The 72089-nt window shown below is 49.2% G+C and overlaps 1 long non-coding RNA gene, 1 other non-coding gene and 1 pseudogene across 2 annotated transcripts; 2 read left to right on the top strand and 1 right to left on the bottom strand.

Moving 5' to 3' along the window:
* Positions 1–12423: 12423 nt before the first annotated feature.
* Positions 12424–12542, bottom strand: LOC115619319 (annotated as a pseudogene).
* A 26090-nt stretch (positions 12543–38632) lies between these two features.
* LOC115619312 lies at positions 38633–38715 on the top strand. The gene has a single exon (XR_003994967.1). It is a non-coding gene; the product is annotated as a small nucleolar RNA SNORD45 (small nucleolar RNA).
* A 1109-nt stretch (positions 38716–39824) lies between these two features.
* Positions 39825–47361, top strand: LOC115618961. The gene is made up of 3 exons (XR_003994877.1): positions 39825–39856; positions 40683–40686; positions 47211–47361. It is a non-coding gene; the product is annotated as an uncharacterized LOC115618961 (long non-coding RNA).
* Positions 47362–72089: the final 24728 nt, after the last annotated feature.

Genomic DNA, 72089 nt, shown 5'->3' with positions numbered 1-72089 from the left:
TCTGTCTCAGCATGCACCATAAAGAAACAGGGAGTTAATTGCCATGAACAGCCCTGGGGAGCGGTGGGCTGTGTGTTCCCCAGACATGGCTGTTCCCTGCCCTGTTCCCCAGGGTAACAGAGCAGTTCCTGTGTTATAGAATCACAGAGTGGTTTGGGTTGGAAAGGACCTTAAGATCATCCAGTTCCAACCCCCTGCCACGGGCAGGGACACCTTCCACTAGACCAGGTTGCTCCAAGCCCTGTCCAGCTGGGTCTTGAACACTGCCAGGGATGGAGCATTCACAACTTCCTTGGGCAACCTGTGCCAGCACCTCACCACCCTCACAGGGAAGAATTTCTTCCTTGCATCGAACCTAAATCTCCCCTGTTTAAGTTTGAACCCATTGCCCCTTGTCCTATCACTACATTCCCTGACGAAGACTCCCTCTCCAGCATCCTTGTAGCCCCCTTCAGATACTGGAAGGCTGCTCTAAGGTCTCCCTGGAGCCTTCTCTTCTCCAGGCTGAACAAGCCCAGCTCTCTCAGCCTGTCTCCAGAGCAGAGCTGCTCCAGCCCTTGCAGCATATCTGTGGCCTCCTCTGGACTCTCTCCAAAAGCTCCACGTCCCTCTTATGTTGTTGCCCCAGAGCTGGATGCAGGACTGCAGGAGGGGCTCCCCAGAGTGCAGCAGAGGGTGAGAATCCCCTCCCTCGACCTGCTGCTCACGCTCTGGGGATGCAGCCCAGCACATGGGGGGGTTCTGGGCTCAAGTGCGCACTGAAGCCGGGTCATGTTCAGTTTCTCATCGACCAACACTCCCAAGTCCTTCTTCTCAGGGTTCCATCCAGTCTCCGTCCAGCCTGTGTTTGTGCTGGGGATTGCCCCAACCCAGGGGCAGGACCTTGCATTTGGCCTTGTTGAACTTCATGAGGTTTGCAAGGTCCCACCTCTCCAGCCTGTCTAGGTCCCTCTGGATCCCATCCCTTCCCTCCAGTGTGTCGGCCACACAGCTCGGTGTCATCAGCAAACTTGCTGAGGGTGCTTGATCCCACTGTCCATGTTGCCAACTGGTCCCAACACCGACCCCTGATGGACACCACTCATTACCTGTCTCTAATTGGACATTGAGCCATTGATCACAACTCCCTGCGTGTAGCCATCAAGCCAATTCTTTATCCACTGGGTGGTCCATCCATCAAATTGATGTTTCTCCAGTTTAGAGACAAGGATGTCATGTGGGACAATGTTGAACGCTTTGCACAAGTCCAGGTAGATGACGTCAGTTGCTCTGCCCCTATCTGAAGGTCACCAAATTGGTCAGGCAGGATTTGCCCTTAGTGAAGCCATGTTGGCTGTCACCAACTACCTTGTTATTTTTCCTGTGCCCAGGATTGACAGCAAGGCAGAGGCATCGCCCAGCCTACGAGGAGACTCACTGGTGAGGTGGTTATGATCAGTCTCAGAAATTGCAGGGCAGCTTTTCGCTGCAGTTTGTGTAGCTCCTTCACCCAGTGCTCCCTGGCTACCTGAGCCTGTGGAGGCTGACCTAGCAGCTGGTTTCCCTCACAAGGAAACTTCCCATGGGAACTGTCATGGTTTAAGCCCAGCCAGTAACTCAGAACCATGCAGCTGCTCGCTCACTTCCCCTCTTCTTCCTCCCCCCGCTCCCAGAGGGATGGGGAGGAGAATCAAAAGAATGTAACTCCCACAGGTTGAGATAAGAACAGTCCAGTAACTAAGGTATAATACAAAACCACTACTGCTACCACCAATGATAATAATGATAAGGGAAATAACAAGGGGAGAGGATACAATTGATCACCACCCGCCGACCGATACCCAGCCCGACCCGAGCAGCGATCTGGGCCTTCCGGGTAAATCCCCCTGGTTTATATACTGGGAATGACGTGCCATGGTATGGAATACTCCTTTTGCTAGTTTGGGTCAGGTGTCCTGTCTCTGCTTCCTCCCGGCTTCCCCTCCTCCCTGGCAGAGCATGAAACTGAACAAGTCCTTGATTAGAGTATACATTACTTAGCACCAACTGAAAACATCAGTGTTATCAGCATTGTTCCCAGGCTGAAAGTTAAAACCACAGCACTGCACCAGCTACTAAGAAGGAGAAAAAATGACTGCTACTGCTGAACCCAGGACAGTATCCACCCCTTATTCCATACCATTCATGTCATGCTCAGATCCCACATTTTTCAATATACTGTCGCTTTTGTCCTGAACCCAGGACAGAAATATATCTAATCATTGATATTTCCTGCTCCTGCTTTCTTTCTGGTCCATCACACGGGCTTACCCTGCTTTGGGTGGACTTAAATCCTGAGGAGGAGTGGAGAACAACTGAAAGAAACTGGGCTGTGTGCTTTGCCGCAGTGTGTGGCTGGGATATATGGTACTGCTATTCAGTTTCTTTCTGTCTCAGATCTACCAGGCTTCTGTCATATGCTCAGAACCACATCCTCTGTGCCCCGAGTTGCTTTGCAGTACTTGTGGTTGTTGTGGCTTAATCCCAGCTGGAAACTAAGCACCACACAGCCGCTCGCTCACACCTCCTCCTTCCTTGGTGGTGTGAGAGAAACAGTGTTGTTTTCGCATATTGGGGATGGGGCTTTGCAATATTAGGGCTTTGCAATATTAAGGCTTTGCAATATTAAGACTTTGCAGTATTGGGGCTGGGGCTAAGTTACTAAGGAAACAAAACAAAGGGTTTGAGGTACCATAACTTAGAAAGACACACTCTGTGGTTAAAGACAACATCATCTCTGGACGAAAGACGTTTGAAATAGAAACAGGATATGGAGATACAAATGCCTGGGTAGAATGGATCAAATATACAGTGGAAAGTTTAAATAGAAGCAATTGTTATGCATGTGCTTCAGGACGACCTACAGCACAGGTAGTCCCTTTTCCATTAGGATGGACTTGAGACTGACAGGGAATGATGTACATAATCACACTGTACCAGGAGAAGGCTGCCTGGGGAAACAAAACCTGTAAGTCCCTCTCACTCTTATTCCCTGCTCTGCGGGACAAGGACATCGGGGTGCCTCCTACTTTCTCCACAGCATCTGGTAACCATACAGCTTGTCTCTCACGACAGGGTGTGAATGCTACCAGGTATCTATCTAGGAGATACCTGGTACATGAGAGACATGTGCAGATCTACTAAATGTGACTGAGGACAATGCAGGAAACTATTCAGCTATAAAAATTCCCAGAGTAGACTTATGACGGGATTGTGCAGAAAAAATCCTAAGGTCTACACTTCCTCTGAACTGGAAGGGCACCTGTGCAATTGTTCAATTGACAATTCCATTTACACTGGCATTTGAGAGGGAAACAAACTCCTCAGGGCATAAAGTAAAGAGAATTATTTTAGGAACAGCCTTTGACGAAAGAATCTATATTGATTCAATTGGAGTCCCTCGAGGAGTTCCTGATGAACGCAAAACTAGGAACCAAGTTGCGACAGGGGTTGATTTTTTTTTTGTGTGTGTGTGTTTTGGTAGGTTACAATCAATAAAAATGTAGATTGGAAAAATTATATTTATTATTATCAATAGAGGTTTATAAATGTCATGGTTTGAGCCCAGCCGGTAACTCGGAACCATGCAGCCACTCGCTCACTCCCCCTCTTCTTCCTCCCCCCGCTCCCGGAGGGATGGGGAGGAGAATCGGAAGAATGTAACTCCCACAGGTTGAGATAAGAGCAGTCCCGTAACTAAGGTATAATACAAAACCACTACTGCTACCACCAATGATAATAATGATAAGGGAAATAACAAGGGGAGAGGATACAATTGCTTGCCACCCACCGACCGATACCCAGCCTGACCCGAGCAGTGATCTGGGCCTTCCGGGTAACTCCCCCCGGTTTATATACTGGGCATGACATGCTGTGGTATGGAATACCCCTTTGGCTAGTTTGGGTCAGGTGTCCTGTCTCTGCTTCCTCCTGGCTTCCCCTCCTCCCTGGCAAAGCATGAGACTGAGAAAGTCCTTGGTCGGAGTAAACATTACTTAGCAACAACTAAAGACATCAGTGTTATCAGCATTGTTCCCAGGCTGAAAGTTAAAAAAACACAGCACTGCACCAGCTACTAAGAAGGAGAAAAATGACTGCTGTAGCTGAACCCAGGACAATAAATTATACCAGGGACGCAATAAAAGGAATTGCGGAACAATTCGATGCTACCAGCAGGATGGCATGGGAAAGTAGAATGGTTTTAGATATGATGTTAGTGGAAAAAGGAGAAGTATGCATAATGCTAGGGAGTGGGCGTTGCATATTTATTCCAAATAATACAGCACCAGATGGTACCATAAGCAGAGCCTTACAAGGCCTCACTACCTTGGCAGAAGAATTGGCTGAAAATTCAGGAATAGATAATTCATTAACAGGATGGTTAGAATCCTGGTTTGGAAAATGGAGAGGAATGGTGGTATCAATTTTTACTTCTCTAATTGTAGTAGCAGGAATATTAACAGATATAGGATGCTGCATATTTCCATGTGTAAGAGGACTTGTACAGCATCTTATTGAAACAGTCTTGTTAAAACAAATGCCCATGGGACCACCACCCTACCCTGATAAAATGCTTCTGTTAGAAGAAAAGAGAGGTAAAGATGATTCGGATGACTTATCTTCAGAAGAAAAATGTGAAATTATGTTATCCAGACTGGAAGTGACATATGGGACAATTCCTTAAAAAAGTGCAAAAAGCAACAACAGTATAAATAAGAGAAAGGGGGAATTGTGAGAGAAACAGTGTTGTTTTCGCATATTGGGGATGGGGTTTTGCAATATTAAGGCTTTGTAGTATTAAGGCTTTGCAATATTAAGACTTTGCAATATTGGGGCTGGGACTAAGTTACTAAGGGAACGAAACAAAGGGTTTGAAATACCATGACTCAAACAGACACACTCTGTTGTTAAAAAGAATGCTATCTTTGTGCAACCTATGAAACTAAGCTGGTGCAAACTGGTTCTGTTAGTTATACAGTAAGTTGGGGTACCACATGTCTGCCAGAGTTATGAAATTGAACCATAAATGAGATAAATAAGAGGAAGGGGTGTACGAAATTGAGTAAGGGGAGATGTAAACAGAGGCGGGACAGTTAGCATGTAGATAGTATGCAATGGATAGGCTGTAAATCTTGGAGTACCCAACCAATGGGGAAACAAGGGAGGGAACTTGCGGATGGGATAGGAAATATAAATCAAAGTTCTGCCTTTGCTGTGCGTGCCTACTTGCCAGGACACCTGTTTTTGCAAAAATGTTAATAAATTGATGCTTCATTATTGTGTCTACCCTGAGCTTTTACAAGAAAAGTTTTTATCTAGAGACCATTCCTCACAGGTTTAAACAGAGACACTATCCCGGCACCTTTGCTGTGGCAGCAGGAGTGGGATGTTTGCACTTTTGGAGCTCGGCTCTTTGTGTCGTCACAGAGCTCGAAGCAGCATTATTTGGCTAAGGAAGCACACATCCCTAATGTTGCTGGGGCTGTTGCAGTGCTTGCCAAGGGAAGGTGAGGCCCAGCAACAGCTTTCTGTCTTGGCACTTTTGCTGTGGGAGCACAGGGGCTCCCACGGGCATTGCTGTAGTCAGGATTCTGCAGGTGTTGCCAGAGCCCACCAGGTCCTTTCCACCCTCTGGAATGCCTGGCTGGTGTTTGCAGGCATTGGCGGTACCTGCCAAGGCCTCCTCCTCTGTACAGAATGTCCAATGGTCTTCCTAGGGCCTTGCCGGAGCCCCAAACATTGCCATAATTCCCAGTGGGCATCTGCGGGCTTTGCCTTAGTCTGTGAGGGACACTGCTGCCTTCTGCAATGCCTGGAGGGCTTCCATTGCTGGAACCCACCAGCTTGCATGTTGCCTTCTGGAATGCCCAGCACAGGGATTACTAGAACCTGCCAAGGCCCCTGCTGCCTTCCAGAATGCCTGGTGGGCTTATGGGCTGTGCCTGCAACTGCCAGGGCCTTTGTCACCTTCCAGAATGCATTGCCAGAGCTCACCAGAGCTCTTGAGCCTTCTGGAATGTGCAGTGCTGGCCTGGGCTTTACCAGAGCCCACCAGGACCCTCCCTGCCTTCCAGAATGTCTGGTGGCCTTCCATGGACATTGCCGGAGCCAGCCAGGTACCCTTCTCCTGAGCTACCAGTGACAGCACCAGCAGCTGCACTGCCCTAGGGCTGCTCCTGCCCTACCACCTTCTCAGGCACCTCTGACACCATCAGCACCTGCACACAGAAGGTTCCTGCTTCCCCCCCAGCACCTCTGCAGGCACAGGCGACCTCCAAACACATGAGCAAGCCCAGTGCCTCCTTCTCACCTATCCCCTGCTCCTTACAACTGGGATGTCACCAGCACCTGCAGTGGCAGCTTCCCAGACAGAGTGGGAGGGTGACCTTACACCCGATCCCATGGTAATGAATTCTAATCCACTTCTAAAAGGAAGAAGCAGAGCATCCTATGACCAGAAATAGAGGGGCCCTGCCTCCAGCCAGGTGGAGGAGAGGGACAACTGGGTTTACTGGGCTGTGCGGACTGTGTCTCTCAGCTGTTAACAGAAGACGCCCTACTGCTTGAGAGGGAAGATATAGGAGGTACATGCCATGGGGCACCCTATGGTTTTACCTGTGGGATCACGGAGAAGACATGAGAAAGTGGGATGGAAAACCTACCTCAGTTCTGGAGGAACAGGTGCATGAATTGAAAAGGAAAACAACGGTCAATGGGGATCCTCCCAAGAAAGTTGCTCTTCCAGTCTCTGGTGAGCAGTTTCCCAGATGGAGTGGAAGAGCTGATTTTACTCCAACTCCTATGATAACGAACGCTAATCTCTTTCTACAAGAAGTGGAGAATCTTATTATCACTGTTAGAGGGGCCCTGCCTCCAGCCAGGTGGAGGAGAGGGACAATCAGGTTTACTGGACTGTGTGGATCAGATAGCCTGGCAAATGGGTCCCACAGGACTATGAGGCTCTAGTAGATCCCGGTGCACAGTGTACTCTGATGCCATCAAGCTATCAAGGGGTGGAATCCATTTGTATTTCTGGAGTGACAGGAAGATCCCAAGAGTTGACTGTACTGGAGTGTCCTGGGTTCAGCTACAGCAGTCATTTTTCTCCTTCTTAGTAGCTGGTGCAGTGCTATGTTTTCGACTTCAGTCTCAGAACAATGATGATAAAACACCGATGTTTTTAGTTGTTGCTAGGTAATGTTTCCTCCAATCAAGGACTTGTTCATTCTCATGCTCTGCCAGGGAGGAGGGGAAGCTAGGAGGAAACAGAGACAGGACACCTGACCCAAACTAGCCAAAGGGGTATTCCATACCACAGCACGTCATGCCCAGTATATAAACTGGGAGGAGTTACCCGGAAGGCCTAGGTCACTGCTCGGGTCAGGCTGGGTGTCAGTCGGTGGGTGGTGAGCAATTGTATCCTCTCCCCTTGTTATTTCCCTTATCATTATTATTATTGGTGGTAGCAGTAGTGGTTTTGTATCATACCTTAGTTACGGGACTGCTCTTATCTCAACCCGTGGGAGTTACATTCTTCCGATTCTACTCCCCAGCCCTCTGGGAGCCAGGGGAGGAAGAAGGGGGGGAGTAAGCGAGCAGCTGCGTGGTTCCGAGTTACCAGCTGGGCTTAAGCAAGACAGTTCTTTGTGGCACCCAACATAGGACTCGAAGGGTTGAGATAACGACAGATCTGACCAGAGTGTGTCTAATCATATTTGTGATAAGCATTCATTGTTGCAGATTCATAGTCACTCGTCACAATGTTGATTTATTTGCTCTTAGAGTTGTTGTGCTTGATCTCAGAGTTTAAGCATGTCGTACCTTACTTAGAGCCAGTATTTGCTCTTTTAGTGTTTATTGGCTGGGGGGCCTGGGCTAAGCTTCTTGTTTCACTGTACTTCATGGTAATGACTTGTAATACAATAGACTCATTGATCATGAAACTGGTCTGGCTTGCGCTCCCAGTGTGGCCATCACCTCTATACTTTGGGAGATATATAATGAAATATTTTAGCAATTGCATATCTTTTTTTTTCTCCTCGGGGGGTCAATCTATGAAGGAGGCATTCCCTTACATCCCCCGCTCCCCCACCAGCCTATTTACAGCAGCATTTGAGAGTTCTGAAGGTTTTGGATGGCCTTTGAATACCCTTGAAACCTGCCTGCTGATGGTGCTGGGGATCAGCATGTTGGCAAACATACGGAGTGTGTTTTACCCATGGCCATCCCGCCCTGGGAACACCCTATTTCGTCTGATCTCGAATGTTAAGCAGTATCAGGTTTGAATCTGGTCTAGGGTTAGACGACGATATAGGAGGACCACCAGGAGATTTTCCCTGAGGCTGGACAGTCATGAGTGGCAGGGTGTGTGGGATAGTATGGGCAAGTACCTAGGCCAGTGGGCCCCTCCACTGCTTTGGAACTTCACCACTGAACAAGTGCAACATCCGGAAAAACTAGTAAAACACTTAAATGAGGTGTGCTGTCATACCAGAGAGGGACAAATCATGGAAACGTGCTGGGGCTTGGCCTACGCCTACAGAGCCCTACTAAAACACTAACCTTCAAAGGGAAAAAAATGTCTCTGGATCTGATGGCAAAGCAACAGACAACGGAGCTACACCAACTACAAGCACAGCAGCTACTCAAACCCTGACAACAACAGACAACGCAGCTACTCCAAGTACAGCAGCTACACCAACCCCAGTGACAAGCACAGCAGCTGCTCAAACCCCGACAGCAACAGACAGTGCAGCTGTTGGTGTTACTCAACTCCCAAGCACAACAGCTGCACCATCCTCGGCAACAGACACTGAAGCCACTCCAATCCTAGTGGCAGACGCTGCAGCCACTCCAATGCTAGTGGCAGACGCTGCAGCCACTCCAGCCCTAGTGGCAGAAACTGCAGCTAAACCAAATGGCCGGTTTGTGACAATATCTGTTGCCCCTGTAAGCAAAAACAAATGAGAGGCACAAAGAGCAACCCCTGCAGTGAAGAAAGATGAAGACCCAATGCCATTACTACAGGGAACAGGATCTGAACAAGAGTTACTACTACGTGGATCAGAGGAAGAGGAAGAAGAAGAAGAGGTCACTTCTCGACCCCAGACCACAACCGAGCTGCAGAATATGTGAAAAGAATTCACCCGTCTTCCAGGGGAGCATGTTGTCACCTGGTTGCTCCAATGCTGGGACAATGGGGCTGACGGTCATGAACTAGAAGGTAGGGAAGCCAAGCAGCTGGGATCACTTGCTAGGGAAGGAGGAAGTGAGAAAGTGATTGCAAGAGAGAAGCGAGCCCTCAGCCTTTGGAGGCAGCTCCTGGCAGCCATGAAGGAAAGGTTTCCCTACAAAGACGATATTATGAGTTGCTCAGCCAACTGGACCATAATAGAGAAAGGCATCCAGTCCCTGAGGGAATCGGCCATTATAGAGATGATCTATCATAGGCCAGATGCCAGGAATGCATCTGTAGATCCAGATGAAGTTGAATGTAGAAGACCCATGTGGCGGAAACTTACACGGAGTGTGCCATCATCATATGCCCACACATTGGCATCAATGACCTGGAATGACGGAGTATCACCAACAGGGGATTACCTGATTCGTCAACTCCGAGAGTTCGAAGACAATCTCACCCCTTCCATCATTTCAGCTGTGGAAAAACTGTCCCAGGAGTTCAAACAATTGAGAGATGATTTATCCGATCTATCCAGCTCCCCACACGTACCAACCCATGTCTCAGCTATTAACAGAAGGCGCCCTACTGCTCGAGAAAGAAAATATAGGAGGTACATACCATGGGCCACCCTATGGTTTTACCTGCGGGATCACGGAGAAGACATGAGAAAGTGGGATGGAAAACCTACCTTAGTTCTGGAGCAACGGGTGCATGAACTGAAGAGGAGAACAATGGTCAAGGATGATCCTCCCAGGAAAGGTGCTGCTCCAGTCTCTGGTGAGCAGTTTCCCAGATGGAGTGGAAGAGCTGATTTTACTCCAGCTCCTGTGATAAGGAATACTAATCCCTTTCTACAAGAAATAAGCGGAGAATCTTATGATCACTATTAGAGGCACCCTGCCTCCAGCCAGGTGGAGGAGAGGGATAATCGGGTTTACTGGACTGTGTGGATCAGATGGCCTGGCACATCAGTCCCACAGAAGTATAAGGCTCTAGTAGATGCTGGTGCACAGTGTACTCTGATGCCATCAAGGTATCAAGGGGTGGAACCCATTTATATTTCTGGAGTGACAGGAGGATCCCAAGCGTTAACTATACTGGAGGCTGAAATCAGCCTGACTGGGAGGAAGTGGCAAAAGCACCCCATTGTGACTGGTCCAGGGGCTCCATGCATCCTTGGCATAGACTATCTCAGGAGAGGGTACTTCAAAGACCCCAAAGGGTATAGATGGGCTTTTGGTATTGCTGCCTTGGAAACAGAGGAAATTAAGCAGCTGTCCCCCTTGCCTGGTCTCTCAGAGGATCCTTCTGTTGTGGGGTTGCTGAAGGTTGAAGAACAACAAGTGCCAATTGTGACCACAACAGTGCACCGGCAGCAGTATCGCACCAACCGAGACTCCCTGATTCCCATCCATAAGATGATCCATAGACTGGAGAGCCAAGGAGTGATCAGCAGGACCTGCTCACCCTTTAATAGCCCCATATGGCCAGTGCAAAAGTCTAATGGGGAGTGGAGACTAACAGTAGACTATTGTGGCCTGAACAAAGTCACATCACCATTGAGTGCTGCCATACCAGACATGCTAGAACTTCAATATGAACTGGATTTTCAAAGGCAGGGTCTCTTCTACACATCATGCAACCAATGCTACAGGGAGTAAGTGGGCTGCACTAATTACACAACGAGCTCAAATAGGAAATCCCTGTCGTTCACAAATTCTAGAAGTCATCACGGACTGGCCACAGGGCAGAGATTTTGGAGTCACCAGAAGAGGAGGTGATGTGTGCTGAAGAGGCCCCACTTTATAAGAAGCTGTCAGAAAGTGATAAGCAATATGCCTTGTTTACTGATGGGTCCTGCCATACTGTGGGAAAGCATCAGAGATGGAAGGCAGCTGTGTGGAGTCCCCTGCAACAAGTTGCAGAAACTACTGAAGGAGAGGGTGAATAGAGTCAGTTTGCAGAGGTGAAAGCCATCCAGCTGGCCTTGGACATTGCTGAACGAGAAAAATGGCCAGTACTTTATCTCTATACTGACTCATGGATGGTGGCAAATGCCCTGTGGGGGTGGTTGCAGCAATGGAAGCAGAGCAACTGGCAACGCAGAAGTAAACCCATCTGGGCTGCTGCATTGTGGCAAGATATCGCTGCTCGGGTGCAGAACCTGGTGGTGAAGGTACGCCACGTAGATGCTCATGTACCCAAGAGTCGGGCCACTGAGGAACACCAGAATAACCAGAAAGTGGATAAAGCTGCTAAGACTGAAGTGGCTCTGATGGACTTAGATTGGCAACATAAGAGTGAATTATTTTTAGCCCGGTGGGCCCATGACACCTCAGGCCATCAAGGCAGAGATGCAACATATAGATGGGCTCGTGATCAAGGGGTGGACTTAACAATGGATACTATTGCCCAGGTTATTCACGAATGTGAAACGTGCTGCAATTAAGCAAGCCCAGTGATTAAAGCCTCTCTGGTATGGAGGACAATGGCTGAAGCACAAGTATGGGGAGGCCTGGCAGATTGACCATATCACACTCCCACCGACCTGCCAATGCAAGCGCTATGTGCTTACCATGGTGGAAGCAACCACCGGCTGGCTGGAAACATATGCTGTGCCCCACGCCACTGCACGGAACACTATCCTGGGCCTTGAGAAACAAGTCTTGTGGTGACACGGCCCCCCAGAGAGAATTGAGTCAGACAATGGGACTCATTTCCAGAAGAACCTTATAGACACTTGGGCCAAAGAGCATGGCATTGAGTGGGTATATCACATCCCCTACCATGCACCAGCCTCTGGGAAAATCGAGTGGTACAATGGGCTGTTAAAAACTACCCTGAGAGCAATGGGTGGTGGGACTTTCAAACACTGGGATACACATTTACCAAAAGCCACCTGGTTGGTCAACACAAGGGGATCTGCCAACAGGGCTGGCCCAGCCCAATCAGAACTTTTACGTACTGTAGAGGGGGATAAAGTTCCTGTGGTGCACTTAAAGAATTTGTTGGGGAAGACAGTCTGGGTTATTCCTGCTTTCAGCATGGGAACAATGCTGATAACACCGATATTTTTAGTTGTTGCTAAGTAATGTTACAATTACATATCTTTTTTTCCTCCTCAGGGGGTCAGCCTACAAAGGAGGCATTCCCTTACACCCTCTGCTCCCCCATCAGCCTATTTACAGCAGCATTTGAGAGTTCTGAATGTTTTGAATGGAAAAAGCCTACAGCACCCATGATTCCGAGGCGGTCTCCTATCCAAGTGCTAACTGAGCCCGACCCTGCTAAGCTTCCGATATCAGACGAAATTGGGCGTTTTCAGGGTGGTGTGGCCATAGGCTTAAACCACAACGTGGAGGCTGAAATCAGCCTAACTGGGAAGGAGTGGCAAAAGCACCCTATTGTTACTGGTCCAGACGCTCCATACATCCTTGTCATAGACTATCTCAGGAGAGGGTACTTCAAAGGCCCAGAAGGACACCAATGGGCTTTTGGTAGAGCTGCCTTGGAGACAGAGGAAATGAAGCAGCTGTCCACCTTGCCTGGTCTCTCAGAGGATCCTTCTGTTGTGGGGTTGCTGAAGGTCGAAGAACAACAAGTGCCAATTGCGACCACAACAGTGCACCGGCGGCAATATCGCACCAACCGAGACTCCCTGATTCCCATCCATAAGATGATCCATAGACTGGAGAGCCAAGGAGTGATCAGCAGGACCCGCTCACCCTTTAATAGCCCCATATGGCCAGTGCAAAAGTCTAATGTGGAGTGGAGACTAACAGTAGACTATTGTGGCCTGAATGAGGTCATGCCGCCACTGAGTGCTGCCGTATTGGACGTGCTGGAACTTCAGTATGAACTGGAGTCAAAGGCAGGCAAGTGGGATGCCACAAGTGATATTGCCAATGCGTTTTCTCAATCCCTTTGGCAGCAGGCCCGGGGGCGGGGCCAGTTCCAGGGGGATGGGCTGGTCTGGGAGGCTCCGCCCCGCAGCGGGGGGGCCTGCGAGGAGGAGGAGCTTAGCGTGCAGTGGGGACACACATGTGGGAGGTGGGACCCACACTTGGGGGTGTGTTCCATATTGGGGGGAATACCTATACGTGGAGGCGCGGCCCAGACTTGGAGGTGGAGGGTGCCCTGCATTTGAGGGTGGTACCCATACTCGAAGGGTGGGACATTTGGGTTTGGGGGGTGAGTTTGGGGGGTGTGTGTGTGATGCCTACTTATGGGGTGTAGTTGCAGGGTGCCCCCCACTTATGGGGCAGAGCTGGGGAGCACAGCCTCATAGTGGTACCCCCCCACTTATGGGTGACCCCATTTGAAGGCTCAGCCCTGTTGGGGGAGGAGTCTCCAATTATGAGGCGCCCCCCATTTCTGACCTAAATCTTCCAGCCCTGCATCAAGGACTTCGTGACCCCCCATCATGGGGAGCTATGGGGTGAGGGGGACCCTAATATTGAGGGGCTATGGGGCAGCAGGACCCACCTATTGGCGCGCTATGGGGCAGGGCAGGATGACGGAGGGGGGAAACTGCAGCTCCCGCGGCTCCAGGCGCAGGAAGAGCTGGGCGGGGGGGGAGGGGCTTTGAGAGGCCACGCCTCCCCGACACTCCCCCTCCCCCCCAGGACCCACCGATTCCCCCCCCCAGACCCTGCCTCCATCCCCATTCTCCAAACCTTGGCCCCTTCCTCAGCCCCATCCAACCCCATCAACCCCTCCCCCACCCCATCCCCCTTCACAACCGCCTCCCCCTCCCCCTTCCTCCAGGACCCCCACGCCCACCCTTGACCCCTCCCCTTATTCCCCCCTTAGACCCCTCCCCCCATCCCACACCCCAGTCCTCTCCCCCTCCCTTAGGACCCCCTTAAGGGGGGGGGCTGAGGAGGGGTCGGTGCTGGGAAATAATGGTGCTGATGTAATCGGTCATGTCATCTTTATTGTCAATAAATCAGACATCCCCGTTGTTTGGGGCTGGGGGGAACGTGGGGGGGCTGGGGGGACTTAGGGGGCTTGAGAGTGTTTAGGGTGCACTTGTGTGGCTGGGAATGGACTTGGGGGGCTGGGAAGCATCTATAGGGCTGGGGATCACTTGGGGGTCACCTGCGGGGCCGAGCAGAGCTTGGAAGGTTGGGGAGCACTTGTGGGACTGGGTGATACGGGACTGTGGGGCACTTATGATGCTGGGGGGAAATGAAGACACTTGTGAGTCCGGAAGGCCTCTCCCCCTCTATGCACACCAATGAGCCTTGGTGTGGGGTGGGGCTTCAGCTCTCTTGATAGGGCGGGGCCAGATCCACGGGAGGGGCTCAGGAGGGGGCGTCCCCCTCGTCCAGGGGCTCCCCACTTGGGGGTTCCCCCCCTGCCCCTCCCCGGCCCCTCCCCCACCCGCTGCAGCTGCTCTTGGTAATTCCTCTTGAAGAAGCCACACTAAAGGGGGGGAGGGGTAAATATGGGGGGAGGGGCTTCTCCTTGGCCCCTGTTAGCTCCGGGGTTACCTTGGCTAGGCTGAAGGTGATGATGAAGAGGAGCCCCCCCACCCCCACGGGCCAGGGATCAAAGTCCTGCAACAGCTCGACCTCAGTGGCCCCCTGGAATGGGAGGAGGGGAGGTGGGAGGGGAGGGGTCAGCGGGGGTGGGGCTTCCCCTTTGCCCCTCCCCCCCATTGTCATTACCTGAGCACGGAGGAATTGGGGGGCGGCTTCGAAGCATGGGGGAGGGGTTGACCCAGAGGGTGGAGCAAAAGCAGGGCCAGGCGCAGGGGCGTGAGGGGTCAGAGGGGTGGGGGTGGGGCACCCCCAGCCCCGCGCCCCCCCCCACCCTCCATGTCCCAGCCCCCAAGTGGTACCTGGATGTCGAGGGGAGTCCCGAGGGCCGCACGGAGGGAGACCAGGAGCCGGAGTGGGGCAGTGGAAGAGGAGGTGGGGGGTGGAGCAGGTCTAGGGGGGGGAGGGGGGTGAGGCCCTGCCCTATAGCACCCTGATGTGTGGGCCACCCCATAGAACCCATATATGGGGATCGCTCCCACCCGTAGCACACTTATAAGGATCCCTGTGCCCCATAGCATCACAATGTGTGGGTCATCCTGCCCCATAGCACCCCAATAGGTGGGTCCCGCTGCCCCATACTCTCAATATTGGGGTCCCCCAATGTGTGGGTCACCCTATAGTACACCAATATGGGGTCACCCCCAGCCCCATAACAGCAAAATATGTGTCCTCCTGCCCCATAGCAACCCAATATGGGTACCCCTGCCCCCCACCTCGGTGATACTCCACTGCTACTCCTGGCCCACAACAGCACAGGCACCACCTGGCTCCTATGGGGCAGGGGAAAAGTGTAGGGCAGGCCCCCCCCCAGCTCTGCCCCATAAGTGGCATCGCACCCCCGCCGCCAAAACTTACCCCCCAAGTCCAAATGTCCCACCCCCAAGTGTGAGTCCCACCACCAAGCATGGGCCCCGCCACCACGTATGGGTCCCACTCTCCAAGTGTAGCTGCCCTCCCCTGCCCCCCAAGTGTGGGTGCCACCCCCTACGTCTGGGTCCCCACCAACATGCTCAGCTCCTCCCCCTTGCAGGCCCTCCCCACTGTGGGGCAGAGCCTCCCGGACCAGCCCCATCCCACACCCCCGGAACTGGCCCTGTCCCCAGGCCCACTGCAGCTCTGCCTCCAGCTGGAAGTTCACCGGGGACACCAGGTTACCTGGAGGTCACGGGGTCAAGGTGGGGTCAGGGGGAGGATCAGGCACCACAGCTCCCCCTGCTGGCGGTTGCTCCCACCCTGGCGCAGGCAGGGGGGACAAGAACATGCGGGGGGTGTCACCTTTGATGGGGACACCTTGGTCACCCCATGTCCTTGGCTGGGCATCACCCTGGTCACCCTGGTCCTGGTCACCTTGGGTTGGGGTCCTCCTGGTCATCCCATGTCCCATGTCCTTGGATTGGGGGTCACATTGGTCATCCCTGGTCACCCACATCCCATGCTCCTCATCTTTGGGTCACCTCAGCCACACCGTGTCCCTGGACTGGTGTTCCTCTGGTCATGCCCATGCTGTGCTCCTCAGGCTGAGGTCACCCCAGTCCCATCCTCCTTGGTTTGGGGCACCATGACCACCTTGGTCACCCCATGTCCTTGGGCTGGTGTCAGCCCATTCCCCCACCCCATCGCCACATTCTCCCCCCTCATTTGGTGTCCCCAGGGGTGGTTGGTGTCCCCAAGGGGGGGTTGTGGTGTTCCATGGTTTGGTGTCCCCATGGTTGGTTGGCAACCTGTCCTGGATTGAGCTGTAGCAGTCATTTTTCTCCTTCTTAGTAGCTGGTGCAGTGCTGTGTTTTCAACTTTAGCCTGAGAACAGTGCTGATAACACACTGATGTTTTCAGTTGGTGCTAAGTAATGTATACTCTAATCAAGGACTTGTTCAGTTTCATGCTCTGCCAGTGAGGCAGGGCACGGGAAGCAGGAGGAAGCAGAGACAGGACACCTGACCCAAACTAGCCAAAGGGGTATTCCATACCACAGCACGTCATGCCCAGTATATAAACTGGGGGGAGTTACCCGGAAGGCCCAGATCGTTGCTCGGGTCAGGCTGGGTATCGGTTGGCGGGTGGTGATCAATCGTATCCTCTCCCCTTGTTATTTCCCTTATCATTATTATCATTGGTGGTAGCAGTAGTGGTTTTGTGTTATACCTTAGTTACGGGACTGCTCTTATCTCAACTCGTGGGAGTTAAATTCTTTCAATTCTCCTCCCCATCCCTCCAGGAGCTGGGGGGTGAAGAAGGGGGGGAGTGAGCGAGCGGCTGCATGGTTCTGAGTTACTGGCTGGGCTTAAACCACAACAGTTCTATTTTGGCACCCAATGTGGGGCATGAAGGCTATTTACGGCAGCATTTGAGAATTCTAAAGCTTTTGGATGGCCTTTGAATACACTTGAAACCTGCCTGCTGATTGTGCTGGGAATCAGCATGTTGGCACGCATAGAGCGTGTGTTTTTCCCATGGCCATCCCACCCTGAGAATGCCCTATTTTGTCTGATCTCATAAGTTAAGCAGGGTCAGGCTCGGGTCTTGTCTAGGTTTAGACAACAATCTAGGAGGACCACCAAGAGATTTTCCCCGAGGCTGGAAAGTCATGAGTGGCAGGGTGTGTGGGATCGTATGGGCAAGTATCTAGGCCAGTGGGCTCCTCCAGTGCTTTGGAACTTCACCCCTGAACAAGCGCCAAATCCAGAAAAACTAGTAAAACACTTAAATGAGGCATGCTGTCGTCCTGGCAATACCAAAGAGGGACAACTTGCTGCAACATGCTGGGGCTTGGCCTACACCTACAGAGCGTCTCTGGAAAAAGATGTCTCTGGATCTGATGGCAAAGCAACAGACAATGCAGCTACTCAACCCCCAAGCACAGCAGCTACACCAACCCTACAACAGATGCTGCAGCCACTCCAACCCCAGTGACAGACACTGCAGCTACTCCAACCACAGTGAAAGACACCGCAGCTGTATCAACCCCGGTGACAGACAGTGCAGCCACTCCAACTACAGTGATAGATACTATAGCGATAGATACTACGGCTAAACCAAAGGACCAATCTGTGCCAATATCCGCTGCCCCTGTAAGCAAGGGGAAAAGCAAACGAGAGCCACAAAGAGCAACTCGTACAGTGAAGAAAGATGAAGTCCCAATGCACCTACTACAGGGGACAGCATCTGAACTAGAGTTATTAATACATGAATCAGAGGAAGAGGAAGAAGAAGAAGAGGCAACTTCTCGGTCCCGGACCTCGACCGAGCTGCAGAACATGCGAAAAGATTTCACTCGTCTTCCAGGGGAGCACATCGTCACCTGGTTGCTCCGATGCTGGGACAATGGGGCCAATGGTCACGAACTAGAAGGTAGGGAAGTCAAGCAGCTGGGATCACTTGCTAGGGAAGGGGGAATTGACAAAGCGATTGCAAAAGAGAAATGAGCCCTCAGCCTTTGGAGGCGGCTCTTGGAAGCTGTGAAGGAAAGGTTTCCCTACAAGGACGATGTTATGAGTTGCTCAGGCAAGTGGACCACAATAGAGAGAGGCATCCAGTCCCTGAGGGAATCAGCCATTCTGGAGATGATCTATCATAGGCTGGATGCCGGGAATGCATCTGTAGATCCAGGTGAAGTTGAATGTACACGACCCATGTGGCAGAAATGTACATGGAGTGCACCATCATCATATGCCCCCCTCATTGGCATCAATGACCTGGAGTGAGGCAGCACCACCAAAAGTGGATGAAGTGACTCATCAATTCCGAGAGTTCGAAGACAATCTCACCCCTTCCATCATTTCAGCTGTGGAAAAACTCTCCCAGGAGTTCAAAGAATTGAGAGACGATCTATCCAATCTATCCAGCTCCCCACATGTACCAACCTGCATCTCAGCTATTAACAGAAGGCTCCCTACTGCCTGAGAGAGAAGATATAGCAGGTGCGTGCCATGGGCCACCCTATGGTTTTACCTGCGGGATCACGGAGAAGACATGAGAAAGTGGCATGTAAACAGAGGTGGGACAGTTAGCATGTAGTTTATACGCATCGGATGGGCTGTAAACCTTGGAGTACCCAACCAATGGGGAAACAAGGGAGGGAACTTGCAGATGGGATAGGACATATAAATCATAGTTCTGCTTTTGCTGTGTGTGACTATTTGGTAGGACACCCGTTTTTGCACAAACGTTAATAAGTAGCTGCTTCACTGCTGTGTCTACCCTGAGCTTAAGTTTTTATCTAGAGATCATTTCTCACAATTTGGGGACTCATCTGGGATCAAGTCATCGTTGAGGGGACCTCCATCGCCGAAGGATGGGGAGATGCATCCCGTTGATTTCAACGGCCTCGTGCGGAGTCGACAGGGGTTCTGCAGCTACTGACTAAAATCCTGAGACCATTTTTATAAGGTAGACCCAGTGAACCAGAGGGGGAAAAAGAGGAAAAAGTAGACACCACTGCAGCAACCAAGCAACTCCGTACATGGACCAAGGTAAGAAAATTGGACTTTAAGTATTACCTTGGTGGTTGGGACATTCTGAGAGGCTTGAGTGAGTGTGTGTGTCTGAGATGTACAAATAAGTACGAAGCAAGTGTGGAGTCCGGATCCGCGTTTCTGTTATTCCGTGAGGGATACAGCTGGAGAAGGACAAAGTGTAAAGACTTGTTGAAAGGAAATCTTAGGAAACAGAATGAGGAATAAGAAAAATAGGCCTAAGGAAAAGAGAGGGGATGAGAGGAATCATCCCAGGAATAACATTCCTCTGGAAAGTCCCTTAGGGAGGATGTTGAAAAAAAATTGGAAAGACATGTCTTCTACAAAGGGAAAAGATAGGAAAAAGATAATACAGTACTGTTGTTTTATATGGAAAAAGGAAAGTATTCAGCCACTGGCTGCTTTTTGGCCAAACTATGGGGCTAAGGAAACATAAGTATGTCAGGCTTTAAATCTTTATGTAAATGTCAAGTGTAATGGATTTAAGCTTAAACAGGGGAAGTTTAGGTTAGATATAAGGAAGAATTTTTTTACAGTGAGGGTGGTGAGGCACTGGAACAGATTGCCCAAGGAAGTGGTAAATGCTCCATTCCTGGCAGTGTTCAAGGCCAGGTTGGACGGAGTCTTGGGTGACATGGTTTAGCATGTGGTATCCCTGCCCATGGCAGGGGGGTTGGAATTAGATGATCTTAAGGTCCTTTCCAACCCTAACTATTCTATGATTCTATGATTCTATGTTAAGGAACCTTTCTCACAAGAATAGTCTGATTGTGCAGTATGCTGGGTATGCTGGGAGTGTGAGAATTGTAAGAGGTCCCCTGGGAGACTTGGGTTGGGATCAACAGTGAAGCAGGAAGGAGAAATTCTACCCCTCCCTCCAATTCACTTGTTCCCCTTAAAAACTACAAACAAGAAAATTAAGGGAAATACTGAGGAACCTAAGGCGTGGGATCCTCTAAAGAGTTTACACCCTCCATATGATTCCCCCCAAATAGTTTATAGCCCACCCCCTGAAAATCCTGATGAGCAGGAGGTGCAGCATCCGCAGCCATGGTGGGTGCAGTGCCACTGGGCTCAGAGAAGCCTGCCCATGCTCAGATCACTGCTGTCTGCATACAGTCATGAGATGGTGGCAAGGGCGGTTGACACAGCCTCTCTGGAAAGAGGCCAGCTCTGCACTGCTGCCAGCACCGTGCTGGCACAGGAGTGCCAAGGCGGGATGCATTGGGCAGAGGGGATGTCCAGGGCTGGCACAGGATGTGTGCATATGCCAGGTCAGATCCAAGCTGCTTTGGCAGGGCTGGGTGTGTGAGGCTCACACGGTGCCACCCTCTGCTGTGGCCAGGCCGAGCCAGCAGTCTGAATCCCTCACTTTCAGGAACAATAAATTCTCTCACTGATCTTACAAAAGAGAAGGGGGGGAAAAAGCTATAAATGACTTACAGTATCTCAGGAAAATTGTTTGGCCCTGCAGTAGAAAAGCCTGCTCCACAACTTGCAGTTTGTATTTGTGCAGTCAAGCTGATCAGATGGCTGTACCCCAGCCACAGCTTCAAAACCGCTGCTCACCAGCAGCCCTGTGCAGGTACAGCACACTTTGCACACATAATCACACACATGTAGAGCCATACACTTAATTGCGCACATGTGCACATGTAATCACACACTTAATCAGGCACACTGAAATTATTAAACCAAAGGATAACTGTTTCAGGAGTAAAAGGAGAGAGATTTTCAGTTCCCGTTTTTGAAGACACTGCCTTGAATTAAATAGCAAAACAATTCAAGAGCAATTGTATACATTCCTGAAGCAGGAAGCAATTTGCTAGAGAGAGATTTAATTGTACAACTAGGGTTAGAAATGAAAACTTACAGGGATCAAATTTCAGTTTCAATGGCTCTATTAACAGAACAGGATGAGGAAAAGATAGACCCAGTTGTTTGGGTAAAGGAGGGAATTCGAACCTCGCCTAGAAAAGACCTAGGGATATCCTCTTATGAAATGCTATTTGGACTACCTTACATGGGTGAGGTTGGTGAAGTTCTGCAGTTCGAAACCAAGGATATTTTTCTTAAGAACTATATACTGGGGTTGTCATCTTCCTTGTCTTTTCTCAGAAACAAAAGACTGCTTGCCCCAACTCCACCGCTGGAATTCACAGTTCATACTATCCAACCAGGAGAGTGGGTCCTGATCAAGACCTGGAAGGTCTCAAAATTACAACCAGACTGGGAAGGCCTGTTTCAAGTACTGTTGAACACTGAAACTGCTGTGAGGACTGCCAAAAAAGGTTGGACATACTACACTAGGATCAAAGTACCAATGGAACTCCCATCTGAAGACAGGCAGTGGCATGTACAATCCTTGTCTCTAAATTGGAGAGACATCAATTTGATAGATGGACCACTCGGTGGATAAAAAACTGGCTCGATGGCCGCACGCAAAGAGTTGTGGTAAATGGCTCGATGTCCAGTTGGAAACCTGTAACGAGTGGCATCCCTCAGGGATCGGTGTTGGGACCGGTCCTGTTCAACATCTTTGTCGGTGACATGGACAGTGGGATTGAGTGCGCCCTCAGCAAGTTTGCTGACGACACCAAGCTGTGTGGTTCGGTTGATACGCTGGAGGGAAGGGATGCCATCCAGAGGGACCTTGACACACTTGTGAGGTGGGCCGATGCCAACCTTATGAAGGTTAACCAAGCCAAGTGTAAGGTCCTACACTGGGTCGGGGCAATCCCAGGCACTGCTACAGTGTGGGTGGAGAAGAGATTCAGAGCAGCCCTGCAGAGAAGGACTTGGGGGTGTTGGTTGACAAGAAGCTTAACATGAGCCAGCAGCGTGCGCTTGCAGCCCAGAAAGCCAACCGTATCCTGGGCTGCATCAAAAGAAGCGTGACCAGCGGGTCAAAGGAGGTGATCCTGCCCCTCTACTCTGCTCTTGTGAGACCTCACTTGGAGTACTGCGTACAGTTCTGGTGTCCCCAACATAAAAAGGACATGGAGCTGTTGGAGCGAGTCCAGAGGAGGGCCACGAGGATGATAAGAGGGCTGGAGCACCTCCCGTATGAAGAGAGGCTGAGAGAGTTGGGGCTGTTCAGCCTGGAGAAGAGAAGGCTGCGTGGAGGCCTCATAGAAGCCTTCCAGTCTCTGAAGGGGGCCTACAAGGATGCTGGGGAGGGACTCTTCCTTAGGGACTGTAGTGGTAGGACAAGGGGTAATGGGTTCAAACTTAAACAGGGGAAGTTTAGATTGGATATAAGGAAGAAGTTCTTTACAGTGAGGGTGGTGAAGCACTGGAATGGGTTGCTCAGGGAGGCTGTGGATGCTCCATCCCTGGCAGTGTTCAGGGCCAGGTTGGACAGAGCCTTGGGCGACATGGTTTAGTGTGAGGTGTCCCTGCCCATGGCAGGGGGGTTGGAACTAGATGATCTTAAGGTCTTTTCCAACCCTTACTATTCTATGATTCTACGACTAGGAACCCCATGTGTATTAAGATAAAGAGACAATAAGCAAATATGCCTGCTTCTGAAACTTTGCGAGAACCTTTATAAGATTATTTTGTGTTTGCTGTATTTGCTGTGCTAAAAACATAGGTTTTGGGGAAAATGTGGAAAATCATAGTGATAATGAACTCTTATCTATTAGGAATTCAAGGGAAAAATTTGGAACAGGAACCCCATTTTGACCAAATGAGAGGAATACTAGGATACCCAGTTAAATTGCAGATAAAGATTACTAAGGAACAAAATCCACAAACTATCCAATTTGACGCCTGTCAAGTACTTGACTGTGAAGATCTAAAAGAGCAAAGAAAGAAAATTTCTCACAGAAAACCTACCTCAGTTCTGGAGGAACGGTTGCATGGATTGAAGAGGAGAACAACGGTCAAGGATGATTCTCCCAGGAAAGTTGCTGCTCCAGTCTTTGGTGAGCAGCTTCCCAGATGGAGTGGAAGAGCTGATTTTACTCCAACTCCTGTGAGAAGGAATACTAATCCCTTTCTACAAGACATAAGTGAACAATCTTATGATCACTGTTAGAGGGGCCCTGCCTCCAGCCAGGTGGAGGAGAGGGACAATCGGGTTTAATGGACTGCATGGATCAGATGGCCTGGCACATCAGTCCCACAGAAGTATAAGGCTCTAGTAGATGCTGGTGCACAGTGTACTCTGATGCCATCAAGGTATCAAGGGGTGGAACCCATTTATATTTCTGGAGTGACAGGAGGATCCCAAGCGTTAACTATACTGGAGGCTGAAATCAGCCTGACTGGGAGGAAGTGGCAAAAGCACCCCATTGTGACTGGTCCAGGGGCTCCATGCATCCTTGGCCTAGACTATCTCAGGAGAGGGTACTTCAAAGACCCAAAAGGGTATAGATGGGCTTTTGGTATTGCTGCCTTGGAGACAGAGGAAACTAAGCAGCTGTCCCCCTTGCCTGGTCTCTCAGAGGATCCTTCTGTTGTGGGGTTGCTGAAGGTCGAAGAACAACAAGTGCCAATCGCGACCACAACAGTGCACTGGCGGTAATATCGCACCAACCGAGACTCCCTGATTCCCATCCATAAGCTGATCCATGGACTGGAGAGCCAAGGAGTGATCAGCAGGACCCGCTCACCCTTTAATAGCCCCATATGGCCAGTGCGAAAGTCTAAAAACCTACCTCAGTTCTGGAGGAACGGGTGTGTGAATTGAAGAGGAAAAGAACGGTCAGGGATGATCCTCCCAAGAAAGTTGCTGCTCCAGTCTTCAGTGAGCAGCTTCCCAAATGGAGTGAAAGAGCTGATTTTGCTCCAACACCTATGATAAGGAATTCTATTCCCTTTCTACGAGACCTAAGTGGAGAATCTTATGATCACTATTAGAGGGGCCCTGCCTCCATCTCAGGAGAGGGTACTTCAAAGACCCAAAAGGGTACCTATGAAGGGGTTCGAGCTGCTTCAGAAGTGATGGGCAGTGAAGCACAGCTTCTCCTGGCACCCCAGTTGCCTGTGCTGGGCTGGATGTTCAAAGGCAGGGTCTCCTCTACTCATCATGCAACCGATGCTACAGGGAGTAAGTGGGCTGCGCTAATCACACAATGAGCTCGAATAGGAAATCCCAGTCATCCAGGAATTCTAGAAGTTATCATGGACTGGACAGAGGGCAAAGATTTTGGGATGTCACCAGAAGAGGAGGTGATGTGTGCTGAAGAGGCCCCACCATAGAACGAACTGTCAGAGTGAAAAGCAATATGCCTTGTTTATTGATGGGTCCTGCCGTATTGTGGGAAGGCGTCGGAGATGGAAGGCAGCTGTATGGAGTCCCCTACAAGTTGCAGAAACTGCTGAAGGAGAGGGTGAATTGAGTCAGGTTTGCAGAGGTGAAAGCCATCCAGCTGGCCTTGGACATTGCTGAATGAGAGAAATGGCCAGTACTTTATCTCTCTACTGACTCATGGATGGTTGACCTGGTTAGTCAACACTAGGTGATCTGCCAACAGGGCTGACCCAGCCCAGTCAGAACTTTTACGTACTGTAGAGGGGGATAAAGTTCCTGTGGTGCACATAAAGAATCTCCTGGGGAAGACAGTCTGGGTTATTCCTGCTTCTGGTAAAGGCAAACCCACTCATGGGATTGCTTTTGCTCAGGGACCTGGATATACTTGGTGGGTAATGGGGGAAGATGGCGAAGTTCTGTGTGTACTGCAAGGGGATTTAATTTTGGGGGAAAACAGCCAATGAACTCAATTATATGCTGTTGCCTTCTATATAACACTTCTATTGCCCATCAGCTAGATGCCTATCTCCACCATTCTTGGCTTTGAAAAGAAGATATGTGCTGTCATGGTCATCAGCAGAGAATCAAGTCATGGAAAAGCCAGCATCAGCAGCACTGTCCTCAGGTCACCATTGACTGACCCTGACTTCCCTCCGATCATCACCCCAACAAAGAATGAACTTTGATGAAACCAGACGGGCTCAGCAGTGACCAGATGAGTTCAGCAGTGTCATCAGCAGGCAAAAATCCAACACTACACACCGTCTCTCCTGCCCTGAAAGACTATTACAAGTGATGGAGCCTGACATCATGGACTGAATGAATTCAGCAAACTTCATAGGGATTGGTCCATGGACTAAGGAATGATATCTCTCTGTGTGTGTGGGTGTGGGTGTATATATATGTGTGTATATATATATAAAAAAGACAAAAAGTGATGGTACATTTTAAAGTGTGGGATCTGAGCATGATGTGAATGGTATGGAATAGGGGGTGGATACTGTCCTGGGTTCAGCTGTAACAGTCATTTTTCTCCTTCTTAGTAGCTGGTGCAATGCTGGGTTTTCAACTTTAGTCTGGGAACAACGCTGATAACACTGATGTTTTTAGTTCTTGCTAAGTAATGTTTACTCCGACCAAGGACTTTCTCAGTCTCATGCTCTGCCACTGAGGAGGGGCACGGGAAGCCGGGAGGAAGCAGAGACAGGACACCTGACCCAAACTAGCCAAAGGGATATTCCATACCACAGCACGTCATGCCCACTATATAAACTGGGGGGAGTTACCCAGAAGGCCCAGATCGCTGTTTGGGTCAGGCTGGGTATCGGTCAGTGGGTGGTGAGCAATTCTATTCTCTCCCCTTGTTATTTCCCTTATCATTATTATTATTGGTGGTGGTAGTAGTAGTTTTGTATTATACCTTAGTTACTGGACTGTTCTTATCTCAACCAGTGGGATTTACATTGTTTCGATTCTCCTCCCATCTCTCTGGGAGTGGGAGTGAGCGAGAGGCTGTGTGGTTCTGAATTACCGGCTGTTCTTAAACCACGACATGACCCCATAGTTTGGTGCCCCCATGAGGGGGTTTGGTGTCCCCATGATGGTGGTGTCCCCAGGAGTGGTTTGTGTCTCCATGGTGGTGTTGACCCATGGAGTTGTTGTCTCCATGGTGGTGGTGTCCCCATGGTGGTTGTGTCCCCAAGGGGGGGACTGTGGTGTCCCCATGGTTTGTGGTACCCCTGTGGTGGTTTCTCCATGCGGTGGTGTCTCCATGATTGTGTCCCCAAGGGTGGTTGGTGCCCCCATGGGTTGGTGCCCCCATGGTGGTGTCCCCTCACCTCCTGCCACCGGTAATGCTGCACTTGTCCTCTGCAAAGCCCATCGACATCATTGGGGGCTCCCACCAGCAGCACCACTGTCCCCTGCCCTGCTCCAGGGCGCAGAGGGTGGCCCCGAAGTACAACCCCACCTGCAGGTGACCCCAACATTAGCGCTGTGGGGTGGGATGGGGACACCGCGACCTGCCATTACCTGCTCCCCAGGGAGGGTCTGCAGCACCTGCCAGCTCTCGGCAGCCTTGGGCACCTCGAAGAGGACGATGGCACCTATGTGACGGTGTCAGGGGGCACCCACGGCCACCAGCACCTGGCCAGGGACCTGCAGCCCAGCCACCACGAAGCCTGAGGGGGACCAGATCAACCCGGGCACCAGCATGGGGCCACTGCGGGCACTCCATGTCTGTGAGATGGGGTCACCATGGTCATCCTTGTCCTCAGATTAAGGTCACCATGGTCAACCCTGTCAACTTGGAGCTTGGGATGGGGTCACCATCGTCCATATCCATCCATCCATGCATCCATCCATCCATCATCCATCCATTCATCCACCCATCCATCATCCATCCATCATCCATCCACCCACCCATCCATCATCCATCCATCCACCCATCCATCATCCATCCATCCACCCATCCATCCATAATCCATCCATCATCCATAATCCCTACCTCCACCCCCCTATGCCCTTACCTAGGTAGGTGTCCATCATGTTCTCCTTCAGTGCGGGGCTGCCCACGAACATCTTGTTCTTTGTCTCCTGCTCCAGCTCCACCAACCCCCCAGCCCCATTATCGGCCCCCACGGCCTCAGTCACATGATGACCCGGGGTGGGGCAGGGCCACGTGATGGGGGCAGGGCCATCAAGCCCCCAAACCCCCCTTTGATACCCCCCCCCAGGGCCTCGTCTTACATGGACTACAGTGATGCTCATCCCACTGGAGCACAGCTCCAGGTGGAACCGGTTGCGGTCATGATGCCTACAATAGGTAGGAACAGGCAGGGCCAGGGTGGGGAGCAGTGGCGACAGGGAGGGACATCCCAAAGTTGGGGTCAGGGGGGTTGGGGTCACCTTCAATGTCATAGATCTTGACCTGCAGTTCGTGGAAGAGCCCCCAGAGCTTCTTGAAGTCATCCAGGACCTTGACAAACTCGGCACTGGGCCGGGAGGTGAATTGACTCAGGTAGTTGGGTGTCGGGGCTGTTGAAGTTATTGCCCACCTGTGGTGGTACAGCAGCAGGTACAAGCGCTGCCGGGGGAGGTCCCAGCACCAACAACCAGGTACAGCTCGGGGGGGGGGGTTGGGCCCATCCCAGAGGATCCTCGGCCACTTGTGACCAGGTACAGGCAGAGGGTACAGGCTGCACAGGTACGGATGCATAGGGTGCAGTGGGGCAGCAGTGGGGCACTGGTTGAATTCAGTGGGGCCCAAGGGGATGTTGTAGGGCAGGTGTGGGGCAGGTGTGGGTCAATGTGGGTTGGTGTGGGTCACTATGGGTCAGGCATGGTGACGTAGGCAATGGCGTTGAAGGTGTCAGTGAGGTGTGGGGCAGTGTGGGTTTGTAGAGGTGGGGCATGGGTCACTATGGGTCAGGTGTGGGGCAGTGTGGGGCAGCCTTACGTGACATAGGCAATGGTGTGGAAGGTGTCAGTGAGGTGCCAGAGCTGGCACAGGCCCCACAGCAGCTCCCGGGGCCAGGGCCAAGCCATGTATTTGGCCAATGTGAACTGGAGCTGCACCTCGGTGGAGAACTGCACTGCCCCGAACTGCCCCATGGTGTCAGTGCCCACCCCACACCAGAGCCCCCACAGTCCCCATACACACCCCATAGACCCCCATAGACACCCAAAGACCCCCATAGACAACCACAGACCCTCCATAGACCCCCATAGCCCCCCCATAGACACCCATAGCTCCCCCATAGGTCCCACAGCCCTCCAGGACCCCCTCATAGCCCCAGGACCCATGCAAGTCAAGGTGATCTCCAGCTTCTCCATCACGTCCACCATGAAGTCCCGGATGGCCCCAAACTGCTCCAGTTTCATGCTGTTGGAGCCGTTGAAGAGGAAGATGAGGTCCACCAGCCCCTTGAGGCAACCTGGGGAGGGGGGGAGGGCATCCTCAGGGGCAGTTGCCAGACTCCCTGGGGAGTTGCCCCAGGTGTTAGATCAACGGTTGGGTGGTGGGATGGCCATGGGGTCAACAGGTGCCATGGGTCACCCATGAACATGCCCATGGGTCATGCCCCTAGGTCTTCATGGGTCAACCACCAATGTCTTTATGATAGTGGTTGGGTGAGGGCGGCAGCAGGCAGCTGCCAGGCTCCCCAGGGGGTTACCCAAGGGGTGAGGTCAATGGCTGGGTGGCGGGATGGTCAATGGGTGCCGTAGGTCACCCATCATCGTCCCCATGGTTCACCCACCACTGTCTCCATGGTGGTGGCTGGGTGGGGGCAGCCTTGGGCAGCTGCAGGCAACCAGCAGCTCCTTGGAGGGGGTCACCCAGGCCATGGGGTGCCCAAGGGGGGGGAAGATGACCCCGCGGGCCCCCCCCGAGCCCCCCCGGCACCTCACGCTGGTACCAAGGCACCAGGAGCTGCCGGGGCTGCAGCTGCGGGTCCAGGCGCAGGCAGAGGCCGCTGCTGTGCATGTTCCAGTTGCACTCGCAGGCCTGGGGGAGGGGCCATTGGGGGTGGGGGCAGGGAGCGGAGCCTCCATCCCATCCCCACCCCGGTCCCTGTGTCCAGGACTCATGATGGTGCTGTTGTCACTGAAAGTCGGGAGAATAAAACTCCTTAATACCAATGTAGCATTAAGAAGCAGGCAGTTCTCTATTGCAGCACTGGGTGCTAGGTGGAATTTCCACAAATCAAGCACACCCAATGCCGATTTCATTGTTATATTTATACACAAAAATTACAAGGTAGTACACTCCCAGTTACAATGATTGGTTAGTGATTTGCATAAATTTATAATATCTGCAATGTCATTCTCTTCTGTTACTACGCTTGTGCGGGGAAAGGGTCTTCACCTGGGCAAGGGTCTTCTCGATCTGCAGGTGTGTTTTTTCGTATTATAATGAAGGCAGTTTACTTCAGGACACCTTAAAAGTAAGTTTTGTTGCCAAGTTGGCCGGCAAGATTTCTACCTTGCCAGGTTGTCACATAACTCATCCTATATACAATAGACCCTACGTGCTTCAGTTATGGTCTAGAGACTAAAGACTAAGGCTAACATGTTACAGAGAACAGGGACTTCAAGCAACACAGAGTCGGATTTCAAGTAACACAGCAACCCATACATCATTGGTTAATAAATTCTAACATAATGCTAACATAAAGGCTAACTTCTTAAATCAAGATGTTCCTATAGCTGTGTCCTGGGTTCAGCAGTAGCAGTCATTTTTCTCCTTCTTAGTAGCTGGTGCAGTGCTGTGGTTTTGACTTTAGTCTGGGAACAGTGCTGATAACACACCAATGTTTTTAGTTGTTGCTAAGTAATGTTTACTCCGACCAAGGACTTTCTCAGTCTCATGCTCTGCCAGGGAGGAGGGGAAGCGGGGAGGAAGCAGAAACAGGACACCTGACCCAAACTGGCCAAAGGGGGTATTCCATACCACAGCACGTCATGCCCAGTATATAAACTGGGGGGATTTACCCGGAAGGCCCAGATCACTGCTCAGGTCGGGCTGGGTATCGGTCGGCGGGTGGTGAGCAATTGTATCCTCTCCCCTTGTTATTTCCCTTATCATTATTATCATTGGTGGTAGTAGTAGTAGTTTTGTATTATACCTTAGTTGCGGAACTGCTCTTATCTCAACCCATGGGATTTACATTCTTTCAATTCTCCTCCCCATCCCTCTGGGAGCGGGGAGGGGGGGGAGAAGCAGGGGGAGTGAGCGAGCGGCTGCGTGGTTCTGTGTTACTGGCTGGGCTTAAACCATGACAGTTCTATTTCAATGTGTTTTCTGCTGGGTGTAGAAGATTTCAATACATTTTTTAGTTCATAGAAACTAAGTTCTTCCTTTACACACACCCCCCCCCCCCAGTAAAAATCATAAACCTTTGTACCACGAAATTCCTAGTGCTGTAATCAGATTTTAAGTGGGTTGAAATTTGTATAAATGTAGGAGAGGATGGAAACTATTTGATTATTGCCAAAGAGAAGTAACTGCTTGGGTAGAGAAGAAAGAGTTAAAGAAGAAGCAAAGTACAGTGTGTGATTAAGCGGATCAACCCAGCTGGCCAGGAGCAGGAGAACAGAAAGATAAGGAACTGGTTATTTTGGGACTGTTTGTGAAACAACGAAGAATGTTGGAAAAAGCAAAACTGTAAACCAGGAACTAAACATGATGTGCTAAAACTAGCTTGGTATAAAAGGTAGAGCAATAAGCTAAAAATATCTTTTGCTAGAATGGTATAAAAGCTAGAGCAATAGGCAATAAAGTGATTCGCTGCATGAAGATGCTCTGAGTCCATGCCTTTCATACGCCACATATAAATACTCCCTTTTGGCTACCCATCTGAACAGCCTAAAGAAATGCACTCACCTCCATTCTAAGTCAATTATAACTCACACTAAATAAATAGAATCAATATCTCTCTGTGGCAGAGAAATGATCTAGCTAGCTTTTGGTTTGGATGGAACTACTGGGAGGAGTGGCTGCACTGTCTCTTGTCAGGGTTGGTGCAGCTGTTGGCATGGGGGTTGAGTAGCTGCGCTGTCTGTTGCTTTGCCATCAAATCCACGGACACCTTTGAAGGTGCTGGGTAGTGTTGAGCAGGGCTCTGTAGGCGTAGGCCAAGCCCCAGCACGTTGCAGCGAGTTGTCCCTCTCTGGTATAACCAGGACAACAGCACACCTCATTTAAGTGTTCTGCTAATTTTTCCAGATTTTGCACTTGTTCAGGGGTGAAGTTCCAAAGCACTGGAGGGGCCCACTGGCCCAGGTGCTTGCCCATACTATCCCACACACCCTGCCACTCATGACTGTCCAGCCTCGGGGAAAATCTCTTTGTGGTCCTCCTATATCGCCATCTAACAGACCAGACCTGAACCTGACCCTGCTTAGCTTTCGAGATCAGACGAAATAGGGTGTTCCCAGGGTGGGATGGCCATGGGAAAAACACATGCTGTATGTGTGCCAACAGCACGAGCTGCAGGCAGGTCTCAAGGGAATCTGAAGGTCATCCAAAACCTTTAGAATTCTCAAATGCTACCGTAAATAACCTGATGGGGGAGAGGGGGTGTGTTAACATTGGTGTTATCAGTATTGTTCCCAGGCTGAAAGTTAAAAACACAGCACTGCACCAGCTACTAAGAAGGAGAAAAATGACTGCTATAGCTGAACCCAAGACACTTGGGCGACATGGTTTACTGCGAGGTGTCCATGCCCATGGCAGGGGGGTTGGAACCAGATGATCTCAAGGTCCTTTCCAACCCTGACTATTCTATGATTCTATGATTCTATTAAACACAAGCTTTCTTAAGTGTTGTGGGGTTCTGGAGAATGCAAATCCCAAATTACAGTCTGATTGTAAGCCCTCTCTATCACGTGACCCAGAAGAAGAATGATTTCAAATGGGGCCCTGAGCAACAACAAGCCTTGGAACAAATTAAATGAGAGAGAGTTCATGCAGTAGCCCTTGGACCAGTCCGGGCCGGGCCAGATGTGAAAAATGTGCTCTACACCACAGCCGGGGAGAATGGTCCTACCTGGAGCCTCTGGCAGAAAGCTCCAGGGGAGACTCGAGGTCGACCCCTTGGCTTTTGGAGTCAGGGATATAAAGGATCCGAGGCCAGCTATACTCCCACTGAAAAAGAGATACTGGCAGCCTATGAAGGGGTTCGAGCTGCCTCAGAAGTGATTGGAACTGAAGAACAGCTTCTCTTGGCACCCCGGTTGCCTGTGCTGGTCTGGATGTTCAAAGGCAGGGTCTCCTCTATACATCACGCAACCAATGCTACATGGAGTAAGTGGGCCGCACTAATTACACAACGAGCTCAAATAGGAAATCCCAGTCGTCCACAAATTCTAGAAGTCATCACGGACTGGCCACAGGGCAGAAATTTTGGAATGTCACCAGAAGAGGAGACGACATGTGCTGAAGAGGCCCCACTCTATAATAAACTGTCAGAGAGAGAGAAGCAACATGCCTTGTTTACTGATGGGTCCTGCCCTATTGTGGGAAAGTATCAGAGATGGAAGGCAGCTGTGTGGAGTCCCCTACATGTGAAACATATGCTGCAATTAAGCAAGCCAAACGGTTAAAGCCTCTCTGGTATGGAGGACGATGGCTGAAGTACAAGTATGGGGAGGCCTGACAGATTGACTGTATCACACTCCCACCGACCCGCCTAGGCAAGCACCATGTGCTTACCATGATGGAAGTAGCCACTGGAAGGCTGGAAACATATGTGGTGCCCCACACCACTGCCCGTAAAAGTATCCTGGTGTTACACTCCGGTCAAAGGCCGGAGCGTGGTTTTACTCACATTCTCGGGAACAGAATTAAGAGTCAAAACGGAGTCAAGCACCAAGGAGCTTTATTTGCCCACCAACAAATGCCCACCAACAAATTCCAGAGAGAGAGAGAGAAAAGAAGGAAAGTAAGAGGCAAAAATAAAAGAGTTCATAGCGATAGCTACCACCCTGGAGCTGTGGCGTCCCGACAGTCCGGTTAGTTGCAAGTCCGATGGGGGAGATGTTCTTCCTTCCTGTGCTGGTTGGTGCAGTTCTTTTATATAGTTGCAACCACATCCTCCACCCGGTGGTGGTGCACATGCCCAATACTGTCACTAAGGGGTCTTCCCCCCCCACCCCATGGTTCCGTAAGGCAAACATCCTGCACTAAGGTGTCAATTGGTGAGCGATGTGGAGACAGATATCCTTCACAAACATCTGCTGTGGGGGTGGTGTTGGTTTTCCTGCCATACTGATGTGGAGACAGACATCCTGCTGTGGCAGTGGTATCGGCAATGTCGGTCTTCCTGCCATAGCAATGTTGAGCCAGACATCCTGCTGTGGCGGTGGTATCAGCAATGTCGGTCTTCGTGCCATAGCAATGTTGAGCCAGACAGCCTGCTGTTTTCCCCGACACAGCCTCTTACACCTGGGCCTTGAGAAACAAGTCTTGTGGAGACATGGCACACCAGAAAGAAGTGATTAAGACAATGGGACTCATTTCCGGAACAAACTTATAGACACTTGGGCCAAAGAGCATGGCATTGAGTGGGTATATCATATCCCCTACCATGCACCAGCCTCTGGGAAAGTCAAACGGAACAATGGGCTGTTAAAAACTACCCTGAGAGCAATGGGTGGTGGGACTTTCAAACATTGGGATACACATGTACCAAAAGCCACCTGGTTGGCCAACACTAGGGGATCTGCCAACAGGGCTGGCCCAGCCCAATCAGAACTTTTACGTACTGTAGAGGGGGATAAAGTTCCTGTGGTGCACATAAAGAATTTGTTGGGCAAGGCAATCTGGGTTATTCCTGCTTCAGGTAAAGGCAAACCCACTCATAGGATTGCTTTTGCTCAGGTACCCGGATATACTTGGTGCGTGCGTTAGATGGATCTAACAATGAGGAACTGGTCCATGGCAGCCCACTCCCGATACTCCACTAACTTCCTCTATTTGCTGGAAGCAGTTACTGAGGTGACAACGAAGAAGGAAGGGGAGGAGGAAAATTCTCCAAAGATGGAGATGATTAGTTTGACTCGGAGATGGTCCACACATGGACCACGTGGTGGCATGTGTTAGACAGGTCTAACAATGTGGAATTGGTCCGTGGTGGACCACCCCGATCGTCTAAAATGAGTGTGCGCAGCAAAGAGCCAACAAGGCCACTCCTTCTGGCAAAGGCCGGCCCCCTGCATCAGGATGAGCCTGCACTTTTTAACAGATAAAAGCCCAGGGTTTGGGACAGACGGAGAGGCAGATCCAACTACCACCAAGGTCAACATTACCTCTGCGGGGACGCCCGCTAAAGTAGTGCCTGCCACCCCGTTTCTCCACGATGCACCTCGGAGCTGGCCTCTTGGTCATTGGACAAGTGTGTGGGTCGGTAAGAATCTGTGCCTAACCTGTATTTGGTAGCCTTTAGTTATCTCTCTCTAGCCTGTTATATCTCTGGATTTTTACAACTATTTTAGATCTTGTAATAAACTTTTTAGCAGTTTCATGTGTGTATGTGCGTGGCTTACATTCTTCTCCACCTGGAATCCTTCAATCCCTGGAACAGTGGGTAATGCGGGAAGATGGGGAAGCTCTGTGTGTACCTCAAGAGGATTTAATTTTTGGGGAAAACAGCCAATGAACTCAATTATATGCTGTTGCCTGCTATATAACATTTCTATTGCCCATCAGCTAGACACCTATCTCCACCATTCTTGGCTTTGAAAAGAAGATATGTGCTGTCATGATCATCAGCAGAGAATAAAGTCATGGGAAAAGCCAGCATCAGCAGCACTGTCCTCAGGTCACCATTGACTGACCCTGACTTCCCTCCGATCATCACCCCAACAAAGAATGAACTTTGATGAAACCAGACGGGCTCAGCAGTGACCAGATGAGTTCAGCAGTGTCGTCAGCAGGCAACAATCCAACACTAAACACCGTCTCTCCTGCCCTGAAAGACTGTTACAAGAGATGGAGCCTGACATCATGGACTGGATGAATTTAGCAAACTTCGTAGGGATGGTCCATAGACTAAGCAATGACATCTCTTTCTTTGTGTGTGTGTATGTATATATATATGAGACAAAATGCGATCGTATATTGAAAAATGTGGGATCTGAGCATGACGTGAATGGTATGCAATAAGGGGTGGATACTGTCAGGGTTCAGCTGTAACAGTTATTTTTCCCCTTCTTAGTAGCTAGTGCAGTGCTGTGTTTTCGACTTTAGTCTGAGAACAATGATCATGATAACGCATTGATGTTTTTAGTTATTGCTAAGTAATGCTTACTTCGATCAAAGACTTTCTCAGCCTCATGCTCTGCCACTGAGGAGGGGCACAGGAAGCCGGGAGGAAGCAGAGACAGGACACCTGACCCAAACTAGCCAAAGGGGTATTCCATACCACAGCACGTCATGCCCAGTATATAAACTGGGGGGAGTTACCCAGAAGGTCCAGATCACTGCTCGGGTCAGGCTGGATATCGGTCGGTGGGTGGTGAGCAATTGTATTCTTCATCACTTGTGTTTATTGTGCTGGGTTGGGTGCTGGGGGGAGGGAAGAAGTGGGGGAGTGAGCGAGCGGCTGCATGGTTCTGAATTACCAGCTGGGCTTAAACCATGACACTAGAACCCAGGGTCCTTCTGCCTTCCGGAATGCCTGGTGGGCTTTTGGATTGTGCCTGCAACTGCCCGGGGGGTGGGGAAATGGAGAAATTAGAGACCACCTGCTCCAGCCCCCCAGAGTTCCATTCAAACACCCAGGAATTGCCTCCGATCCAGCGGGAATGGTGGGTGAAGGGTCCCTACAGGGGGATGCTGACACTGGCCGGGCACAAGGGTCTTGGTGGGGCACTGATGGATCAGACATGGGGGTTTGAGAAAATCTCCCCCTTTCACACAACCCCCACCAAGTGTGCCCCTCCCCCCTCCCCAGAGGCCCTGCTCCCCCTGACCGGGTCTTCCTGCACCCAGGGGGAGGGACGGCTGCTGGAACAGCCCCTGGGTAGGGAATAGCCCCGTTGCTAGGGAACACACCGGGGGTGTTCCCTAGTAACCGGGGTTTCCTTTGCAACAGGAGGGTTCCCTAGCAAGGGTGGTGCTTCTTAGAAACGGGGTATTCCCTAGCAACGGGGACATTCCCTAGCAATGGGAGGTTTCCTAGCAATGGGGGCATTCCCTAGCAACAGGAGGTTTCCTAGCAACAGGGCCATTCCATAGCAACAAGATGGTGTTCTCTAGCAACAGTTTTCCCTAGAAATGAGAGGATGTTTCCTAGTAAGTTGGGGTTTCCCTAGCAACAGGAGGTTTCCCTAACAACAGGGGTGTTCCCTAGTAACCGGGGGTTCCCTTTCAAGAGGGCTGTTCCCCAGACACCGGGGGTTCACTAGTAATAGGAGAGTTCCTTAGAAATGAAGTTGTTCCCTAGGAATGGGGAACCAGGGAGTTCCCTAGCACCAGTGTTTTTCCCTAATAACAGGGGTGTTCCTTAGTACCAGAGGCACCTTCACTGCAAGAGGATGGTGCCCTCCAGGGAGTGTGGTCACTGCTGCATCATCTCACAGACAGGACAGCGAATGGCATTACAATGCTGTGGCATTGGAGGTGGCTGCAGGGGAGAGGTTCAGTGGAACAGGCACAGGTTGGGAGCTCAGAGCAGTTCTGCAGCTGCAAAACATGGAGCTGGTCACACACTGACTTGTGCTGTTTGCAAAGGAGCCACCAAATGGATCAGCCACTGGGCAGCCAACAACTGGCCGGTGAACAGAGTCATAGGCTGGAAAACTGATCATGCAGTTTGGAAAAGACCTTCAAGATCACCAGGTCCAACCATTCCCCAGCACTGCCAAGGCCACCACTAAACCATGTCACTAAGGGCCTCATCTACATGGTTTGTGAACACTTCCAAGGATGGTGACTCCACCACTGCCCTGGGCAGCCTGTTCCAATGACTGACCACACTCTCAGGGAAGAAATTGTTCTTAATCTCCAGTCTAAACCTCCCCTGGCGCAGCTTTTGGCCATTTCCTCTTGTCCTATCCCTTGTTCTTTGGGAGAAGAGGCTGACCCCACCTCACTACAACCTCCTTTCAGGTAGTTGTAGAGAGCAATAAGGTCCCCCCGAGCCTTCTCTTCTCCAGACTAAACCCCCCCCAGTTCCCTCAGCCGTTCCTCATCAGACTTGTGCTCCAGGCCCTTCTCCAGCTCCATTGCCCTTCTCTGGACCTGCTCCAGCACCTCAATGTCTCTCTTGTAGTGAGGGGCCCAGAGCTGAACACAGGATTCGAGGTGCGGCCTCACCAGTGCCCAGTACAGGGGGACAATCACTGCCCTGGTCCTGCTGGCCACACTAGTGCTGATACAGGCCAGGATGCTGTTGGAATTCTTGGCCGCCTGGGCACAAGCTGCTCAGGTTCAGCTCCATCAATGAGCGGTTGGATAAACACTTATAGTTGGAAGCGGTTGTTACAGACAGAAGAGCATTGGACACTGGTTGGGTGAAAGGACATGATCAACCTAATCCAATCACTGCTCAGGTTAATCAGCAGGTTGCCATGGTTTGAGCCCAACCGGTAACTCGGAACCTTGCAGCCGCTCGCTCACTCCCCCCCTTCTTCCTCCCCCCACTCCCGGAGGGATGGGGAGGAGAATTGGAAGAATGTAACTCCCACGGGTTGAGATAAGAGCAGTCCAGTAACTAAGGTATAATACAAAACCACTACTGCTACCACCAATGATAATAATGATAAGGGAAATAACAAGGGGAGAGGATACAATTGTTCACCACCTGCTGACCGATACCCAGCCCGACCTGAGCAGTGATCTGGGCCTTCCGGGTAACTCTCCCCAGTTTATATACTGGGCATGACGTGCCATGGTATGGAATACCCCTTTGGCAAGTTTGGGTCAGGTGTCCTGTCTCTGCTTCCTCCTGACTTCCCCTCCTCCCTGGCAGAGCATGAGACTGAGAAGTCCTCGGTTAGAGTAAACATTACTTAGCAACAACTAACAACATCGGTGTTCTCAGCGTTGTTCCCAGGCTGAAAGTCAAAACCACAGCACTGCACCAGCTACTAAGGAGAAAAAAAAATGACTGCTACTGCTGAACCCAGGACAATCTGAGAAGTCCCTTCTTGCGGGCCTATGTCACCCAGGCCCACCAACCCCCAGGCTCAAGTACCTCATCGGGGTGGCCCCAGTTGCCTATGGGCTCCCTGTCTGCCTGCAGTGAGGGCTGGGGCATCCCCATCCCTATGGGGCACATGAGGCATGTGATGAGGAGAAAACCTTAAAAATAACACTTACTTCCTTTTCTACTCCCCTGTGTTCTAGGAGAAATAGTGACAAGGGTCTCCCTCTGTGCCACAGGATGTGACACTGTGCAAGGATGTGACAAGAAAACCAGACTGGCTGGTACTTCTGGAGAATCCTGTGGCCTGTAGAGCTTCATCTGGGACAAGGACAGTTTCTGTGTAAGCATTGACTTAGTTCAGCCCAGCTGTGCTGTCGTGAAGATCACTACCCCTCGCTGCCCTGTGCAGAGTCAGGGCTTGGGTGCGTGCTCCCCAGCCCCTTCTCTCCTGCCCTGCATTCCCCCATGGCGTACAAATGGGAGCTGCTTTGTCAGTTCCCCTGGGTCTCTGATGGGTGTTGACATGTCTTGGCTGAGCCTGGATCTGAAGATGGTCAGTTCAGCTCTAGAATTCCTCTGAGACCTGGGAAGTGAGCTCCTTGTTGCTCCCTTTAGCTGCCAGGAGGCTGTAGCTGTATTTCCACACAGCTGCCTTGATCGAGTGCTGTCCTGAATATGGGCACAGCACTGCCCTGGGCTTGCTCAGGTTAAGCAACACTGCAACCAGCAGCACCAGGCATCGGTTGCTTGAGGTAGCCCCCAACCATTGCATTCCAGTTCCAGGAGGGGAAAAATGGCAGTGACTGATGTCTGAGTGTCCCCAAGTAACTGGAGGCACTATTGCTTGTGATCGTTGTGCGGAAACCGTGCAGGGTAAAGGACTGCATCGAGATAGCACAGGTAAGCACTATGAGATATGTCTCTCTAGAGAGATACATGGATATGAGAATTCCCTTCCTATTGCCATTTCAGGTTTTGGCACCTTTTGCACTTGACAGTAAGTTTCATGAAACATTATAGTTGTTATTTTTGAGTCTCGTGGTGATTTAAGTGGTAGTTTGGATGCCAAGGGAATAGCTGATAATCTGCAGTGAATTGGGACCTTACTGCTTGTGTGTGCATCATTCGACATTGAGCTTGATACTCCTCAACTAGAACCTAGAGGGGAGGGAAGAAATGTAGATGTGTAGGGTTGTAGACACACACATGCCTGTGTGTCTGCATGCACATGTAATGGCACATGTAGCGCAGGTTGTAAGTGGTTCATACATCCTGAGTTGTTAATGGGTGGAAGACATCTGGCATACTGCAAATGTTGTGAATGCCTTTTTGTTGCTCTATTTTGATGCTTGATGATTCACGTCCCAAAAAATGGTCAGATTTGGGAACATTGTTCTTTAAATGTTCCTTATAGTGGTAGTCAGTATTTATGGTGAGACAAGGAAGTGCAAAATGAAATGTAATCCTTTGTAAATAAGAAAATTCGTTTTTAAGTAACTTTAGGCTTGGTGGCTTTGTACATAACAACAAAACTTTCCAAACCTAAAATGCCCAACCAAAAGAACATAATAAGGATCCTTGTATAAGATAAATCGTTGTAGCTGACATAGTTTTAGAACCTTATGACCTTTGCACAAAATTTATTGTAAGCAAAATAAGGACTGTAGATAAAGAGTGTCTGAAACTAGCAGATGTTCAGGATGTGCTGTAGCTGAGTTAACTGATAAGTAGAAGGATGAGAAGAAATCACTCACTTATGTCAGCAGTGTTACCGAACTAATTAAACTGGCGTAAGCACTTATCTACTGCGCAGACCTCAAAGACTACCAGAACAAGAATTCAAGGAAAAAATAAGGTGACGAAGAGGAAGATGATGAAGAAACAACCACCAAAGGTCCCAAAGACCACTACCGTAATAAAGTGTGCATGCGGGAAGAATGTTCTAGGAATGTGATGTCATGTATAAACAACTTCATGAATATGTATACAATATAATGAATATGTATGACTAAGGACAATATAATCACAGTTTGGTTGATGCTTGGACAGAACATGCTAGGAGGAGCTATCCTCCGTGTTCTCCGGCACTGCAATAAAGAATACCTGCTTGTCAACTTAAAACTTTGTTGATGAGTTCCTAACGAGTTCTACGAATCATGGGACCAGTACTGTTTAATATCTTCATCAGTGACATAGACGTTGGGATTGAGTGCATCATCAGCAAGTTTGCAGATGACACGAAGCTGAGTGGTGCAGTTGACATGCGTGAGGGACAGGATGCCATCCAGAGGGACTTGGACAGGCTTGAGAGGTAGGCCCATGCAAAACTCATGAGGTTCAAAGGGGCCAAGTGCAGGGTCCTGCATGTGGGTCGGGGCAACCCCTGGTATCAATACAGGCTGCGGGATGGAGGGATTGAGAGTAGCCCTGAGGAGAAGGACTTGGGGGTACTGGTGGATGAAAGACTGGATGTGAGCAGGCAGTGTGCGCTTGCAACTCAGAGGCCAATCATATCTTGGGCTGCATCCAAAGGAGCGTGGCCAGCAAGTCAAGGGAGGTGATTCTGCCCCTCTACTCTGCTTTGGTGAGATCCCACCCGGAGTACTGCATCCAGCTCTGGAAAGATATGGACCTGTTGGAGAGGGTCCAGAGAAGGGCCACAAAAATGATCAGAGGGATGGAGCACCTCTCCTATGAAGAAAGGCTGAGAGAGTTGGGGTTGTTCAGCCTGGAGAAGAGAAGACTCCAGGGAGACCTTATTGCAGCATTTCAGTTCTTAAAAGGGGCCTATAAGAAAGATGGGGAGAGACTTTTTAGCAGGGCCTGTTGTGATAGGATGAGGGGTGATGGTTTTAAACCAGAAGAGGGGGGATTCAGGCTGGATGCAAGGAAGAAATTCTTTACGAGGGTGGTAAAATCCTGGCACAGGTTGCCCAGAGATGTGGTGGATGCACCGTCCATGGAGATATTTAAGACCAGGCTGTATGTGGTTCTGAGCAACCTGATCTAGATTTAGATGTCCCTGCTCATTGCAGGGGGGTTGGACTAGATGACCTTTTGGGGGTCCCTTCCTGTCCTGGGTTCAGCTATAGCAGTCATTTTTCTCCTTCTTAGTAGCTGGTGCAGTGCTGTGTTTTTTAACTTTCAGCCTGGGAACAACGCTGATAACACTGATGTTTTTAGTTGTTGCTAAGTAATGTTTATTCCAACCAAGGACTTTCTCAGTCTCATGCTTTGCCAGGGAGGAGGGGAAGCTGGGAGGAAACAGAGACAGGACACCTGACCCAAACTAGCCAAAGGGGTATTCCATACCACAGCACGTCATGCCCAGTATATAAACCGGGGGGAGTTACCCAGAAGGCCCAGATCACTGCTCGGGTCGGGCTGGGTATCGGTCGGCGGGTGGTGAGCAATTGTATCCTCTCCCCTTGTTATTTCACTAATCATTATTAGCATTGGTGGTAGCAGTAGTGGTTTTGTATTATACCTTAGTTGCGGGACTGCTCTTATCTCAACCCATGGGAGTTACATTCTTCCGATTCTCCTCCCCATCCCTCCGGGAGCGGGGGGAGGAAGAAGGGGGGGAGTGAGCAAGCGGCTGTGTGGTTCTGAGTTACCGGCTGGGCTCAAACCACGACACTTCCAACCCAAACTGTTCTATGATTCTATGACTCTATGTTGTGTTCCTCAAATCTGCTTTTTTTTTTCCCCTTGTTGAGAATTAGACTGGTCTGTTCAGCAATTATTTATTTGATGTGCACTTTTCCCCTGAGAAAAAGGACTTAATCTTACTTGTTCCCATGGCTGTCTCCATTGTAGATTAAATATCTTGCCATCTATTCTGTCCTTTATTTGTCTCTCGTGCAAACCATGGTGAAAAACAGCATACAAAAGGCTGGGGCACTTCCAGACAGTGGTTCAGTGGCTTGTGTGATGATTCTAACAGGGGAAGTGGTGTCACAGTGCTCTAGGCCATGGTGAGGGTGTTCCCCCTTCCTGCTCCCTCATGGTGCTGCCATCCCCTGTATCCTGCTGGGGTGTGCTGGTGACAAACCCATCAGTGATGCCCATTGATGTCCCTGCCATGTTTGCCAAGTGCCTGCCCCTTAGTTAAACTGGTTGAAGGGTCCTGTCACCTCTTCTTTTGATCACAATTAACACTTGTGTTCAGATTTGCTTTTTAAGGAGAAAAAGCAATGGTTTATTTTCTGCTGGGTTCATACTTTCTATTTGTGTTTGCAGCTTTCCTTTCCTGGCAGGGGTAGATGAGTTGTGCCTGTTCACATACCCCTTACAGTGCCCTAAAGGGCAACTCTTGTGGCTGCCTTTGGTTTTGTGGTTTGTTGCTGTCTTTTGGGGGTGTTTTTCTTGGAAGGTGATGATGAGCAGGCTGCAGTTGATCCTGTAGCTTCCTGGAATTTGTGCTTTCCTGGTGACCACCTGAAATATGTCTAGAAGCACTGGCAATGTTATTTCCCAGGGAAGAGAGAGGGATTTCTCAATGCCTGTGCATTCCGTGGCCCATTGTAAACAAGCCTGGTGGTAGCTGTATGTGGGATTGCCAGCAATAGGAGTGATGAGGGTTAACCTGTTTCTGCCATTTGGTCTGTGGCTTGCCCTCTGTAAGCCTGAGGGTAAGAGGAATAGGGGGGCTCAAAGCACAGGCTGGATGCAGAATAGTCCTAAAGGCCACATCCAGGCTGCAGAAAGCAGCTTCACTGCTCTGTGGGTTTGTGTGGGGTTTTGTTTTTAAAGCTCTGCCTGATCTCAGGGTCTTTTCCCAAACTTTTTACTGTTGTAATATATTAAACATCACCATTCTATAATTCCATTGTGTGACAGACTTTTATACAAAAGCAATAGGGATGGCCAAGTAAAACACATTTGACACTAAAAGGGGAGATGTGCGCTTGTTTTGCATCATGCCTTGTTCCAGGGATCGAAGGATTCTGGGTGGAGAAGAACGTAAGCCACGCACACACACACACACGAAACTGCTAAAAAGTTTATTACAAGATCTAAAATAGTTATAAAAATCCAGAGATATAACAGGCTAGAGAGAGATAACTAAAGGTTACCAAATATAGGTTAGGCACAGACTCTTACCAACCCACACACTTGTCCAATGACCAAGAGGCCAGCTCCGAGGTGCATCGTGAAGAGATGGGGTGGCAGGCACTACTTTAGTGAGCGTCCCCACAGAGGTAACGTTGACCTTGGTGGTAGTTGGATCTGCCTCTCCGTCTCTCATGAACCCTGGGCTTTTATCTGTTAAAAAGTGCAGACTCATCCTGATGCAGGGGGCCAGCCTTTGCCAGGAGGAGTGGCCTTGTTGGCTCTTTGCTGTGCACACTCATTTTAGACAATTGGGGTGGGCCACCATGGACCAATTCCTCATTGTTAGACCAGTCTAACACATGCCTGCAGGACTGGATTCCTGCTGGGAGATCTTCCTGCATTTACTCTGCTCAACTCTACTTAGTTTTCCAAGACAAGCTGATGTCTCTAATTCTGTCTCTCCTGTTGCACAGGATTGCTGGCTGCAACAGACCAGCTGCATCCAGGAAATGTTGACTTGCTTGGGTAGTGGCTTTGTGAACATCGGATACCTTCTGGAGGACTCAGTGGTCCACCAGAGGAGGTATGAGGTGGCTTCTTTTGGTCAAAGCTCAGTGGAGATGGTTTTTTTCTAAGGTTGAAGAATTTGGGGAAAATAATGTCCTGACTCTTATGAAATAGTTTGTAAATTGTTCAGAGCATTTCAACCCCTGTTTTGATTCTTCATTTTGTCACTAGCAGTTGTCACCCAGTCTCTAACTACTCTTAGTTTGAGGCCTCGCTTTAGGAAAGTGTTTGTGCTGATTATGTCTTGCCCATCACTTGAATAAGTGCCCTGTGAAATCAGGGTCTGATTTTTATTTTTTCCATTAGGATTTATCTCTTCTTTAGGATTTATAGAAAAAAAATTACTGTTTTACTGAATGTCAGTCCCAGGTCTAGTTGCACATCACAGGAGAAACTCCACTGACAAATGGATAATGAACAAACAGATTCTCCCCCCTCCCCCCCCCCCAAATTGAAGTGAGTTGTGATGAAGCTCATTGTCCTGACTCATGTAAAAGGTACTGTGGAGTTGGATGAAGGAGGAAGGAGATTTTGTGGTAACATTATGAGGAGGCTGGGGTATGGATTTCCCATGGGGTTGGGAGCACATTGTGGTTTAGCTGCTCTATTCTGTCCAGTTCCAAGTGGAAATAATCCAGATTGTCCAAGTAAAGCAGCCAGGTAAGATCATGTCTGTCAAGGCTGCTGGTCAGATAAAACTAAAAGTATTTTAGACCTCAGGGCAACTCCTATAGAACACTTGGCTGCTTATTTGTCAAAGGTCAGGAGGAAATTTGAGCTATTTTTATTCCAGCTGTCCCTGTCTTCTCCTCTCTCCACAGATGCATTAACAACTGATGCAGCTTTCTGTTAGTTTGGAAGCTGATCCATTCCTTGCACTCCTGAAAGACATGCAGGAGATGCACTAAAGGACAGACATAGAGGTGCTGGAGCATGTCCAAAGAAGGACAACAGAGCAGGGTCTCGAAAACGAGTCCTATGAGGAATGGCTGAGGGAACTGGGGGTGTTTAGTCTGGAGAAGATAAGGCTCAGGGAGACCTTCTCACTCTCTACAACTACCTGAAAGGAGGATGAGGCCAGGAGGTGGCTGGTCTCCTCCCAAGTAACAAGTGATAGGACAAGAGGAAACGGCCTCAAGTTGCACCACAGGAGGTTAGGTTGGCTATTGGGAACAATATCTTCACATGAAGGGGGTTGATAAGCATTGGAACAAGGCCAGGCTGGATGTGGTTCTGGGCAACCTGATTAGTTGAAGATGTCCCTGGTCATTGCAGGGGAGTTGGAACTAGATAAGCTTTAAGGTCCCTTCCAACCCAAACTGTTCTGTGATTCTATACAGCCCTTGATTAAAACCAAAATCCTCGCATATGAGGAGGTGATGATGCTCATACTCCTGCATGCACCATCCCAGGGGCTCCTGCTTAACTGGCAAATTTGCAGGACAAATATTCCAGGTGGCCAAAGGAATCTGAGTCGGAATGTCTGTGGCGAGTCTCCCTCATGGGAGGAGACTGAATGTTCCTGAGTGAATCAGAAGTGGGAGGTTATTGGGGTCCCAGAGTGTTTTTAAGCACCACAGTGGGTGACCACAACTCTTCATTGACCACATGAGCTGCTTCCTGGGCTGGTGGTACAGACCTGCAGGAGTGAGGGGACCCTCTTGGGATTAAACTACAGGGTTCTGGGATCTTGCTGCATATCTGCAAAAGGCAGCCTGCAGACAGCAATGTAGGAGAGACGTGTTAAGGAGCTCCCCAATGCCAGCCCCTGTCGATCCGGCCAGAGGAGCTGCTCTCATTTGCACTCTCCCAGGCCGCTTGAAAACTTGTGCAGCCACTGCTCAGGCCCGCACACAACCTGCCTGTGCTGGGAATGCTACTGCAGCCACTGTGGAGCCCCCCGGGAGCAGCTCCACAGAACCCCCTGCAGGGAATTCCTGCTACAGAGAGTGAACGATGGGCTGGGTTGCACTGGCCACCAGGAAACTGCCAGGTCCACCCCCTGCTGAATAAAGGAAATAAATCATTTTGTTATAAATCTGTGCCCTTGGCCCCAGAATGGATTTATTTGACTTTGCAAATATCCTGACTGGGAGATGGTGAGCTGCGGTGGCACTGGGGCTGAGGGGACAGTGGGGCTGGGTGGACCAGGGAGCTGCTGATAGGACAGCAGGGTTAAGTGGACCGGGGAGCTGCTAAGGGGACAGCAGGGCTGAGAGGACTGGGAGCCGCTGAGGGGATGGCAGGGCCAGGGGGAACATCGGGGTCTGGTGGCACTGCAGGTGCAGCTGTGCCGAGGGGGTGGCGAGGCCAGGGTGGCCCCGGCGGGCAGTGCAGCCTGAAGCTGGTCCTGTGCCGGGCAGTGTGCAGGCTGGTGCCGCTCCCCCAGCACTGGGCTGATGGGGCCGGCTCTCACGCGACGGCCGTTGGAGCGCAAGTGGCCAGTGTGCCCGTTTGCAGGTAGTGCCATGGAGGGACAGTGGCTGCCCACCATTGTCAACCCCAACCACTTCCCGGGCAAGCTGTGGCAGCTGGTGAACAGCCCAAGCTTCATCTCCATGCACTGGGACGCCCGTGGCGAGGGGCTGCTCATTGACCAGTGGCTCTTCGAACGCGAGCTGCTGGGTGCGGGGCCGGCCAGCAAGGGGGTGACAGTGGCCATCAACTTCTTCAAGACCTTCTCCAGCTTCATCTGGCAGCTCAACCTGTACAGCTTCTGAAAGCTGGGGCCAGCGGGTGGCACGGCAGGGCCCAGGCCTCTGCAGGGCTTAGCGGGTGGCAATGGTGGCAGCTCCACCAGGCCCCTGCTCCACTTCTGCAGCCCCTATTTCTGCCACGACTGCCCTGATCTCCTTATCTGCCTGAAGCGCCTGACAAGCACCAACAAGGTGAAGCTGACAGCTGTCCTGGAGGTGCCCATCCACTCCCAGTGGCTGCTCAGCACGGCACTGCATGGGCACCCGCTGCTGCTGCCCTTGACGCTCAGCAAGGCTGACAGGCCCGGTGAGCTGGAGCGGGCCCCGGGGGGGTGGTGGTGAGAAGTGCTGGGTGCTGTGGGGTTTGTAAATCAGCACCCCTGGAGGGAGGAGGGTTACCTGGCCTTGCTGGCGGTCACTCAGCTCCCTTTGTAAATAAGAAAATTCAGTTCTAAGTAACATTAAGCTTGGTGGCTTTGTAACAATAGCAATGGAAAGTATCTTAGGTGAATATTTCATAATAATCAGCCAAAACTGGACTAGTGGTTGCTGACATAACAACAAAACTTTCCAAACCTAAAAAGCCCAACCAAAAGAACATAATAAAGGATCCTTGTATAAGATAAATCATTGTAGCTGACATAGTTTTAGAACTGTATGACCTTCGTACAATATTTATTGTAAGCAAAACAGGACTGTAGATAAAGAGTATCTGAAACTAGCAGATGTTCAGGATGTGCTGTAGCTAACTGATAAGTAGAAGGATGGGGAGAAATCACTCACTTATGTCAGCAGTGTTACCAAACCAATTAAGCTGGTGTAAGCATTTGTCTACTGCACATGCTTCAAAGACTACCAGAACAAGAGTTCAAGTGATGAAGATTGTTGGAAGAAGTAAAACGACCACCAAAGACCACTACCACATTGTTATGCACATGCGAAAATGGGCGTGGAATTATGTAAAATGATTCTCAGAAAACTAATGAATATGTATGACATTTACCAGAAATGTAATGAATATGTATGTTAAGCAAGAATATAAGCATGGTCTGTTTGATGCTTAAACGGGACACATTAGGAGGATATATCCCGTGTCTCCCAGCGCTGCAATAAAGAATACCTGCTTATCAACTTAAACTTCATTGGCGAGTTCTTAATGAGTTCTACGAATCAGCGTCTTCAGGGCAGTGCTCGTAAGCCCATTATCCAACAGGTATGGCAAAAGCTCTGCACTTGCTTTTCAAGAAGTTATTGAAAAGTGATACTTTAAATGTTTTTCTCCAGTTCTCTGTCACCATGTGTGTATCTCAAGTGAGAATTAGACAGCAAGTGTAAAGTCTAAAAAAGGAAGAGAGACCGTTAAAGTCAAAAGATTTTCTGGTTTGTATTCTTGTCCTTGGTCCAGCTTTTGAGGGTCCCCTGGTGATTTTCCAGATATCCTCTCTTTGGAGGTTCAAGGGCAAGGAGAAAACCATTCGGCCACAGCCAGTCAGTGTTAGGCTAACTTGCATGTTTGTTGTTTTTTTTTTTTACTTAAGCAAATCTAGGATGATGATACTAAAGCACTGAGAACTTGTTGCAAAATAGTATGCTCATCCTTGGTCTCACATGGTCCCAGGTTAAGTTCTTAAAGATCACTCAAAAGTATTGCATAGACTATTTCATTCTGCTCATGCTATTTTCAAATCTTTCTTTTGTCTAAAATTCTTCTGCTAAAATTGTCAGTCTCACTTAAGTGTTTTTATTCTTCAGAAGAGAAGTTGAAGCAAATTATTGTTCTTTTCCTTGCCCTTACCTTGAATTGGAAAAATCCCATGATAGGTTATTTGTTTTGAGGTGCTGGTGTGTTTGTTTCTTTTATTTATTTATTTTTTTTAATCTCTCTGAAACTAAAAGCTCTGAACCTCAGAACACAGTGACTCTTTCCTTGAATGCACTAAAGCTCAGTTATTATTCTTTCCTTCTGCCTGTTCCTCCCTTGGCAGCTGCACCTTCACTACAACAGATATCCCTGTTCAGAAATCCTCCACGTGGTGGCTGCTGTCTTTCTCCAAGTACCCAGGGAAATCTTCACTTCTCTTGTGCATCTCTTGGGAGACCTGTGCTGAGAGCGTTTCAGACAATAACCACTGGTTTCCATAACACCCTTTTTGCCAAGGCATGATTCTGAGGAGCTGGGCGGTTCTTATGGACACTCATAAATGTTTTCGAGACAGGCAACTTCTGCCATGTGCTCCCTGCCCTGGGCTGCTTCCAGAGGTTACTGCAGTGGCCAAGAGCCTGCATTACCGGCTGCAGACTTTATTAAGTCTCCTCCCAGGAGCAGGGTGTCCTGAGAATCACAGGATGGATTGGGTGGGAAGAGGCCTTAAAGATCAGCTAGTTCCAACCCCCCGCTAATACCCTTCCTTGGTATTTCCCATGTAGTGCATGCTCGAGTGGAATGGAAGATGCTGGAGAGTGTCAGTCTCGTGCCCTTCGGCCCATCTGAGCTGATAATAACATTTATTAATGTCTGTTGCAATCTTGAACATGTAGAGATGATTGATGATGATGATCTTTCAATTTCCAGCAGATCTTTGGAGAAGTTATGGTGGTTGTTCCAGCTTGGAAAAATATCTGCTGCTGATCATACTGGGTTTGCATTTATTTTGGGGCTTTCAACTTTTCTAGGCTTGCATGTAGCATTGGAACCTATAAAATGTATGCTGTATGGATGTGTACATGCTGAACTGTAAGCGTGGAGCTTTGCTGGGGGAAGTGCCTGGGTGTCTTGCTGAGCTCTGTCATTAGATCAGAGTGCCCGGTTAACACTCTCCTCAGAAGTGCTGTGTTCAGCAGTTGGTGTGGGCTTGGGACTGTTCCCAACAGGCTGTTTGGATGTGGCTGGTTTGACTTGGAAGAGTAAGAGATTTTAATAGTCTTAACAGATGCGGTGCCAGAAAGTGGAGCTGGATGTGTTCATTTTACTGGTAGAGCTGTAGCCTTTGTGTCTTCAGCAAAAACTAGGATTGATTTGTTCTTCTCTATTGAAACACTGAGACCTCACAAAAGAGTATTGTCTCGAGAGGAGGAGGATGTATATAAGGACTTGGGGGTGTTGGTTGATGAGAAACTTAACATGAGCTGGCAGTGTGCGCTTGCAGCCCAGAAAGCCAACCGTATCCTGGGCTGCATCAAAAGAAGTGTGACCAGCAGGTCGAAGGAGGTGATCCTGCTCCTCTACTCTGCTCTTGTGAGACCCCACTTGGAGTACTGTCTGCAGTTCTGGTGTCTTCAACATAAGAAGGACATGGAGCTGTTGGAGCAAGTCCAGAGGAGGGCCACAAGGATGATAAGGGGGATCGAGCACCTCCCGTATGAAGACAGGCAGAGAAAGTTGGGGCTGTTCAGCTGTGTGGAGACCTCATAGCAGCCTTCCAGTATCTGAAGGGGGTCTACAAGGATGCTGGGGAGGGACTCTTCCTTAGGGACTGTAGTGGTAGGAGAAGGGGTAATGGGTTCAAACTTAAACAGGGGAAGTTTAGATTAGATATAAGGAAGAAGTTCTTTACAGTGAGGGTGGTGAAGCACTGGAATGGGTTGCCCAGGGAGGTTGTGGATGCTCCATCCCTGGCGGTGTTCAAGGCCAGGTTGGACAGAGCCTTGGACCACATGGTTTAGGGCAAGGTGTCCCTGCCCATGGCAGGGGGGTTGGAACTAGATGATCTTAAGGTCCTTTCCAACCCTTACTATTCTATGATTCTATGATTCTATGAAGTGTGCCTACAAGGATGTCGGAGAAGGACTCTTCATCAGGGATTGTAGTGATAGGACAAAGGGTAATGGGTTCAAACTTAAACATGGGAAGTTCAGGTTAGATATAAGGAAGAAGTTCTTTACTGTGAGGGTGGCGAGGCACTGGAACAGGTTGCCCAAAGAAGTGGTAAATGCTCCATCCCTGGCAGTGTTCAAGGCCAGGTTGGACAGAGCTTTGGGTGGCATGGTCTAGTGTGAGGCGTCCCTGTCCGTGGCAGGGGGTTTGGAACTAGATGATGTTAAGGTCCTTTCCAACCCTAACTATTCTATGATTCTGTAATGTGAATGTTAATATTGTCATCCCTCTGTCTAAATTTCATGTGCTTATTTTTATACCATTCATCTATTTTTTCCAGCTGCAAACTTTATGAAGTCTCCTCCCAGGAGCAGGGTGTCCTGTGAATCACAGGATGGTTTGGGTGGGAAGGGACCTTAGAGCTCATCCAGTTACACCCCCCACCACCACAGTCGGGGACACCTTCCACTGGACCAGGTTGCTCAGAGCTTCATCCTGAATACCTGCTTAAGGTGGGAGATGGTCCCCACTCTGTGTTTCTGTCAGTTCCAGAGCATAGGCTGAGATTCATCGTATTGCCTTTCGGATGCCTCGGTCTCAGCTAGTCCCACAGGCCCCTGCTGCAGTCGAGGGAAGGAGATGGGTGCTTTGAGGGTACGATTCATACAGCTCAGTTTAGAGTTTGTCTTGGGGTGAGATTGCTCATGTCCTAATTACTTTGCAACCTCTTTGGATATCCAGAGATACTTTCCGTGTGTTTGAAATTTGGTCATTGGACTTCTGTGCAAGCATATCTGTGATTCAGAGTGTTCAGTCCTTCCCTTGTTCTATGAAATGTGTTCTTCATTGGTTGTTCTCTGCTTGTTCTCAGGGGCCTGTGGCTGGGCTGGTTGTAGCCCTGCTGACAGCAATTCTGTTGTCATAAATCAGTGTTCATATCCCCTGTGTTGTGTCCTAAAGAGGGTGCGAAGTTTTCCATCCATATGGGCAGAAGTGCGTCTCTTTTGTGGCAACCCCCAAATCTATATCGAGGCTGATCCATCTTGTTTGATGGGAGGGGCTATATCTTTTCCTTCATTTATTCAGTAAATGTTTGTTTATTCCATAAGCTGCCATTCATCCCTGTCTCTGTAGTATTCCAATGAGATGCGTGTTCCCTGTCCATTATTTGATAACAGCCAGTGACAGAATGTGCTTTAGCTGGTCATTTCTTCTGGCTCTGACAAGATTAACTGTATCAGAGACAGAAGAGCTTAGAAATGTCTTCTCTCTAATTAACAGGGAAGGACAAAAGTGTGTGAGTGAAGCAGGTATGTTTGTGGAATCTTGATTCAATTGGAAGACTTAAAGTATTACAAATGAATTGGCACCTTCGCCTTTGATAACACAGCCCATCAGTAAATGCTTCCCTCAGTGTTATTGAAAAACCGATTTGGAAATCTGGTGACTCCTTTTGTGCCTGCAGGTGATGAGTGGTATTTATCTACACTTGGTCTCCACCTGATGGTGGATCTGCTTCTCAGCTGACTGCTGTTCAGGCCACATTGGTGTCTCCACTGGTATTTCCACAGGTGCAGTTTTTGTTGCTATTAGATCAGGCACTGCCACAGCCTGTAAGCAGGCAAAAAAAAAAAAAAAAAGAAAAGTTGTTGTGAGTGCAAACCATTCTTTTTATGCAACATTCTGCATTTCAGAACCATTCAGAATCAGTCACCAGTCTGGTCTTCTACACAGTTATTTTTTTTCTCCTCCCCTTGATGTACAGATATTACAATGCATTTGATTAACGAGTTGCTTTCGCTATAAGCTCTGCTAACTGTAAGAGTTGTGCAATTTCTACTTTACTTGTAGCTTTTTATAGCTGTCCTGGGTTCAGCTACAGCAGTCACTTTTTCTCCTTCTTAGTAGCTGGTGCAGTGCTGTGTTTATGACTTTCAGCCTGGGAACAACGCTGATAACACTGATGGTTTTAGTTGTTGCTAAGTAATTTTTTCTCCGACCAAGGACTTTCTCAGTCTCATGCTCTGCCAGGGAGGAGGGGAAGCCGGGAGGAAGCAGAGACAGGACACTTGACCCAAACTGGCCAAAGGGGTATTCCATACCACAGCACGTCATGCCCAGTATATAAAAACTGGTGCTGCTAAGATTGAAGTGGCTCAGATGGACTTAGATTGGCAACATCATGGTGAGTTATTTCTAGCCCCATGGGCCCATGACACCTCAGGCCATCAAGGCAGAGATGCAACATATAGATGGGCTCGTGATCGAGGGGTGGACTTAACAATGGACACTATTGCCCAGGTTATTCATGAATGTGAAACATGTGCTGCAATTAAGCAAGCCAAGCGGTTAAAACCTCTCTGGTATGGAGGACGATGGCTGAAGTACGAATATGGGAAAGCCTGGCAGATTGACCATATCACACTCCCACCAGCCCGCCAAGGCAAGCGCCATGTGCTTACCATGGTGGAAGCAATCACCGGATGGCTGGAAACATACGCTGAGCCCAACGCCACTGCCTGGAGCGTTTACAAGAAATTTCTAACAGATAGCGGCTTTTATAGTGCTTTACCTGTGGGTCCTCCCTGAGCTTAGAGACCATTTCTCACAGGTGCTGGCTGAGATTTAAGGTTCCTTCCAACCCAAACAAGTCTGGGATTCTGTGATTCTATGTTTCGTGAATGTTGGTCATTCACCACTTGTCGTAGGTGGACATGACGCCCTGTTCCAGTGCCGAGGGTGAGGTATGACCCCTCGCAGGCTCCAACTCCAGACAGAAGTCATGGAGAAAGAGCAGCCCCTGAGGGACCTCCCCAAGCCAGCTGGGCAGAGGCTGGTGGTGTGGTTTAAGCCCAGCCAGTAACTCAGAACCAAACAGTCGCTTGCTCACTCCCCACCTTCTTCCCTCCCCCCTGCTCCCAGAGGGATGGGGAGGAGAATCGAAAGAATGTAAATCCCACGGGTTGAGATAAGAACAGTCCAATAATTAAGGTACCATACAAAATTACTACTACTACCACCAATAATAATAATGATAAGGGAAATAACAAGGGAAGAGAATACGAAACAGTTGTGGGAGAGTCCCGCTGCTGCTGCCGGCTATCCCATGATTTTATTATCTACTCATGATCATGAGAGCACATATCTTCTTTTCAAAGCCTAGAATGGTGGAGATAGGCATCTAGCTGATGGGCAATAGAAGTGTTATATAGCAGGCAACAGCATATAATCGAGTTCGTTGGCTGTTTTCCCCCAAAATTAAATCCCCTTGAGGTACACACTCAAGGCTATTAAAGGGTGAGCAGGTCCTGCTGATCATTCCTTGGCTCTGCAATTGATGAATCAGCTCATGGATGGGAATCAGGGTGTCTTGGTTGGTATGATACTGCCACCGGTGCACTGTTGAGGTGGCGATAGGCATGACTTCCTCATGTCCTCTCTGCGGTCTTGCAGGTTAAACCACAGGGTACTCCATTGAGTGTACTATAGAAGGTACTTCCTCCCTCTCAAGTGGAAGGACACTTACTGTTCATAGCTGAGATGCTGGTTGCTACAGGTGGGGAGTAGGATCTCTCCTTGTCAAGTTGCTGGAACATATTTTCACATCACTCGGACAGCTTTTCCACAGCTAAGATGTAAGACCATAGTGAGGAAGAGAGGTTTATTTCGTACTGCCAGAGTTGGCAAGTGAATTCATTCACCGTTTGTGCCTCTACGTCTCTCCAGGTCATTATTGCCAGTGAGTTGGCAGATGATGATGATGCACTTCGTACCAATTTCCACCACATGACTCGTGTGCATGGGACTCTGGATCTGTGGGCAACTGTGCATTGTCCGGATCAAAATAAACCATCTCTAGTGCAGCCAATTCCCTCAGGTACTGGATACCTCTCTCCACTGCCGTCCACTTCTCTGGGTTACATACAACATCTTCCTTGAAGGGATACCTTTCCTTCACAGCAGATAGGAGTCACATCGAGAGGCTGAGGGATTGGGTCCCTTTTCCAATCGCCTTGTCAACGCCTGCTTCCCTAGAAAGTGATCCCAGCTGCTTGGCTTCCCTACCCTCTAATTCCAGGCTACTAGGTCCATTATCCCAGCATCAGAGCAGCCAGGTGATGATGTGATCACCCGGACAATGGCTGAAATCTTTCCGTATATCCCACAGCTCGCTTGGACGGGGAGTGAGAGGTTTCCTCTGGTTCTGCCTCCTCCTCTGTTTCTTGTGTTGGCCCTGCCTCATCCTCTCTTTCACTACACAAGCTGACTTTCATGTCCATTTCTTCTCTGTACAGGGGCAACTGATAACAGCACAGACTGGTTCTTTGGTTCAGCTGAAGTGCCTGCTACCGGGGTCAGAGTGGCTGCAGTGTCTGTTGTCAGGGTTGGAGTAGCCACAGTGCCTGTCACAAGGGTTGGAGTAGCCACAGTGCTCATTGCTGGGGTTGGAGTAGCTGCAGTGCCTGTCACTGGGGTTGGAGTAGCCGCAGTGCATGTTGCTTTGCCATCAGATCCAGAGACTTTTTCTCCTTGAGGGTACTGGATAGTGTTGAATAGGGCTCGGTGGGCACACGCCAGGCTCCAGCACATTGCGGTGATTTGTCCCTCTCTGGAATTGCCAGGATGATGCTTTTTCCAACTATTGGAGTAGTTTTTCTGGGTTCTGCGCTTGTTCAGGGGTGAAGTTCCAAAGTGCTGGAGGTGCCGCTGGTCTAGGTACTTGCCCATACTATCCCACACACTCTGCCACTCATAACTGTCCAGCCTTGGGGAAGATCTCTTGGTGGTATTCTCAGATAGTTGTTTAAACCTTAAACAAGACCTGAACCATATGCAGCAACATGCTGGTTCCCAGCAAAAAGAGCAGGTTGGTTTCAAGGGTATTCAAAGGATATTCAAAATCTTTGAAATTCTCAAATGCTACTGTAAATAGCCTGGTGGGGAGGTGGAAGATGTGGGGGGATATCTCCTCCATAGGTTGTCCCTCCAAGGAGAAAAGGCAAGAGGTATAATTATTAATAGTTCCCACTACATGGATTCCAAAGTACAGAGGTGATGGCAATGCTGAGAACACAGACCAGATTAAAAGTTTCTAGTACTAAGATGTCATCACTTTCCTTAACATCAAGACACAAACACAGCTATTCAAACCTTAAGATCAACTATTGCTATATAACTAACTATAAAGTTATAAATAACTATAAAGTTATAAATAAAGCTATAAATAATGTATAAATTTATAAATAAAGCTATAAATAACTTCAAAGTTAGCAAATGTAACAGAAGAGGTGCGAACCCAAACCCAGATGCCAGTTGTGTGCAGAGCACTGCTGCCAGACTCTCAGGAGGGAACCCATCTGGCAGCTGCTCCACATTTTCACACACTCCTCACTCTGGTGTCTTCCTCCGGGAAGCACCCCGGCTTGCAGGCTCTGCCTCCCAGCCCATGGGGATCTAGGAAGCAAAGAACACTGAGTAAGTATCAGGCCTTGCCTATAGCTCACTTGGCAGCACACACAGCAACTGTGCTTCCATCAGGTACAGTAAAATCTGGCCCAAAGATGGCCTGTGACTTGAGAATTTGAGGCCGACTGTTTAGAACAGGAATTCTTCTAATGTTTCAAAGCTGTAAATAGAAAAACATCAACCAAACAAATGAAAAGTGCTCCTGTTCTTCAAGCTCTATTATTTATATTTGCGTTTGCCACCATGGACACCAGCTGCCAAACATCAATTGCTATAAAACCCTGGTGGTATCTACAGAAATTATCTGTGCTACCAGGAAGTAACTGATCAAGAACTCTCAGTTCTGCATTTTAAACAAAAGCCTGTCTTCTTTCAAGATGGCATTCAACCTTTTCTCTCAGCTTCCTGACGAAATGACTTTTCCTTACTGAAATGTTTGAAACAGACGGGCGTTTTGAGCTGCATTATTAATTAGCATCATGATCTGGAATCTAGAAACTACCCTTTGAAGTGAGCAACAGCTCTTCAAACTCTACAATCAGCTCTTTGATGAACAGCTGAGAGGGAAACCACTTCTTACGAGACTTGCAGGATGCACCAACCTCTCCTCTAGGATGGACCCAAAGGACTCCTTGTGTCCTCTTACAACTCTAACCTGTGGCCATTTGGGTGTTACCTTTAGGTTTGTGACCTGCTTGGCCTCAGATGTTCTGCTGCTTGTTTCTCTCATGCTTCAGCACACGTATCAGCAGACTGGTACAAAATTTATTTAATGATCTGAGCCTCTTAAGGTTGGACTTGTGCACTAACTTCATCAGCATGGTGGGGTTTTGCCCTGTTACTTAAACAGTCACCTCATTAGTCAGTGTTTCCTTCATGGCACTGTCACTCTCCAGCAAACATATCTATGGACTTCATCTCAGTGTTGTGTATTGTGACATCCAGGGTTCTGACACAACTTCCACAACTTCAGCTTTTATTGACTGATATAATTTATACCCTTTTCCACCTAGGAGTACTTAGTGCCAGCATATCTATAGAAGCATGTCGGTAAGTACACTAAGAGCTTGTACTAGTGTAATATTTTAACTGAAGACCCAATGAGGTACTTACTTACACTGCAGACAATAACTCAATGTCGTGGTTTGAGCCCAGCCGGTAACTCAGAACCACACAGCCGCTCGCTCACTCCCCCCCTTCTTCCTCCCCCTGCTCCCGGAGGGATGGGGAGGAGAATCGGAAGAATGTAACTCCCATGGGTTGAGATAAGAGCAGTCCCGCAACTAAGGTATAATACAAAACCACTACTGCTACCACCAATGATAATAATGATAAGGGAAATAACAAGGGGAGAGGATACAATTGCTCACCACCCGCCGACCGATACCCAGCCCGACCCGAGCAGTGATCTGGGCCTTCCGGGTAACTCCCCCCGGTTTATATACTGGGCATGACGTGCTGTGGTATGGAATACCCCTTTGGCTACTTTGGGTCAGGTGTCCTGTCTCTGCTTCCTCCCGGCTTCCCCTCCTCCCTGGCAAAGCATGAGACTGAGAAAGTCCTTGGTCGGAGTAAACATTACTTAGCAACAACTAAAAACATCGGTGTTATCAGAGTTGTTCCCAGGCTGAAAGTTAAAAAACACAGCACTGCACCAGATACTAAGAAGGAGAAAAAATGACTGCTATAGCTGAACCCAGGACAGGAGGGAAGTCAGGTTCAGTTGATGGTGACCTGAGGACAGCACTGGGAGACTCCCACTGCTGCTGCCGCCGGCTTTTTCCATGACTTTATTCTCTGCTGATGATCATGACAGCACATATCTTCTTTTCATAGCCCAGAGTGGCGGAGATGGGCATCTAGCTGATGGGCTATAGAAGTGTTATACAGCAGGCAACAGCATATAATTGAGTTCATTGGCTGTTTTCCCCCAAAATTAAATTCCCTTGAAGTACACACCAGACTTCGCCATCTTCCCGCGTTACCCACCAAGTATATCCAGGTCCCTGAGCAAAAGCGACCCCACGAGTGGGTTTGCCTTTACCTGAAGCAGGAATAACCCAGACTGTCTTCCCCAGCAAATTCTTTATGTGCACCACAGGAACTTTATCCCCTTCTACGGTACGTAAAATTTCTGATCGGGCTGGGCCAGAACTTTTACGATGCAGCAATTTTATTGTGCATCACTTGTGTTTATTGTCTTTTTTTTCCTTTCCCCTTTTATATTCTCTGCCATTGTTATTTCCCTTATTATTATTATTAATGGTGGTAGTAGTAGTGGTTTTGTATTATACCTTAGTTACTGGACTGTTCTTATCTCAGCCCGTAGGATTTGCATTCTTTCGATGCTCCTCCCCATCCCTCCGGGAGTGGAGGGGGAACGAAGCGGGGGGAGGCAGTGAGCGAGCAGCTGTGAGGTTCTGATTTAGTGGCTGGGCCTAAACCATGACACCAAGCTACATCAAATATTTTTCCCTGGTCCCATGAGTCCGGTTCTGGGAGTTTTTTCAACTTTCTACATGTATCATCCGCTGATTGTCTGATAAACATGGGATCAATAGCTGTTTATTTCCGGGCTGCACTTCTAATTCTGCCCAAGAAGTCTGTAGGTGATTCTTTGCAGTCTTGTTTAACCTCATACAATTTAGACCAATTAATCGCCTTTGGAATTGCATTCCTAATTCCAAACAAAATCCACTGTTAATGTTGTGTAAGCACTTGCCTGGGACCCTTCTGATTCAGATCCCAATTAGGGTCCACAGAGGGGAAATGTTGCTTGACTGTTCCCCCCCAGGTGTCCCTGACACTACCTGTGCAGCTACATGAGTTCTGTTCTCTTAACAATTTCTTCTTCTGTACTATCATCGAACATTACTCCCATCATTGCCTCAATATCCCTCCAATCTGGATCCTGTGTTCTAGTCATCATTTCAAACGCATTTGACACTTTGTCAGGGTCATCCCGGTAATTTTCAGCTGCCTCCTTCCAATTATTCAAATCTGTGATCAAAAAAGCAACCTTAACCTTTACCTTGTGGTAAATGGCTCGATGTCCAGTTGGAAACCTGTAATGAGTGGTGTCCCTCAGGGATCAGTGTTGGGACCGGTCCTGTTCAACATCTTTGTCGGCGACATGGACAGTGGGATTGAGTGCGCCCTCAGCAAGTTTGCCGACGACACCAAGCTGTGTGGTTTGGTTGATACGCTGGAGGGAAGGGATGCCATCCAGAGGGACCTTGACACGCTTGTGAGGTGGGCTGATGCCAACCTTATGAAGTTTAACCAAGCCAAGTGTAAGGTCCTACACCTGGGTCGGGGCAATCCCAGGCACAGCTACAGGTTGGGCAGAGAAGAGATTCAGAGCAGCCCTGCAGAGAAGGACTTGGGGGTGTTGGTTGATGAGAAGCTTAACATGAGTCTGCAGTGTGTGCTTGCACCCCAGAAAGCCAACCGTATCCTGGGCTGCATCAAAAGAAGAGTGACCAGCAGGTCAAAGGAGGTGATCCTGCCCCTCTACTCTGCTCTTGTGAGACCTCACTTGGAGTACTGCGTACAGTTCTGGTGTCCTCAACATGAAAAGGACATGGAGCTGTTGGAGCGAGTCCAGAGGAGGGCCACGAGGATGATAAGAGGGCTGGAGCACCTCCCGTATGAAGACAGGCTGAGAGAGTTGGGGCTGTTCAGCCTGGATAAGAGAAGGCTGCGTGGAGACCTCATAGCAGCCTTCCAGTATCTGAAGGGGGTCTACAAGGATGCTGGGGAGGGACTCTTCATTAGGAACTGTAGTGGTAGGAGAAGGAGTAATGGGTTCAAACTTAAACAGGGGAAGTTTAGATTGGATATAAGGAAGAAGTTCTTTACAGTGAGGGTGGTGAAGCACTGGAATGGGTTGCCCAGGGAGGTTGTGGATGCTCCATCCCTGGCGGTGTTCAAGGCCAGGTTGGACAGAGCCTTGAGCCACATGGTTTAGGGCAAGGTGTCCCTGCCCATGGCAGGGGGGTTGGAACTAGATGATCTTAAGGTCCTTTCCAATGCTTACGATTCTATGATTCTATGATTTTATAACTGTCACTGGTCCTTCAGTCCCCACAGCCTAAGTGGGGCCTGAATCACTTCCCTTTGTCTTCCTCAGGTCTGTCCCGCAATCGGGCTAGAGGTTTTGGATCCCTCAGTTTCCTCATTTTTCTGATCCTCCTGTGCTACGTTGTCCACCCCTTCAGCTGCCATTTCCCTTTGTTCCAGGTGGTGGCTGGGTACCATCATCAGGTCAAAATCCTCATCTCTTTCATCCACATGTTTTGAACATGCTTGTCCCATACTACACAAAGAACAATGCCTTTTTAACTTCTTCCCTTGATCTTTCTCCAAAGCTAACACCAGAGGATCGGTTGGAGCTAAGTTTATACAACAGTCTTTTTGCTACTTTTCGCAAAAAGTGAAAAACATATCGCAATACATCACTTCATCCCACTTTCTTCCTCTCCTCAGAAACAACATTAACTGTAACAACATATTATAATCCAAAGTCCCGTTCTTTGGTCATTTTTATACAGTGGCCACCACTGATTGCAATACTTAATCAGATCTTGTTTCCTTGTGGTCCCCCCTGCAGGTCCCCCTATCTTTTTTTCAGTATTTCAGAATACATCCCAAAGGGGATATCTTTAAAATTCCCCCATTCCCAGAAGGCTTGTTATCCATTATATCACACTGACAATACACAAATACAAAATTACAACAAATATAACATGTAACACATAAAACAATAAAACAATATCCAATCCAAAAGAGCTCTTTGGTGGGACTCTAACCCACAGTTAACAAATCTAGTGGGACTCTAACCCATGATTATCAAACCAAATGGGACTCTAACCCACAATTGTGCCTGAAACCCAACATACCCAACCACTGCATAAGATTGATCCTCACATCTATAGGTGGATGGGGTTTCCAAAAATAATGCCTTTTGTATTTACCAGGGGTCTCATTTCAAGCTCTCAGGTCTGGGGATTGGGACCCGAGGGAAAGTGAGGCCCAGAAACAGCTTTCTGTCCTGGCACCTTTGCTATGGTAGCACAGGGGCTTCCGTGGGCATGGTTGGAGTCTGCCAGGGCTGTAACCAAATATGGAATTCCTGTCAGGATTCTGCAGGTGTTGCCAGAGCCCACCAAGTCCTTTCCACCTTCCGGAATGCCTGGCGGGTGTCCACAGGAGTTGGCAGTACCTGCCAGAGCCTCTTCCTCCTTACAGCATGTCTAATGGTCTTCCTAGGGCTGTGCTGGAGCCTGAACATTACCCTGTTGTCTGCCATAATTCTTGGTGGGCATCCATGGGCTTTTCCTTAGTCCATGAGGGACACTGCTGCCTACTGCAATGCCTGGAGGGCTTCCATGAGCATTCCCGGAACCCAACAGCTTGCATGTGTCCTTCTGGAATGCCCAGCACAGGGATTACTAGAACCCATGGCCTCTGTTGCATTCTGGAGTGCCTGGTGGGCTTATGGGCTGTGCCAACTGCCAGGGCGTTTGTCGCCTTCTGGAATGCTGTGGTGTTTACTAGACCCCAGGGCCCCTGCTGCCTTTGGGAATGCCTGATGTGCGTTCTGAGAATGCCAAGGCCTTTGTTGTATTCTGGAATGCCATGGTGTTTACTAGAGCCCAGGGAATGCCAAGGCCTTTGTTGTCTTCTGGAATGCCCAGCACTGGCCGGGGCTTTACCAGAGCCCACCAGGACCCCTCCTGCCTTCCAGAATGCCCAGTGGGCTTCCACGGATGTTGCCAGAGGCAGCCAGGTACCCTTCTCCTGAGCTACCAGTGACAGCACCAGCAGCTGCACTCCCCTAGGGCTGCTCCTGCCCTACCACCTTCTCAGGCACCTCTGACACCATCAGCACCTGCACACAGAAGGTTCCTGCTTCCCCCCCAGCACCTCTGCAGGCACAGGCGACCTCCAAACACATGAGCAAGCCCAGTGCCTCCTTCTCACCTATCCCCTGCTCCTACAACTGGGATGTCACCAGCACCTGCAGTGGCAGCTTCCCAGACAGAGTGGGAGGGTGACCTTAAACCTGATCCCATGGTAATGAATTCTAATCCACTTCTAAAAGGAAGAAGCAGAGCATCCTATGACCAGGACTAGATGGGCCCTGCCTCCAGCCAGGTGGAGGAGAGGGACAACTGGGTTTACTGGAGTATGTGGATCAGATGGCCTGGCACATCAGTCCTAAAGGAGTATAAGGCTCCTGTAGACACTGGTGCACAGTGTACCCTGATGCCATCAAGCTATTGAGGGGCAGAACCCATTTGTACTTCTGGAATGACAGGGGGATCCCAAGAGCTGACTGTACTGGAGGCTGAAATCAGCCTGATTGGGAAGGAGTGGGAGAAGCTCCCCATTGGACTGTCCCAGAGGCTCTGTGCATCCCTGACACACACTATCTCAGGAGAGGGTATTTCAAGGTCCCAAAAGGGCTTTTGGTAGAGCTGCCTTGGAGACAGAGAAAATGAAGCAGCTGTCCAGCTTGCCCAGTCTCTCAGAGGATCCTTCTCTTGTGGGGTTGCTGAAGGTTGAAGAACAACGAGTGCCAATTACTACCACAACAGTGCACCAGCAGCAATATCACACCAACCGAGACTCCCTGATTCCCACCTGTGAGCTGATCCATCGATTGGAGAGCCAAGGAGTGATCAACAGGACCCACTCACCCTTTAATAGCCCCATATGGCCAGTGCAAAAGTCTAATGGAGAGTGGAGACTAACAGTAGGCTATTGTGGCCTGAATGAGGTCACGCCGCCACTGAGTGCTGCCGTATTGGACGTGCTGGAACTTCAATCTTAATCGGAGTCAAAGGCAGCCAAGTGGGATGGCACAATTGATATTGCCAATGCATTTTCTCAATCTCTTTGGCAGCAGAGTGCAGGTCCCTGCTGCCAGTGTGAGAAGGAAATGGGATCCAGCATTGCCAGCATCCAGCTGGTCACATTCCCTGGCCTCGACCCTGCCCAGGCCTGGGGGAGCCCTCACTCATAGCTCTGCAGTGCCTGCACCAGGCACACATTGCATGGCTCCAGCAGAGAGCTGCTCTCCTGGGGAGCCCCCACCTCCTCCCAGGCCACCCTGGGGAGGCTGGGAGGTCTCTGCCACCCTGTGTGATGGAGGGATGTGGGCAGGGGGAGGGAAGGGCAGCTCAAGGGAAGTGACCACTCTGTGGAGCGTCACAGACCAGGTGTCCTGGGTTCAGTTGTAATAGTTATTTTTCTCTTTCTTACTAGCTGGTGCAGTGCTCTGTTTTCAACTGCAGTCTGTGAGCAGTGCTGATAACACATCGATGGTTTAGTTGTTGCTAAGTAATGCTTACCCTGATCAAGGACTTCTCAGTCTCTCATGCTCTGCCAGTGAGGAGGGGCACAAGAAACTGTAAGGAAGCAGAGACAGGACACCTGACTCAAACTAGCCAAAGGGGTATTCCATACCACAGCAAGTCATGCCCAGTATATAAACTGGGGGCATTCACCTGGAAGGCCCAGGTCGCTGTTCGGGTTGGGCTGGGTATTGGTCAATGGGTGGTGAGCAATTGTATTGTGCATCACTTGTGTTTAATGTTTTTTCCCCTTTCCGCTTTTATATTTATATTCTCTCCCCTTGTTATTTCCCTTATCATTATTATTATTAGTGGTGGTACTAGTAGTTTTGTATTATACTTTAGTTATTGGATTATTCTTATCTCAACCCATGGGATTTAGATTCTTTCGATGCTCCTCCCCATCCCTCTGTGAGTGTGGGGGAAGAAGAGGGGGAGTGAGCAAGCAGCTGTGTGCTTCTGAGTTAGTAGCTGGGCTTAGACCATGACACTGGGTCACAAAGGGCCCCGCTGTGACCTGCCGCCAAGGGCAGGAGGGGGAGGGCGTCAAGTTCAAGGTGGACCTGTAGGTATAATAGTATCTGTACCAGGAGCTGTCCTGCTCTCAGTAACCTCTTTAGCTGTGTTTGCACTCATCCTTTTTCTGGTGTGGTTCCTCCATCTGTCATTATCGTGGGTCCTAGTGATCACTCCTTGGGTCTCCAGTCTATGGATCAACTTATGGATGGGAATCAGGGAGTCCCGGTTGGTGCGATATTGCCACCGGTGCACTGTTGTGGTCACGATTGGCACTTGTTCTTCGACCTTTAGCAACCCCACAACAGAAGGATCCTCTGAGAGACTGGGCAAGGGGGACAGCTGCTTAATTTCCTCTGTCTCCAAGGCAGCGATACCAAAAGCCCATCTATACCCTTTTGGGTCTTTGAAGTACCCTCTCCTGAGATAGTCTAGGACAAGGATGCATGGAGCCCCTGGACCAGTCACAAGGGGGTGCTTTTGCCACTTCCTCCCAGTCAGGCTGATTTCAGCCTCCAGTACAGTCATCTCTTGGGATCCTCCTGTCACTCCAGAAATACAAATGGGTTCCACCCCTTGATACCTTGATGGCATCAGGGTACACTGTGCACCGGTATCTACTAGAGCCTTATACTTCTGTGGGACTGATGTGCCAGGCCATCTGATCCAAAAAGTCCAGTAAACCCGATCGTCCCTCTCCTCCACCTGGCTGGAGACAGGGCCCTTCTAATAGTGATCACAAGATTGTCCTCTCATGTCTTGTAGAAAGGGATTAGTATTCCTTCTCACAGGAGCTGGAGTAAAATCAGCTCTTCCACTCCATCTGGCGAATTGCTCACCAGAGACTGGAGCAGCAGCTTTCCTGGGAGGATCATCCTTGACCATTGTTCTCCTCTTCCGTTCACGCACCCGTTGCTCCAGAACTGAGGTAGGTTTTCCGTCCCACTTTCTCATGTCTTCTCTGTGATCCCGCAGGTAAAACCATAGGGTGGCCCGTGGTGTGTGCCTCCTATATTTTCTTTCTCGAGCAGTAGGGCGCCTTCTGCTAATAGTTGAGACAAGGGTTGGTACATGTGGGGAGCTGGATAGATTGGATAAATCGTCTCTGAATTGTTTGAACTCCTGAGACAGTTTTTCCACAGCTGATGTGATGGAAGGGGTGAGATTGTCTTCGAACTCTCGGAGTTGATGAGTGTTGTGGTTTGAGCCCAGCCGGTAACTCGGAACCACGTAGCTGCTGTCTCACTCCCCCCCTTCTTCCTCTCCCCGCTCTCGGAGGGATGGGGAGGAGAATCGGAAGAATGTAACTCCCATGGGTTGAGATAAGAAAAGTCCAGTAACTAAGGTATAATAGAAAACCGCTACTACTACCACTAATAATAATGATAAGGGAAATAACAAGGGGAGAGGATACAATTGCTCACCACCCGCCGACCGATACCCAGCCCGACCCGAGCAGTGATCTGGGCCTTCCGGGTAACTCCCCCCAGTTTATATACTGGGCATGACGTGCTGTGACATGGAATACCCCTTTGGCTAGTTTGGGTCAGGTGTCCTGTCTCTGCTTCCTCCCGGCTTCCCCTCCTCCCTGGCAAAGCATGAGACTGAGAAAGTCCTTGGTCGGAGTAAACATTACTTAGCAACAACTAAAACCACAGCACTGCACCAGCTACTAAGAAGGAGAAAAATGACTGCTATAGCTGAGCCCAGGTCAACGAGTCACTTCATCCACTGTTGGTGGTGCTACCTCACTCCAGGTCATTGATGCCAATGAGGGGGCATATGATGATGGTGCACTCCGTGTACGTTTCCGCCACATGGGTCGTGTACATTCGACTTCATCTGGATCTACGGATGCATTCACGGCGTCCGGCCTACAATATATCACCTCCAGAATGGCTGATTCCCTCAGGGACTGGATGCCTCTCTCTATCGTGGTCCAGTTGGCTGTGTGACTCATAATATCGTCCTTGTAGGGAAACCTTTCCTTCACAGCTGCCAAGAGCCACCTCCAAAGGCTGAGGGCTTGCTTGTCTTTTGCAATTGCTTTGTCAATTCCTCCTTCCCTAGGAAGTGATCCCAGCTGCTTGGCTTCCCTACCTTCTAGTTCGTGACCGTCGGCCTCATTGTCCCAGCATCAGAGCAACCAGGTGACGATGCGCTCCCCTGGAAGACGGGTGAAATCTTCTTGCATATTCCACAGCTCTGTCAAGGTCCGGGGTCAAGAAGTCACCTCTTCTTCTTCTTCCTCTTCCTCTTCCTCTGATTCACGTAGTAATTCTTGTTCAGATGCTGTCCCCTGTAGTGAGTGCAGTGAGTCTTCATCTTCCTTCACTTCATGGGTTGCTCTTTGTGGCTGTCGTTTGCTTTTCCCCTTCCTTACAGGGGCAACTGATATTGTCACGAATTGGCCATTTGGTTCAGCTGCAGGGTCTATCACTATGGTTGGAGTGGCTGCAGTGTCTTTTGCCAGGGTTGGTGCAGCTGCTGTGCTTGGCTGCTGAGTAACACCAACAGCTGTGTTGTCTGTTGCTGTCGGGGTTTGAGTAGCTGCTGTGCTTGTCACTGGGGTTGGTGTAGCTGCTGTACTTGGAGTTGGAGTAGCTGCTGTGCTTGGAGTTGAGTAGCTGCGTTGCCTGCTGTGGTCAGCGTTTGAGCAACTGCTGTGCTTGTTACTGGGGTTGGTGTAGCTGCTGTACTTGGAGTTGGAGTAGCTGGTGTGCTTGGATATGAGTAGCTGCGTTGCCTGTTGTGGTCAGTATTTGAGCAACTGCTGTGCTTGTTACTGGGGTTGGTGTAGCTGCTGTGCTTGGAGTTGGAGTAGCTGTGTTGTCTCTTCCTTTGCCATAAGATCCAGAGACATTTTTTTCCCTTTGAAGGTGCTGGATAGTGTTGAGCAGGGCTCTGTAGGCCTAGGCCGAGCCCCAGCACGTTGCAGCGAGTTGTCCCTCTCTGGTATAACCAGGACGACAGCACACCTCGTTTAAGTGTTTTACTAGTTTTTCCGGATGTTGCACTTGTTCAGTGGTGAAGTTCCAAAGCACTGGAGGGGCCCACTGGCCTAGATTCTTGCCCATACTATCCCACACACCCTGCCACTCATGACTGTCCAGCCTCAGGGAAAATCTCTTGGTGGTCCTCCTATATCGTCGTCTAACCCTAGACCAGACTCGAACCCGATACTGCTCAACTTTCGAGATCAGACGAAATAGGGTGTTCCCAGGGTGGGATGGCTGTGGGTAAAACACACTCCGTATGTTTGCCAACATGCTGATCCCCAGCACAATCAGCAGGCAGGTTTCAAGGGTACTCAAAGGCCATTTAAAACCTTCAGAACTCTCAAATGCTGTTGTAAATAGCCTGGTGGGGGAGCGAGGGGTGTAAGGGAATGCCTCCTTTGTAGGTTGACCCCCCGAGGAGAAAAAAAAAAGATATCTAATTGCTAAAAATTTTCATTATATAGATCCCAAAGTATAGAGGTGATGACCACGCTGGGAATGCAAGCCAGGCCAGTTTCATGATCAATGAGTCTATTGTATTACAAGTCATTACCATGAAGTACAGTGAAACAAGAACCTTAGCCCAGGCCCCCCAGACAATAAACACTAAAACAGCAAAGAGTGGCTCTAAGTAAGGTCTGACATGCTGAAACTCTGAGATCAAGCACAACAACTCTGAGAGCCAATAACTCAACATTGTGACAAGTAGTAAGAATGAACACTTATCACAAATATGATTAGACACACTCTGGTCAGATCTGTCACTATCTCAACCCTTTGTGCCCCACGTTGGGTGCCACAAAGAAGTGTCGTGGTTTAAGCCCAGCCAGTAACTCGGAACCATGCAGTCGCTTGCTCACTCCCCCCCTTCCTCCTCCCCCCGCTCCCAGAGGGATGGGGAGGAGAATCAGAAGAATGTAACTCCCACGGGTTGAGATAAGCAGTCCAGTAACTAAGGTATAATACAAAACCACTACTGCTACTGCCAATAATAATAATGATAAGGGAAATAACAAGGGGAGAGGATACAATTGCTCACTACCCGCCAACTGATATCCAGCCCGACCCGAGCAGTGATCTGGGCCTTCCGGGCCACTCCCCCCGGTTCATACACTGGGCATGACGTGCCATGGTATGGAATACCCCTTTGGCAAGTTTGGGTCAGGTGTCCTGTCTCTGTTTCCTCCCGGCTTCCCCTCCTCCCTGGCAAAGCATGAGACTGAGAAAGTCCTTGGTCGGAGTAAACATTACTTAGTAACAACTAAAAACATTGGTGTTATCAGCATTGTTCCCAGGCTGAAAGTCAAAAACACAGCATTGCACCAGCTACTAAGAAGGAGAAAAATGACTGCTATAGCTCAGCCCAGGACACTTGCCGTTGCAAAAAAAGGCAGCACACAAGATCCCCCAGAGTCCTCATCGCATCTGTGTTATCTGTCTTTCTGTGTATAGAGCGCACTGTCAGGTGGTACAGAAACTACCCCACGTGCGAACACCCAGACCCCGCTCCTAAGCCTAATGTTCCAGGACAGAAAGCTGTTGCTGGGCATCACCTACACATGATGACCTCCAGAACAGTGCCAGAAACATGGATATCCACCCTTCGTTACCCACTTGAAACTCCATCATTGTAAAGCCTCTCAGGGGAGCACTCTCAGGAGACCGAGAAGCCAGATCCCTAAGTGTGAATGTCCAGCCCCTGATGCTAAGCCTAAGGTGCCAGGACAGAAACCTGGTGCTGGGCATCACCTGTACATGGTGAGCTCTGGAACGGTGCCACCAACATGGCAATCCACCCTTGCTTAGCCACATAAAACTCCATCTGTGTACTGCCTATATAGAGTGCACTCTCAGGCACCCCAGAAACCAGCTCCCTAAGTGCGAATGTCCAGACCCTGGTGCTAAGCATAAGGCGTCAGTACAGAAATCTTGTGCTGGGCTTCATCTACACATGGCGACCTCCAGAACAGTGCCAGAAACATGGATATCCACCCTTTGTTACCCACCTAAAACTCCATCATTGTAAAGCCTCTCAGGGGAGCACTCTCAGGAGACCGAGAAGCCAGCTCCCTAAGTGCGAATGTCCAGCCCCTGATGCTAAGCCTAAGGTGCCAGGACAGAAAACCTGGTGTGCGGCATCACCTGCCTATGGTGAGCTCCGGAATTGTTCTACCAACATGCATATCCACCCTTACTTATCCACCTAAAACTCCATCTGCATAAAGCCTCTCTGGACATCACTCTCAGGTGACAGAGAAGCCAGATCCCTAAGAGCAAATGTCCAGCCCCTGATGCTAAGCCTAAGGTGCCAGGACAGAAACCTGGTGCTGGGCATCACCTACACATGCTGCTCACTGGAATGGTGCCACCAGAATGGCTATCCACCCTTTTTTAGCTACCTAATACTCTATCTGCATATGGTCTCGCAGGGCAGCACTCTCAGGCACCCAAGCTACCAGATCCCAGAAAGCAAACATCCATATTCTTCTCCTAAGCCTAAGGTGTCAGGACAGAAAGCTAGTGCTGGGCATTTCCTACACACAGTGATCTCTGGAACAGTGCCACAAACATGGCAATCCACCTTTGCTTTGCCACCTAGAACTCCATCTGTGTATTGTCTGTCTAGACAGCACTCTGAAGCATCCCAGAAACCAGCTCCGAAAGTGCAAAGGTCCAGGTCCTGCTCCTAAATCTAAGGTGCCAGGACAGAAAGATATTGCTGGGCATCTGTCAAGGTCTGTCTGGATAAAACCTAATGTTGGAAATATTTCGTTCTTGATCCCCAGAGTGAAATTAATACACAATGAGGTCAAGTACCACAATTGGTCAGTTAGTTAAGTATAAAAGGATAATTATTATAAAAAAGACAATTATTATATAAAAGAATGATAGGACAGATTGGAAAAGAGGATAGAAATTAAGCAATCATTCGAGTGCAGAGAGATAGTCACCACTGTGGATCCAGCAGCATCCCGAGGGTCTGTAGTCATCTTTGGTGGTGGGTGGCCACACTAGCGATTACCTTCGTCCCCTTTTATTATGTGTTAGGGGGAAGTACTTCTGTTCTTAATGTCACTACTGCACATTCCTGGTTGATCACACGCATCCAGTTTCCCTGGTCTTGCAGCGAGCTCTTCAAGTGCACATCTGTCAGCAATCCTTGAGATAATGGACAGCAGTTCCTCACACCAATCCTTGAGACAATGGACGGAGGAGTCCCATCTCAGCTACTTACACCCATCTCTCAGACAGTGGATGGTGGAGTCTTACCTCAGCTCCTCACACCCATCTTTGAGATAGTGGACCTCAGCTCCTCACCAATCTTTGAAAAACTGGATGGTGGAGTCTGATTTCAGTTCAGTCTCTCACACCACCAGGCAGTGGCTCAAAGATAGTTCCGCCATCCAGGTGGTTTTAGAAAAGAGATAGTACAAAAGAGGCCAAGAAATGAAAAGAGCAGTGATTTAAACTATCTTTACAACCAACAGTTTCTGTGGACGTATTAATCTGATTTGTTTAGTTCCATTTGGAGAGGCGGTAGTTACAAATTGCATGTTTGTCACAACGCTCTGAATTAATTGAATGAGACAAGGAATAATACAAGGTAAGAATAAAAACATAGCAAAGACACATAAGAAATAAGATAAAATTTGTTTAACCCACGGGCCTCCAGGAAGCCAGGAAAAAGGGTCAAACTCCCATCCTTTCCAGGTTTGAACAGGAACGTGAGCCAATTTTTGAATTCTGGATGTGATTTGTTTTACTATTTTACCATTATCATCAATGTTCAAACAACAATTAGAATCATTTAATTTGCCACAAACTCCCCCTTCCACGGATAGCAGGTAGTCAAGAACCATGTGATGTTGAAATATTGCCATCTACATTTGCATGGCCTGATCTGCCAACAGATCAAGGGCATAGGCTGTTTCATTGGTAATGATTTCTAGGATAGCTTGTAACCGAATAATGCAATTTAAGCTATAAATAGGCTCTCGAGCATCGTTAATCAATTTGTTAGGGTTATAGGTAGCCGGTCCATAAAACTGTATAATTCGTTACAATGCTTTATCAAAGTATCCCGAGTGACCGAGCCACCCAGGGGTCCACAAGTTTGTTTACAAATATTCACTAGATTTCCTGGAATTATAATATTTGCATTTTAATTACACATGTGCTTTCTTGCTGGGTGGCAGTCTCGAGGGGTCTCTGGTGGTCCTGATAGCCTTCCTCGCTGTGTCTGCTGATTGACCTCTGTGCTCGTGCATGTGCAAAAGACTTGTGAATTACTTAACTGTGTCCATGTTTTAGGTAAGTTTGTTCTGATTTGTTTCTTATCTTGAAGAACCAGCCCCATCTTGCTCTCAACAAAGAGGTCCAAATTTACAGCCTAACATCTTGTTTACAATTAATAGAGTGGTTTTAATTTACAACTTCTTAGCACTTTAGCTTAAAATTCCCCCCTTTGACACTTATAGGATACATACATAACCTATATAATCTCATATTATTTTCACATCTTTAATTCTGAAAAACTATTGTGAACAGCAACTATAACATTGAATCATGATGCATGCTAGGGTACAAACACAAATTATTATTATAATTATTAGAAGCTGTCATGGTTTAAGCCCAGCCGGTAACTCAGAACCACGCAGCCGCTCGCTCAATCCCCCCCTTCTTCCCCCCCGCCCGCTCCCAAAGGGATGGGGAGGAGAATCGAAAGAATGTAAATCCCATGGGTTGAGATAAGAATAGTCCAGTAACTCAGGTACCATACAAAATTACTACTACTACCACCACCAATAATAATAATGATAAGGGAAATAACAATGGAAGAGAATATAAAACTAAAAAGGGAAAAGGAAAAGAAAACAATAAACACAAGTGATGCACAGTACAATTGCTCACCGCCCAACGACCAATGCCCAACCTGACCCGAGCAGCGATCTGGGCCATCAGGGTAACTCCCCCCAGTTTATGGAGTGGGTATGATTTGCTGTGGTATGGAATACTCCTTTGGCCAGTTTGGGTCAGGTGCCCTGTCTCTGCTCCCTCCTGGCTTCCTGTGCCCCTCCTCAGTGGGAAAGCATGAGACTGAAAAAGTCCTTGATCAGAGTAAGCATTACTTAGCAACAACTAAAAACATTGGTGTGTTATCAGCGTTGTTCTCAGACTAAAGTCGAAAACACAGCACTGCACCAGCTACTAAGAAGGAGATAAAATAACTGTTACAACCGAACCGAGGACAGTATCCACCATTAGATACCATTAAAGTCATGCTCGGATCCCACATTTATCAATATACCATTGCTTTGTGTCATCTATATATAGGTATACACACACACACAAAGAGACAAATATAATTTCCTTAGTCCATACACCACCCTATGAAGTTTGCTGAATTAATTTGGTCCATGATGTCGGGCTCCATCTGTTTTAACAGTCTTTCAGGGCAGGAGAGATGGTGTATAGTGTTGGAT

Source organism: Strigops habroptila, chromosome W (genome assembly GCF_004027225.2).
Source record: "Strigops habroptila isolate Jane chromosome W, bStrHab1.2.pri, whole genome shotgun sequence".
NCBI classification, from domain to species: Eukaryota; Metazoa; Chordata; class Aves; order Psittaciformes; family Psittacidae; genus Strigops; species Strigops habroptila.
The sequence above is the reverse complement of the archived record's forward strand: the minus strand, read 5'-3'. Positions and strand labels throughout refer to the sequence as shown.